At 36.0% G+C, this 72,089-nt stretch overlaps 5 protein-coding genes across 6 annotated transcripts; 3 read left to right on the forward strand and 2 right to left on the reverse strand.

Moving 5' to 3' along the window:
• The first annotated feature begins 6,051 nt into the window (after positions 1–6,051).
• LOC111983256 (pentatricopeptide repeat-containing protein At5g16420, mitochondrial) lies at positions 6,052–8,858 on the forward strand. The gene is given in 1 exon segment (XM_024014926.2): positions 6,052–8,858. A coding segment is annotated over 1 exon segment (1,590 nt). The 5' UTR covers positions 6,052–6,563; the 3' UTR covers positions 8,154–8,858.
• Positions 8,859–22,599: 13,741 nt separating this feature from the next.
• Positions 22,600–38,751, forward strand: LOC111983249 (U-box domain-containing protein 24). The gene is given in 6 exon segments (XM_065764309.1): positions 22,600–22,815; positions 22,924–23,009; positions 24,010–25,409; positions 25,897–26,275; positions 33,603–34,093; positions 37,058–38,751. Coding segments are annotated over 4 exon segments (3,099 nt in total). The 5' UTR covers positions 22,600–22,815; positions 22,924–23,009; positions 24,010–24,176; the 3' UTR covers positions 38,054–38,751.
• Positions 38,752–38,835: 84 nt separating this feature from the next.
• On the forward strand, positions 38,836–42,955 carry LOC111983253 (pentatricopeptide repeat-containing protein At5g08510). The gene is made up of 4 exons (XM_065764307.1): positions 38,836–40,190; positions 40,316–40,913; positions 41,300–41,850; positions 41,976–42,955. Exons 1-4 carry the CDS (start codon positions 39,264–39,266, stop codon positions 42,573–42,575), a joined length of 2,676 nt encoding a protein of 891 aa, XP_065620379.1. The 5' UTR covers positions 38,836–39,263; the 3' UTR covers positions 42,576–42,955.
• A 2,661-nt stretch (positions 42,956–45,616) lies between these two features.
• On the reverse strand, positions 45,617–52,796 carry LOC111983248 (calcium-transporting ATPase, endoplasmic reticulum-type). 2 transcript variants are annotated; one of them, XM_024014915.2, is made up of 8 exons: positions 52,513–52,796; positions 50,107–51,656; positions 49,899–50,020; positions 48,798–49,076; positions 48,318–48,701; positions 47,922–48,031; positions 47,618–47,846; positions 45,617–46,492 (listed from the first exon to the last, which is right to left on the reverse strand). In XM_024014915.2, the coding sequence occupies exons 2-8, from the start codon at positions 51,572–51,574 to the stop codon at positions 45,932–45,934; spliced, it is 3,153 nt and encodes a 1,050-aa protein (XP_023870683.1). In that variant the 5' UTR covers positions 51,575–51,656; positions 52,513–52,796; the 3' UTR covers positions 45,617–45,931. The 2 variants fall into 2 exon arrangements, with proteins under 2 accessions (XP_023870683.1, XP_065620376.1); XM_065764304.1 differs by lacking the exon at positions 52,513–52,796 and adding an exon at positions 52,338–52,441.
• Positions 52,797–66,103: 13,307 nt separating this feature from the next.
• LOC136063643 (uncharacterized) lies at positions 66,104–67,555 on the reverse strand. The gene has a single exon (XM_065764308.1). It carries the CDS (start codon positions 67,553–67,555, stop codon positions 66,104–66,106), a length of 1,452 nt encoding a protein of 483 aa, XP_065620380.1.
• Between the last annotated feature and the right edge of the window lie 4,534 nt (positions 67,556–72,089).

Here is a 72,089-nt window from a genome sequence, read left to right on the forward strand (position 1 = left end):
GTGCCGCCATCAACTCGTATCAGGACCAAGCTTACAGCATGAGGGGTCACAGCAATATAAGCGAACAAGACTTCATCAACCTCAGGGCTGGACATGATAGAAGGTAGAGAGAGATAATCCTTAAGCTATTGGAAGGCCAAGGCACACTTCTCAGTCCACTCAAACCCCTTCCATTTATTCATCAGTAGGAAGAAGGGTCTGTACCTATTTACTAACCGAGAGATAAACCAGTTCAAGGCAGCAGTCATTCCGGTTAGTTTTTGGACTTCTTTGGGATTTCGAGGTGGTTATAAACTATTAATTGCTTTAATCTGGTCGGGGTTAACTTCAATTCCACTATGGGTTACTATGTAGCGCAGAAATTTGCTTGATCCCACACCAAATGAACACTTAGAGGCGTTGAGACGTAACTTGTGTTTCCTTAGAATTTCGAAGATGTTCCCAAGATCTCCTAAGTGCTCGGACACTACCTTTCTTTTTACCACCATGTCATCTATATAAATCTCAATGTTCTTGTCTAACTGCAGTTCAAATATCCTAGCCATCATCCTTTGATGTGTAGACCCTGCATTCTTCAAATTGAACGGCATCACTTTGTAGTGGTAGTTTCCAGTGGGAGTGACGAAAGCTGTCTTCTCCTTATCATCTAGGGCTAGAGGTATTTAGTGGTATCCTTGAAAGACGTCTAGGAAGCTCATTTGAGGATGGCCTACAATTGCATCCACCAACTGGTTTATCTTAGGCATAGGGAAGGGATCCTTTAGGCAAGCCCTATTCAGATCAATGAAGTCCACACACACTCGCCATTTTCCACTCTTCTTTTTTACCACCACAGTATTGGCCAACCACTTAGGGTAGAATACCTTCTTGATAAGCCCTGTCTGCTTTAGTTTCTTCACCTCATCTTTGACAGCATCAGAGTGGTCCCTAGACGAGCGCCGAGGAGGTTGTTTCTTGGGAGTGACAGAGGGATTAATGTTTAAATGATGACAGATGAAGTTCGGATCCACCCCCGAGGCTTCATAGGCACTCTATGTGAAGACATCAACATTTTTTCTAAAAAACTCTATCAGCTCTTCCTTCTCTAAAGGAGGCAACTGAGCCCTAACCTGAAAGAACTTCTCCAGATCATCACCGACAGCAACCATCTCTAAATCCTCACATTTCATCTCTTTAGCTAACCCGTTGACCAGCAACATCGGGTCTCTTAATTGCTATGAACCCTTTCCAACAGGGGCCAAGGACTCAACTTCGGGCCGATGTAAGATTGCATTCGCCAAGCACTCTCTGGTCGTGGATTGACTCCCAACAATTTCCTTAACCTGGCCGCCCAAGGGATATTTGACCTTCTAGTGCAGAGTAGAAGAGACGGCCCTAGGGCGTGGAGCCAGGGCCTAGCCACAGTGGCTGTGTAAGGGGAGTAAGCATCTACCATGATGAAGTCCACTTCGACTACTTCTAAACCAGCCTGCATGGGTAGTCTAATTTGGCCTTTCGGGATGACGATCTTCCCATCAAAACTTACCAGGGGCGAGTTGTAGGGTGTTAGGTCCTCAGGTCTCGAGTTCAGCCCTTTATACAGGTCGAGGTACGTTATCTCAGCACCATTGCCTTGGTCCACCATCACCTTCTTCACATCATACCTCTCAATTTTGAGTGTGACCACCAAAGCATCATCATAGGGCTGTATGGTTCTAATTTTATCCTCTTCCGAAAAACCCAGTGTTGGTTGGGTGTTCGCTCTAGCCCTCTTTGGCTTTGGATTGGGGTCCTTAGTGGTTAGTCGAGCCACAAACATCACTCTGGAAGGACAAGAGCCAGTTCTCCTTGGAGCAGCAAAGATGACGTTTATTGTGCCTAAAGGAGGTCTTGAAAAAGCATCTCTCTGGGGTTCCTGGCCAATCTGGTTTCCCTAGCCACTGGAATGGTGCAAGAACTGCTTCTACTTTCCTTTTCGAACCAGCTGGTTCAAATGGTTCCATAAATTTCTACAGTCCTCTGTAGTATGTCCCTAGTCCTTATGATACTAGCAATAGAGATTTTAATTGCGCCTTATAGGGTTTCCTGCCATCTTATTTGGCCATTTGAAGAATGTCTCATTTTTAATCTTCTTTAGAACTTGATGCATCGGCTCCCAGAACACCGCATTAACCATCTGAGTATTGGTAGATCCTGACTGCTTGGCATAGTCCCTTCGAGGCCGGTTGTTGTTGTAAAGGTTCGACCTAAAATCTCTCCTCTCTTGAGGGATAACCTTAGCCTTGCCCTTCCCTTGCTGTTAGTCCTCCTCAACCCTCTTGTACTTGTTAATCCGGTCCACGAGTTGGCATACGCTAGTGACAGGCTTTCCAGTTAGAGATTTCCTCAGACCATGCTCGGTTGGGAGGCCGACCTTAAAAGTACTGATGGCAACGTTATCAAAATCACCATCTATCTCATTGTACATTTCCCAGTATCTGTCCGAGTATGTTTTCAAGGTCTCCTCTTCCCGCATAGACGGGGACAGTAGGGAGTCTAGGGGTCGAGGAACTCTACTACAAGTGACAAAATGAGAGCCAAATGCTTGAGTGCGTTTTTTAAAGGAGTCTATGGAGCCTTCTTTTAAGCCATCGAACCATCTCATTGCCATAGGTTCCAGATTAGAGGGGAATACCTTATACATTGTTCGCGTAAAATAATCTGCAAGCGCACAGAATCGTAACAAGTAGTAAAGTGTTTTTTTAAGAAAACGAATGTCGAACCCACAGAGATTAACTATGTTATTGAATACCGAAATTCACTAAATTAATTACTATTCAAAAAATCGAAAATAAATGGAACGTTCTACTATCTAAATTAAATTAAACTATTTAATAAAAATAAATCTACGAATAAAAAGAATTAACAAGGCGTAAAAATCTAACAGTGTAAAAATATGATAAGAATGGATCTAGAGCAGTTGATTTCACCTAACAAATCCCACACAATTTATTCTTCCTAATTATTAAATTCTAATAATCTCCCGTTGATGATTAAAAATTCCTTAACTATTCAATATCTTCTCTCGAATAATAACAAAAATATCTTCAGCTAACAATTCCATATCTCTATGCGAATTTAATTAACTAGAGACTCATTACGTACTTTGAATTTTCTGAAAAATCACACTAATTGCGGTAAAGCATTTCTACTTTCACTCAACTAATGGTGTTTAATTCTAGAACTAAAATAACAAATCACCTCTCGGTCTCATTGTAATTCAATTAATCAAATAATAATTCGTAAAAAAAATAGTAAGCATTAAGAATAAGAATTAAACACTCAATCATGGAAATATTAAAAATAAAATAACTCAGAAAATAAATTGTGTGTTCATTGCTAGACTACATCAATGCTCTAGAAAATAAAATTTAGTTCATAATAAAATTGAAAAGAAAACAAATAAAACTTATGTCTTTCATTTGAATTGGTTGATCAACATGAAGCTTTCACCTTCGTCCTCAGATCCTCCTCTTCAGAAAGACTCCCAAAAAAAATAATACTTCAATGCGGTCCCCCTTGAATTTGCCCTAAAGAGCCTTTAAATAGGTCAAAGAATCCTATTATAAGTTGAATTCTCGTTTGGAGAAAATCCCAGATTTTTAGGCTTCACTTAACTGACGTTTTTGGCCCATTTAACGTCAGAATTCGGGCTCTTGGTAAACTACAAAGTTGTAGCCCTTTAAGTTAACTTTCCAGCCCAACTTGAATGATCTCGATTGGACATCTGAGCCGAAAGTTATGCTAAAAATACTAATTGATGTGCGGGCTGAAATCCTAATCCGAATTGGGCTTAAATTTAATTGGGTTTTCAAGTCAACCGATTTACATCCACAAGATGTGGATTAATCTGAAATCTTCTCAATCCTTCAAAGCACAAATGAATAGATAAATATAAATAAAAAATCAAATCAAATAAAAAAAAATAAAGGGAAACTAACAATTTTAATAAATAAAAGAATAATAAAAATCATGTAAAAATTACACTTATCACACATCAAGGCTTCGTCCTTGGAATGGACAGTCATTCTCTGGTTGAAATGGCTTACATGCTCCACAGGATCTGTTTAACCGTTGTAAATGGTGAATATTGGCTGATTGAATCGCCGAGGCAGCCTTGCGTCTTCGATCCTACGCGTGAAGGGCGACCTGGAAATCTGGTTCAATGCTTTGCTTATAGCATCATTTCCCAGGCCTTTGCGAGGCGGGTTCTTGTACCTACATTTGTGATGATGATCCTCTTTGTAGGAGAAGGACTCGCTGGGTGGGGTCCTTGACCTTTGCCTATAACTGGCATCCTCTTTACCATCAGAGGAAGCGTCCGAGCTGAGGGGGGGTTCGCTTTCGCTGTGCGTAGCGCAACTTTCTCTTCAGTCGGTCAACCTCCAGTTGCAGGGCTCGTGTGTGTTCCTCACGAGAGAGATGGCTCTTACCCTGGGAATTACTCTTACCGGACTAAATAGTATGCACACTCCCTTCCCGATCTCTTCTATGTTCGAGGTTGACAAAAGGGTTTTCACGTTGGGATCATATGGATTCTACCTACTGTGGACCTGAACCTACCATCGTTACCCGTTACACTCACTATCACTCAAGTTCTTCCCACAGACGACGCCAATTGTGGGGACACGTTTTACAGCCCAAGCCCAAGGTATATGGGATCTTGGCCTAGTGAGCCCAGTACAATAAATTTGTAGAGAATGGGTTGGAGAACTAGGTCCTAATAAATTTGACAACGGCTAGTATGGATTCGAGAAATGATCAGGCAAGAACAAGGCATATAAGACTGAATGAACTCTCTGTCTAAGGAGACAAATTTTATTATAAATGAATAAAACAGGTTACAATTGTTACTTTGATTACTACAGTCTTCTTTCTCTATTTTTTCAATCCCCCTTCCTTCAGGGGTCTCTTACATTATATATCTCCTTCCTGGTGATCTTGGCCTCCCATTTGTCAATCGTCCAAGCCATTACTTGAGTGCCCGTCCCATCAGACACCCATTCTGGCTCTCTCTGAGTTGCGGTAGCCAAGGAAGCATTGTTTAGGGGTTTTCTCCATATAAATGTGGCTAGAAAAGTAGTTGCAGTACATTTAATGCGGAGGTAGCAGGTTTTCCTTAGATATTTTTGGGTCCCCTTCCTTCTCGTATGTTCATGAGGCACACTTCTAACACTGGAGCTTCTATGGAGGTCATTTTCTTCGTTGGAATACGTATCTGAGCTACATTTGTCATAGCCGATGAGGAATTCCTCCTCGGACCGCCTTCTACTCCTTTTTTATTTATGAGACTCTAAACTGGAATCCCTCATAACTATTTGTCCCTCCTCAGACATGCCAACGTCCTCGAATAAGGCCCAAGACTCAACATACAATTTTGGGCCTTTATCCCTACATGTTTCTTTATAAACTTATTTTTAGTAAATTTATAAAAATACAATATTTCATTATCTTATTTTTCTAAAAATTTATCATCTTTCCACCTTTCCACCCTAATCAAATATACATGAAGAAAACTAATAAGTGTTTGTTTGGCAAAGATTATTTTTTGTCAATTTATTTTATTATTCAGCTTATTTTTGCTACTATCCATGAGTCTCACTACACTTTTTTGTACTATTCATGAGTTCTACTGTACTATTTCAGCTAATTTTTACTTTTATCTACAGTACTTTTAGCAAAAAGTTTTTAGTTTCAACAAAATAAAGCGAATTCAAATAGACTCTACATCTTTTCAATACCCCTCTCATTTTGATTTTTGAAGCCTAAGCTCCCTCCGTAGTCCTAAAATCCGAAGTCCTAACCAAAAGTTTCCAACTTGGACAGTAATGATCATGGGGGATATTTGCAGCCTAGCATAGTGAGGGTTTAACAATATAATTAGTTGACAAATGTTTGAAAGGATTTTATAAACTAGCATCTCGAGTTTTATATACTCAAGTTCCATATAAAACTTGAGTTTTGAAAACCCGATTTGTAACTCGAGTTTTATAAACTCGATTTATGCAGAATCTGGAAGCACATCAGAAGCAAGAATCTAGAAATAGAGGAAGAATCTAGTTTGAGATCCACCGAAGAACATTAGAAGCAAAACAGAGGAATATCAGTTGGTTTGAGATCCACTGAGAGAACAGGGGAAGAAGAAAAAATCCACCTAAGAACATAAGATGATTTGAGATCCACTAAAAGAACAGGGTAAAAAGAAGAAGAAGACGACGAAGACAAAGAGTTGATTTGAAAAGAAGATGGTGGAACTCGAGTTTCTACGTGGAATACATTAGATCTTGCATCTCATGTTTTAAAAACTCAAGTTCTAACATTGATCTTGAGTTTTTAAAACTCAAAATGCTAGTTTTTCAGTTTGTTTTACAACATGACGATATTCTTAGAAAATTAACGCTAAATGGTAAGAAAATTCAATGATCGTGCCTCACAACCAAAACAGAAGTAGTAAAGCCGAAGCTTTTAACAAATTATAACATATTCTCTCACTGTCTCTGTCCTTAGCTCTCTCTCTCTCAGCTTCCTCAAATCCAACACTAGTCATGCTCCGCCACAGCCACTCCCAGCTAGCGGCCACCGCCACCCGGCTCCGTCGTTTCTCTACCGTAGATCCAAACCTCCTCCTCCAATCCTACACTGTGACCCCACCGCTCAAACCCTGGCCCCAGCGCCTCTACCCAAAGCGCCTAGTCTCCATGATCACCCGCCAACAAAATCTCGACCTTGCCCTCCAAATCTTCCACTACGCCGGCAAATTCCACCCCGACTTTTCCCACAATTACGACACCTACCACGCCATTATCCAACGCCTATGTCGAGCCCGAGAATTCAATCCCGTCGAGTCCTTGCTCTCCGACCTCCGTCACTCCCACATCAAATGCGGCGAAAACCTTTTCGTCGACGTTATACGAAGTTACGGTCTCGCTTCTAAACCTGACCTCGCCGTTAAAACCTTCCTGCGCATTCATACCTTCGATGTTCAACGCTCAGTCAGGTCGTTGAACACTTTGTTGAACGCTTTGGTTCAGAACAAACGATATGGCTTGGTTCATGTTTTGTTCAAGAATAGTCAAACTAGATTTGGGGTTGTGCCCAATGTGTTTACTTGTAACATTTTGATTAAGGCAATGTGTAAAAAGAATGATGTGGAAGGTGCACTCCAGGTGCTCGATGAAATGCCTGGTATGGGGTTTGTGCCTAATTTGGTTACTTACACCACTGTTTTAGGTGGGTATGTTGCGCGGGGCGATATGGGTAGTGCTAGGAGGGTTTTTGGTGAGCTTTTTGATAGAGGGTGGGTGCCTGATGCTACTACGTATACGGTTTTGATGGATGGGTTTTGTAAGCTAGGGATGTTGGTTAATGCAATTAAGTTGATGGATGATATGGAGGAGAATGGGGTTGAGCCCAATGAGGTTACATATGGTGTCATGATTGAGGCTTATTGTAAAGATAAGAAGTCAGGTGAAGCACGTAACTTGCTTGATGATATGCTTGAGAAGAGATATATACCTAGCTCAACACTTTGTTGTAAGGTGGTTGATGTGTTGTGTGAAGAAGGGAAGGTTGAGGATGCATGTGCGTTGTGGAAGAGGCTTTTGAAGAAGAATGTTATGCCTGATAATGCAATATCAAGTTCACTTATACATTGGCTTTGTAAGGAAGGGAAGATAAGGGAAGCAAGGAAGTTGTTTGATGAATTTGAGAGGGGTTCTATTCCGAGTGTTTTGACTTATAATACACTCATAGCGGGGATGTGTGAGAGGGGGGAGTTGTGTGAGGCAGGGAGGGTGTGGGATGACATGGTGGAAAAAGGTTGTGCTCCTAATGCTTTTACCTATAACATGTTGATTAAGGGGTTTTGTAAGGTTGGCAATGCAAAGGAGGGGATCAAAATCCTGGAGGAAATGTTAGAAAAGGGATGTTTGCCGAACAATTCAACTTACTCTGTATTGATCAAGGGGCTTTATGACTCCGGAAAGGAAGAAGAAATCATAGAGGTTCTTTCAATGGCCATGTAAAGTGGAGGAATTGATAGTAATTCTTGGGGTCTTTTCTTAACCGACATCATTGTTAATCTCAATAGTGGGACTGATGGTCTTAACAGAATATATATGGAGAGTGGTTTATAAAAGTTCATGGATTATATAGTCAACTTCAGATACATGAGGTTTAGGAGCTGTAGACACCCCATTTTCGTGGTCTCTCACAGGAGTATCTTTTTAAGATAAATCCAGTAGATTTCTAAATCTTACCATCTGGCCCTGGGGAGATTTACATTTTCTCTTCCCAGAAACTACAAAGAGTCTGAGGGTCAAGGGGAAAGAGGGGGAAAGGGTGGCGGTTGCCAAGATGTCCCTCAACAAGTTTGTCTTGCTATGTGTTTCACTCCTAAAATGCATTCAATAGTCAGTCATGCATAATGGGGATGTGCATGGGGACACTGTGTTTGAGCTGCCTTTGTACAGTATTTATCATTGGAGAAGTGCATAGCAAGGGCTCTTAACTATTAATGACTTTGTAGGAGCATCGTATGCCTGGTAGCCTAATTCAAATTGTTGGATCAAAAGCATTTGGGTAGCTCAAGGAAGAAACTGATTTTATTGTGTACTTTCAGAATGTTTAAGTTCTGGTGATGGCCAGGATATATGAGTATTTAGATGCCAACAACGATAAGAGAAACATACTCTCTGTTCATGGAATTAGTCTTAAGCTGAAGGTGTTTCTCCCGATCAGTTCAAATGTTGAAGGCAATTTGTGGTGATATGTGGATCAGTGATCACTACAAGCAAGGTGGCCAAGGCTTCTCTCTAGGTATTTCATTTATTGATTTTTTTTTTTTTGGGGGGGGGGGGGGGGGAAGGTGGGGGGTTGTTTTGGGGGCGCTGAATTGCTGAGGTAGTATATGCATTCAAAGTGTCCGCACAGATTGAAAAAGTATAACTTGGCTTTCAACATCTTAGCCTCCCTAAGAAGATCATTAAATTTGCCGTTACACCATTGTTTTCCAACTCCTTTACAGTGTAATAGAATCAGTTCTGTAAGCATCAAATACCTATATAAAAAATAAAAAATAAAAATGTTTTATATGCATCAAATATATGGTGGCATAGCTCAAATGCTTCTTGTCCTATCTGCTTATAATTTGTCTTTGTGATATCAAAGTCACCTTATGTAAATTGTATGTTAACTTTAAACATTTTCCTGAATGCATCTTAAATTGAAGGTGGGAGATTTGAAGGTGGGCTTTTGGTGGATTGTGACTGTGGTGGTTTATTTTTAGGAGGAATTACAGATTACCCACCTATGGTTTAGCCCGAATTTAACTTACTTACCCGTGGTTTCATTTTTTACACTTTACCCACCTATGCTTCACTACATTACTACTCCGTAACCCACCTCCCTTTCAGACGTTACTCTAACACATTTTTTATCAAAAACAAAACCCAAAACAAATCAAACACTCCTCTCTTCCAAAACACACCCCCATCCGCGCGTGCTCACCAAACTAAGATCTTAGATGCTACAAGGCAGAGAACTTTAGATAATAGACCGAGAACCATTTGGGGTCATCACAACCACCATCGGAACCCACAACCACCGCAACCTCCATCGGAAATAACAACCACTGCAAGCCCTAATCTACAACCACCACCAAAATCAAATCAATCCACAACCCAAAACTACAAAAATAAAATGAAACCCATGAAGCAAATTTTGAGAGAGAAGAAATGTAGTTCGATCTAACTCTTTATCACCTCTCTCCAATCCTTCAATCTCTTTTTCTCTCTACGCTTTTCTCTCCTCCATCTTCCATGATCCAGACCCACAGCTGAGCTCCACCCAACACTTTTGATCAAGATAAAATCACTAACCTAGGACCACTATCACACCACCAAACCCACGGGCCACAGCTAATCTACCATGGGCAGGGGCGGTGAACTGACAGAGGAGGACAAGGGGTGTGTCTAGAGGCAGTGAAGAAACAGGGGCATTAGGAGTGGAAATTTGGGGGCGTTTTAGAGTTTTGCAATTTGAGATATCTTTGAGAAGAGAAGAAGATGAATGGATTGTCTGAATTTTGAAGAAGTCTGTGATAGAGTAACAATAGAGATGGGTTTGCTGTTTTCTTTGAATATTGGTGTTTCTTACAATTGGGTTTGTTTTCTTATTTTGCATCTACGATTTCTTATCTTCACATGAAGGGGTTGTGGGGCTAGATTTCTTGGCTTGTTTTTAATTTTGCTTGATCTAGCTACAGAGTTGTTGTATATACAGATGGTCTATGTTTTTTGTTTTACTCTTAATTGTATTCGACTCATAATCTATTGAGTTTATCTTGTTCTATTAAAATTTGTACGCGTAGATGAGTGAGAGAGAGAGAGAGAGAGAGAGAGAGAGAGAGAGAGAGAGAGAGGAGTGTTTGATCTGTTTTGAGTTTTGTTTTTGATAAAAAAAAAAAAAGTGTTAGAGTAACATCTGAAAGGGGGGTGGGTTACAGAGTAGTAACTGAGTGAAGCATAGGGGGTAAAGTGTCAAAAATAAAACCATGGGTGGGTAAGTTAAATTTGAGGCAAACCACAGGTGTAATCTGTAATTCCCCCTTATTTTTATTAATTTTTTTAACAGATGAGAAAACGAAGCATTCCCTGTGTCACAGTAATATTATGTTTATTAATTATGTATAAGTTGGCTCTGTGGTCGTAGTTGGTGCATGGGTGTAATACTTTTGCTGATTAGTCTTAAATAGTAATGATTTTGTGTTTCTAATGGAAGCATCCAAGATTCAAATTTTCCTCACTTTAATTATTTAATTATAAAAAAATGGTTACTTTGCACATATATGGGTTTTGTCATCACAAATTCACAATTAACAGAAAGCATAACGATTGCATTTTAATCCACAGTCTAGGGTTACATGTCACTTTAAATTTAAGGTGATCCAACGATAATGGTTATCTCTTATATTTTTCCCTTATATTTTACATTAATTCAGTGGATGCATCCATTTCGGCAAAGTTACTTTTATGAACAGAAGCTCATTACTGCAAATGTTTTAGCTAGATTAAGGCATCAATTTTTCATCAAGATATAGTAAGTAAGAAATTAAAGTTAATAGTTCTTTAAGGAATGTGATCATTTTACTTTTTTTACTTTGACAATAAAAGAAGTTATTTGGTATAATAATAATTTGAGAGATTTATTCTCTTCATAAGTTGTTTACCTCTGTGTAGCAAGGCTTCTAGCCAGTTTATTAGGCCTACTGGAGCATTGGACAAGACTCAAGACGACGAGAGTGACATGGTTATTTTTAGACACATCTAGTGCTTGTGTAATGATTAATACACTGTGGTCTAGAGGAATGGACACAAGCCGAGCTCATGTTTGAGTTAACCAAACATGGACTTGGGGGGAGCCCCATTCAAAATGGTAGATCCACATTGGTGGAGCCATAAATTTAGCTGTTTGACATTACAAAAAATTACTTTATCTATTTTACCTTCTTACTTTACAAAACATTCAACATCAATAGTTTTATTTTAGCTTTTAACATAATAAAATAATATAAATAACACAATAAAATATTATATTCACTACAATAAATAATTTATTTACTTTTTTTTTTCTCTGTTCTTCATTGTCTTCAATCGTTCACGACAACACCACCACCACCACAAACACAAACCTAGCAACCCCACATCAGTAAAAAACCCAGCAACCCCATGGCATGAACAAACCCAACCCAACCCTATAACACAAACACAAACCCACAACACAAATCCAACAATCCCAAATTAGCAAAAAACTACACAAACCCCACGGCATGACCCACCCACCACATCCATTAACTCAATCACCCACACCCACGTATGGCATCATCTACGAAGCCGATGACCCCCCACAAAGCAAAAGAAGAGACCCTCATATGGTAGAGAAAAATTTGAGAAGAAAAAGAAAAATTTTTGAGAAGAAGAGAGAAGAGGAAAAATGAGATAGCAGAGGAGATTGAGAGACATAGAAGAACGGAGAACGAAGAAAAGAGAAAAGAAAAGAAAAGATTAAATTATTTGGACTAGTGTGAACGCAATATAAAATACTTTTTTTTCTTAACCTTTGAGCTACAGTGCACAACCATCTTTGGCTGTGCACTGTAGTTGAGAAGCCAAAATTTTTGGCTTTGGCTCCACTAGGGCAGTTTTAATTTTGTAGTTGGTGCTGTTAAAAATAATAATATGGCTTTTTAGCACCATCAATAATAATGCTCATAGGAAGTTAATATCATACCAGTACCAGTTGCACTAATGGTATGTACCGTATTACCATTAAATTGATACTCGTATTCTTTTGTAATGTATTGGATTAAATTCCAGCCCATACTGAGAATTTTATGGGTGTTTCAGACGGTAAAATATATTTTTTTAAATGTTATTAAATATATTATTCAAGCTAATACATTGGGTTAATATACTTAGGTTAAATGTATAGACATTCCCACAAAATATAAAGACTTTTCCAAAAAATATACATATTTTCCCACAAAATGTATCAACTTATTCGTAGAATATACATGCTTTTCTACAAAATATATAGATTTTTTTTTTCAAACTATATAAACTTTTCTACAAAATGTATAGACTTATTCACACAATATACAAACTTTCTTACAAAATGTATAGAATTATTCACAAAATATATAGATTTTACCACGAAATTTATAGAATTGCCCGTAGAATATATACACTTTCCAACAAAATATATTGACTTTCTTGTAGAATATACATGTTTTTCCACAAAATATGTTAACTTTCCTATAAAATGTACCAACTTTCCTACAAAATGTAGAGACTTATTCACAAAATATACAAAATTTTCCCAAAAGGTAGACTTTCCCACAAAATATATAGGTTTTTAAAGCAAAATATACACACTTTTCCTTAAAATGTACAAAATTTCCCAAAAAAGGTACTGACTATCTCCCAAAAAATGTATAGACTTAGAAAAAAATTATATACAAACTTTTCAATAGAATGCACAAATTTAGGTAAAGTAGAGACATAGATCAAATTCAAAATCTTTTGTTTAGATATGATAATAAATTATCAATTTTCCTAAAAATTTAAGCTACTAAAATGGTAAATCTAATAATTTAACCATAATTCCTATAAATAATTTTTGTAGCGACCAAATCCTTGAGATCACTTTCATATCTTGTGTTTCTTATTAACAACATTGACCTATTGAGTGCGTCAACTCAAGAGGGTACGATCCTCGTGTCTAACGTGAGTGGACAAAACAAAATTTACAACTTTAATTGACTTGCAAGAAAGCATAAAAATATAGTAATATAGGTTCTTTGTACTTTTGCCAATAAGGTGACTTCAAAAGACGCGGCATTGCATGTGATTTCCATGCCTAATAATATTCTCAAGGACCAAAACATGGGCTGAAATTGTTTAACATCTCAAACTCAAGAGTTCTTTTTTAATGAAAATTTGCACATAATGATGAATCTCAGTCTTTATTTCTTTGCCTCTTTTTTGCTGAAACAAGAATCTCTCAACCGAATTTAGGAATTATGAGTGTATTAAAATTCAGAAAATTTGAACCCAATTATAGCGACCCAAAATCTGCATCAATTAGTTGACCATATATCATTGCCAACAGTACTCTTCACCTAATGTTGTGGTTTTGGTCAATTTGACACAACTCTAAAAATCTTATGACAAATTCAAATTTTCCAGCTTTTGACATTAAAATTTTCTCCGAGCGTTGAGTTTAAAACCCATCATTGCCCAAACTGCAAGTTGATAGAATTTTTCTAATGGTTCTCAAATGGTTGTCGCTTTTAATATTCTGGTTGCTTCTCTAGGCATCAGCTGTCACTGTTTGCTTTGCGAATTCTTAGCTGTATTGGCAGCTATGAAAAAAAAAAAAAAAAAAAAAGGAAAATGAATTGGACTTTGATTTTTCTTGGAATTACTTATGGCCATATATTTTGTTGCCAATTGAGTAAGTCGCTTCACTTGTGGAATTTAAAAGGGGGGCATTCAGGACTCGCATTGACTAATGGCTTGTTTGGAAGTTTAGAGAGAGAGGAGAGTAGAGGGGAGTAGAGGGAAGGGGAGTAGTGGGGAGGAGAGTAGAGGAGAATGATTCACCTCCACCTTATTTGGATGTTTTTAAAATTAGTAAGGGGGAAGGGAATAATTAGTCATTCTCCTTGTGTAATTTTGTTAGTATAATAAGGGTAAATTAGGTAATTTACTTAGTTAATAGTTTATGTACTCTACTCCCCCTCCAAATCTCTCCAATTTGGGGGAATTAAAATTGGAGGACTAGAGGGAGTCCAAACCCCTCCAAACTCCTCAAAATCCCTCCCCCTCATTCTTTAAAAAACTTCCAAACAAGGTAATTGCATTACTCTCCCTCCCTCTACTCTACTCCCCTTCATTTTTTAAACATCCAAACATGCCATAAGAGTTGAATCAGTCAATTCAAAGCCACAATATGCATCTCAGGCTGGATCCCCCTTCTTCATGTTATTATTAATATAAAGTATATACATTTTGTTAAGAAAGCACTAACCTGGATGAGACCCACACTCCACAACTATAAAATTCTCTCTTTGTTAAGCTTGAAGTGAATGACACGAGCACCAACTTTTTTTTTTTTGATAAGTTTTTTTTTTGATAAGTGATTACCAATTCAAGATTTCTTACTATTTTTTATATATCTTTTTAATAATGGTTAGACTATTACTAGTTACATTTACCAATCCCCTAAATAAAAGAACTACCAACTATATGATCCTACCAATATCTTGTATGATGTTGCCAACATCATACAAGATACCCAACATCATGTTGGGTGGAATTTTTACTCGCAGTTATGCTAATTTTCACCACAACTTGAACCTCTACCCTCTAAGACTCTCCAAATATTTTGTGTTTGAGGAGATACCAACTCGTCTAAATAAAAGAATCTTTATCCTACCTAAATTTTTGTATGATATTTACTTGGGATTTTCACTCGCAATTGTGCTAATTTCACTAATAATCCATTTTTTTACGTGATGGCATCATAATAATGATATTGACTTGGCAGTGAGTTTCACCAAACTCTACAATTCTAAAAATATTTGAAAAAGAAAATGGGGATAAGAGAGACAAAAGGATGTACGAAAATTTTCAGTAATTCCACTGTTCCACTTTTCCTCCACAGGCCTTAGGACCTACACCTGGCATTTATTTTACTCTTTTTTTTTTCTTTTTTTTTTTTATTATGAGTAAAAAGGGTTGGAAGGGATGCACAGAATGTCTTTTCTACTTAGACATTGCTATAGTAGCATCTTACCCATTGAGTCCGAGACTACAAGTAGAGGAACTAATGAGCCATAGTTGTTATCCCAACCTCACAAGGGTGTTAATGGGCTTTGAGCCGAGGGTGTGGGATTTTTTCCAAATGCTTTCCATTTCGGAATTCAAACTACTAGGGAGTAAGCCCAATAACAACTAGACCACCACCCCCAGTGGTTTTAATTCTCTCATTACTCTTGCAGAAACTAGTTAAAAACATGTAAAGTATGGTAGGAGAATTTGTAAATTATCAATTCCTTTCACTGTTTGAGAAATAACAATAAAGGTGTGCAACCAACCTGCCAATTCGCTAAAATCAACTCAACCCAACCCAACCCACCAGGTTGAGTCAGTTTATAGGAGTTGGTGGGTTGGATTGGATTGTCAAAAAAAAAATTTATGAAGGGTAGGGTCGGGTGCAAGTCAACAAATTCAAAAATTTGCCTAACCTTACCTGACCTACCTATATTTAATATATATTTAAAAAATATTATATAATTTTATTATTTGTTCTTTTATTTATCAATTGAGTTGGGATAGAATTGTATGATACTTTGAAGCACTAATAAGATAATTTGTGTTGGTTTGGTGCGATGCCTAGGTTTATTAAGTTATAAATTTGCTTTATGCTCAATTAAAAAAAAAAAATCCAACCCATGGGTCCACCCCTATGACGGATTGGGTTGGGTTGGATTTTTTTTCAACCCGACCATGGTGGGTTGAATTGAAAAAACCTTTCAACCTGACCCGTGTACACCCCTAAATAACATCTCAAAGGACTCTTATATTTTAAATGTTTGAGCTTAACTGTTTTATATTATTTTTTCAAATTTTTAAAGTTTTTCTTTTTCTTTTTTTTCATATAGGACTTTCACTCCATTTGGTTGAGGTGAAAAATAGGGATGAAAAACTTTGGGTGGAAAACTCAATTTTCCATTATTTGTTTAACATTAAAAAAAAAAAAAAAAAGGGAGAGAAAATGATAGGGTTTAGGTGTTTTCTATCTGAGCCCACCAAATTGTTTTCTCTTCAAATTATGGAGAAAACTTGGAGGTGAAACCGTGAAAATGGGTAGTAAAATCAAATTGACTTGATTGTCATTTAATACCACATTTTTTTTTCCCTACCCACCAATTATCATTTTTGTCCTATTCCAACCCCTTTTAATAAATTCACACAACCCACATTTTCCTTCTCAACCAAACAAATGAAATTTTTATTATTTTCTATTCTTTCATTTTACTATCTTCCTACCAAACATGCATGGTGGAAAGTAAAATCATTTATATCTTCTCACTTTTTTATCCCCTTTACATTTTCCATTTTCCCAACCAAACGGAGCATTAAGGTTTGTACTCAACTATTTTATATTACTTCCTCAACTATTTATATTTTTTCCTAATTTTCACTAAGAGGAATCACACCTATCAATGTAAAATACAAAAAGTGGTGAGTTTTACACATTTTTGCTAAAAAAATACCCATATCAGTGGGTCTATAATATTGTTCATATGCAAAAATGCTATAGTAATTGTGTATATTTATATGGCTACGGTAGCTTTGCATTTTAATATTTTATTAGTTTTTTTTCTCTCACCATCAGACCTCCGTGCTATCTCTCGTCACTCTTCTACTGCATCTCTTCTTCTCCATCTCTCTCTCTCTCTCTCTCTCCAACCGATCAATCTGTTAACCCATCGCCACAACCTAGCACACCCAACCACCATCGCCGCCACAACATTACAATACATAATAATCTAACCTCAAAGTCAATGTAAATCAAACACATCCCCACACAAACACACCAATAGAGACAAAGAGTATTATTGCTAACTTGTGGTTATGGGTTAGTGCTTGGAGGTCGACTAGAACATGTCTCGGTGCTTGTGAAGGAGGTTGGTGTTTGTGGGTCGACTAGAACGAGTTTTTGTGCTTGACACTGCTTGTAGAGATAGATGCTTGTGGCGGCTTGGGGTTTGAACAAAGGGAGATGCGGTTTGACCATGAGGGAGAGGTGATCTGATCAAAGAAGAAGAAGAAGAAATAGGGGCGGCAACTAAGAGAGAAGAAAGAGATTGTGGGTTGGATGAGAGAGGGGTGAGAAGGATTAGATTTGAGATATGTGTGTTTGTGTTTACCATGTTTTTATTACTTTTTAGATGTGAGAGGAGAGGAAGAGAGATATTAAATGAAAATACTAATAAAAAAAAAGAATAAAACTGATTATTTAAATAAGATAAGGTTTATAATAGATAAATTGATAATGGTGTTTTTGAGAAGTGGTTGTGTAAAATAGAAAAAGTGGGTTGTTAGTGTAAAATAGTCAGAAAATTTTAGAAAATCAGATGCTAATGGTCTTGTACTTTTATATTTGAAAAGTCACACTACTGCACATGATGGGAGCTTGAATTAGTGTACTAAAGAGCAACACTATAAAGGCATGAACAAATGATGTCAAATCATAAATTCTGTCATTTGTGGGCTTAGAACTTCCCTTTCTTTTCTTTTTTTTGGGTCAAATGGATGCTCAAACTCAAAGGTCTACAAAGCTAGGAGTTTGAAATTCTACAGAATCTATAACTAACAATAAAGCTAAAGCTGGAGGAAGACAGACATGTCTTTGGAAAATCATGGACACCACAGTTTGTCAAAAACTCTAACCCCCGAGAGTGTGTTGAAGCTTTAGGATCAAATCCTTTTCAAAAATATTGCTGGTATAAACCTTTTGTGGTTGAAAGTTGGGACATTTACATATGTTGGGCTTGGATATGTTGGCAGTTATATACTGATTTTTTGAGGTTTTCCAGTCCAGAACTCTTCTAGGTAGATTGACCCAACGAGGTTTCTGTTATGCTTAATATTGTAATGAGTAAGGAAAAAAAATGATAAATAATGTAGAAAAGAAAGTTAGTGGTATAGTGTGAGAAAGAATTAATGAAAGTAATTAGACTATAAAGCATTGAGCAGTAGATCAAAGTTTGCCAAATATATCCAAAAAGGTCAGATAAATGTATTCAATAGTAAATCAGAGTTTATAAATATACTCAGCAACATGGTTGTCAAAATCCCGATCTGGATCCTACGATCCTACGATTTTACTATCTCACCTACCCAAAATGATCTAAATCTTTCAAGGATCTTAGCGATCATTCAGGATCGTACAACTCTAACGATTCCAAATGATTTTGGTTTCTTATAATCTTCTTTAATTTAACAGAAGGTTTAGTTGGACCCAAATAAAAAATAATATTCTAATAGATCAAGTTTTGCTATTCTAATGTAGCAAGGTAGAGTGTTAGTTGAAAACAAATAAAAAATAACATCCCAATAGAGTGTTAAGTTTTAAGATTTTTGACATCTTAAATGATGCTTACAAATTGGTGTCATGATGCATGGTAATTACATCAAATGGATGCAAATTTTTTATTTTTTATGAATGTATAATTTGTGTGATTATTTAACATACCAATTTGTTTTTTTTTCCCCCCTCAAATAATGTAGGATTTTACTATTCACGATTCGATCATATGGTTCACGATCCTACTTACCTCTCACGATCTTACATAAGATCCTGATTTTGACAACCAAGCTCAGCAACATCATATAAAAATATTCAACGGTAATTAAAGGAGAATGAGTTAGAAATGGAGAGAATATTATTGTGAATTTGTGATAGTACACTCCAACAAAAATGCAAATATCTCATTTTTCTCTCTTTGCTCTGTATGAAATTTTGACTTCATTAAATATACTTGTGATGACTAATGACTTTGAGAGCTAATTAATGAGAGATAGTGTAGAATGAATGTTTATGAATAAGAATTTGTCGGTCTATATGTGTTTAAATAAGTACTTTAACGAGTCCTTTGAGCATTTGATAATGGACGGTCTTATAGAAAGGAGGCTAGTGTGATGCAGCTCAAAGAAATGCCATCAACAAGCTAATTAAGGATCTCACAATTTCTTTATGAGAATATTATTCAAATGAAACCTAGCATAAGTGTGGGGGGAAAGGCTCAATCTAACGTACTGGGCTTAGGGTCCCATTTGAAAACTACTGTGCGTTCGAAGAGAAGGAGGTGGTAACGGCAAGGTCCATCTGGAGGAAGGATACCCGGGAAAGAAAGATGTGTACAATCCGAAGAGATCGCCATATGTTCGAAGAGATTTTATTCCTCGGACGCGAATAGTATTGATCAATTGAATGTGTAGAAGGTCAGAATGATCTTCCGAGCATTCCTACAGATCAAGATAAGTTATGAGTATATCTGGAGACGATAAAAATGAGAAAATATCTAAAGGAAAAGCTGCTACCACCGTATTAAATGCACTACAACAACTTTTTTGGCCGCATTTATGTGGAGAAGACCCCTGAACAGGGTAACCTCATCTACCGCCACTAACAAAAAGCTGGAGAAGATGTCTGACATGACATGCACTCAAGTAGGAACCTAGATGAAGAACAAGTAGACGATAGAGATGGGGGAGGAGGGTGTTATATAAAGAAGAAGGATTCCTAGAAGGAAGGGGGACCAAAAGAACTATAACTGGTATTGAATTAATGAGAATTCTCTTCGGATTTCAACTCGCTTAGTCTTTGCATGTACTTTTATGTTAGTTTATACTTGCATGCCATAATCAATTGTTGTTAGATCCATAGTTAATTTTGCTTTATCACCCATGCTCTACAAATTTTATTGTTTTTGGGATTGGGCCACAAATCCTGACCCTACAATAAGCATTCTCAATTTTTTTATGAGAATATTATAAAGATGGGAACCTAATATTGAGATTCTTGGTGAGAGACATAAATGTTAAGGAGTTTTTGACTCAATGGTAACCTTGCCTTAAAGCACATATTTCAATTGTAACAACAAAGAACGTACCATGGACTGATGGACATGGTCGCGTTTGTAAATTTCAGCAGCATTAACCCATAAGCTATTTAGCCCTTAATATTTGGTTTCTCAAAAAAAAAAAAAAAAAACCATAAGCTACCTTCTATATTGAGCTTATACCTACCCAAAGAAGTAAAAGTTCAAGAAATCATTCTTATGAAAGGGAGAATAGTAGAAGAATTAGGTTCAGGAAAGTAATAATTATCTTATATATCTAATATACGTTTTTTCTCTTCAACAAAAAAAGCTTGATCTGAACTTTAAGAAGTTAATAGTTTTAATATTTTAGATGGTTGGAGAGGGTAAAATCAATGGCCCTAGTATTCCTAGCTTTCCAAATAGACCAATTTGTAGACTGAATCTGGATTTATGTAAGAGCTTCTTTAAAAAAGATAATATTTGCCACAGATCAAATTCAGTAATACCATTTATCCCATGTAAAGTTTTGGTGAATAGTTTTGCTCTTGATAAAAGAGTGATGTTATAATTTTTTTTTATACTAACCTTATAAATTGATGTGTAAATTTTGACATAAAAAAATAATTCAGAAATTATTATATTATATATGTTAATGATGTGGTATCAATCACATTCATTGTGACAAATTTTAAATTTTTAGAGTAAAATTAGTAATAGTTTTAATGAAAATATTTTCACTGATAAATTTTTTTTTTCTTAGAATAATTACATTTTACTTGTTTGCTGTTTTGATGTATTAATTTGTTGTTTTAAAGGTTGCAGTTTAACTACCTAAATTTTTTCCCTAAAACTAATCTAGCTTTAATTCTTGAATAAAAATGTGTCCAAATAGTTAAAAGGTGAAAATACACAAATCCCACATACTTTCTTCATAAAACACAAAACCGCTTAAAGTTTTGAGGTTAAAACTTAATTTTATGTGGTATTATTTTATAAGTAAACCATTAGACATGGAACCCTAAGAAGTTTTGAGTGTAAAACTTAACTTCTTGTGGTACTGTTTTATGTGAGAGTTGTTATACATCCATGAAAATAAACTGTAATTTACTCCGGTGATGACACATTTTCATATTTAGAGTTGAAGTTTCACTCAAAGAAGTACCATAATGTTTTGTGTTATACTTAGAAACTCAAGAGTTAAGTATTATACAATTAACGCTTTACAAATAAAATAATACCACATGTAGTTTAGTATTACACTTGAGACCTTAAGTGATTTTTGTATTTTATGGGAAACCACATGAAATTTTGTATATTTTCCTGCTTAAAAATAGTATGTCTAGACTTTAAAAGCACATTATTGGAAAAGTACATTCAAAAAATAAAATAAAAACTTTATTATAGTATAAACATATGAAATTCATGAACTAAAAGTAAATACAATTAAAACTCAAGTAAATAAATAAAAATTTTAAATTATATGTGACAAATAAAAATTTGACTATAATTATATGTAGATAAAATGTAATTAATTTTTTTTTGGGTAAAACTTAGGTGGCGTACAATTGCATAGGTGTCATATAGTTTTTTAAGTGTTATATATAATGCAAACAATGATCTCTTCTAAGGACAAATAAATTTAACCATGTGACTTATTAATCAATATAACAATATGATATATATCTATATATATTTATTTATAGAGTTTCGATCTATAGCGCTCACTTCTGTGATTTTTGCTTTTTAACATAAGATCCAGATACCAATCAGTTTTTTGTGTAGACATGGATTAAACCATAAATTTCTTATTCAGCAATCAGAGACTTTACCAATTAAGCTAATTAGAACCCACTAACAACATGATTGAATGTAATTAAAAGCCAAATGCAGCACTAATCCAAGAATCTACACCTTACTTTTTCCCCCCACTTTGTGGCATGACACAAGCATGCATTATATAGATTTGTCTCTTCCGAATATTAAGTACAAGCTCAAGGCTCTTCAAACACTTTAATCATTGAAAAGGGTTTTACCTATAAACCCATTTGAAAGAAGACTTCTCTAACCAACTATGTGATCTATGCTAAAATCATCCACGTATACTTCTAATCATATGATTTTTTTAATAAATCGTATGATTTATTTAAAAAAAAAATACATGTAAAATGTTGGCTAAAAATTTTAAATCCAAAACCCATAAATCTTTTTTTTAAAATTTTTTTTTTTCTTGTTGGTTTACAGGTGGCATGGTCAAGGCAAAGGGCTGAGAGAGAGAAAACCAATGAAAAAACGGGGCAAAGACTAGGAGGTGAGAACTTTTCAAAGTAAGAAAATTAATATTTTTTTTAATATAAAAAAGAAAAAGAGCAATATAGTACTTTTCTGATAGTTGAATATTTCAAAAATAAATAAATTTCTTTCTATTAATTTTAGAGGTCTTGCTGTGTCTCGCTCTCTCTCTCTCTCTCTCTGTCGTCTGGATTGGTCGCAATAAGAGTCTCTTCCAGAAGACAAAATCACAGTTTTTCCAGAAATCCCAGCTCATTTTTTGTTTGTTTGGAAATTTAACTGAAACAACCTTAGCTTTTTGTGAATTTTAATGGGCATTAACTTTTTCTCAGGTCTGTCTCTTTCTCTCTTATCTTCCTGTATCAGTGAAGACTTTGTTGACTATATACATAACGAGTCTTACGTTGTTGATCCCTTCTTTTTTGATACTGTATTTTTAGTTCCCAATTACAGGAAGAAGCTGAAAACTGAACCTTTGTTGTTCTTTTGCTATCTTTGTTCGATTGGGACTAGAATACCCACACTTGTACGTACTCTATCTGTCATTACTTCAACTCCACGCTGCTCTACATAATGATTTTTTTTTTTTTTTTTTGGGGTTCTAAAACTGGAACTACATATTTAGAATTGTTCTGTTAAGTATTTTTGTTGTGGTGACCAAGAACATGTTGGAAAAGAACGCTCATTTAGATTAAGTTATAGATTCTTCTTTTCTATTTAGCATGTGCCTTACTTTTTGGATTTTGGGTTTTTCTTTTTTTTCCTTTTCTTGGAAATGAAAGTAATAAAACACTTTTGGTGAGACAAGTGAAATATTTTGTTTTTTTTTTCTTTTTTTCTTCGAAGTATAGAAAATTAACTTAAATGAAGCCCTAGAGTTGGACTAAACACATTGAATGGGAGCTTTCAATTTTCATACTGTATAAGAATGTCAAATCCAGGTCCTATTTTGATTTATTTTTCTAGGCAATCAAATGCAACATTACCATGAGGTTTAAATTTTTATGTGCTTTTGCTTTCCAATTCAAATGGGCTTGGCTGTATCTCTATGTTGATTATATGTCAAATTTATCATCAATCTCATATAGAAAGTACTAAGCTAATAACTGAATGACTTATTCCAAATTGATATTGCAGGTAGGCATTATAAGGGAAAATATCAGAAGGGTGATACGGGTATGAATGCTGTTCTGTATCAGAAATATTTTGGTTTTTTTTTTTTTTTTTCTTCGAAGTATAGAAAATTAACTTAAATGAAGCCCTAGAGGTGGACTAAGCACATTGAATGGGAGCTTTCAATTTTCATACTGTATAAGAATGTCAAATCCAGGTCCTATTTTGATTTATTTTTCTAGGCAATCAAATGCAACATTACCATGAGGTTTAAATTTTTATGTGCTTTTGCTTTCCAATTCAAACGGGCTTGGCTGTATCTCTATGTTGATTATATGTCAAATTTATCATCAATCTCATATAGAAAGTACTAAGCTAATAACTGAATGACTTATTCCAAATTGATATTGCAGGTAGGCATTATAAGGGAAAATATCAGAAGGGTGATACGGGTATGAATGCTGTTCTGTATCAAAAGACCTGGGTTGTTGTTCTGCGACCTGTTCTCTGCCATCTTTAGTTAGTGTTTTTATCTCATGGGAACAGAGGATTTTACTTCCTAACTTTATTTGGTTGCAATATGATGACACTAGACATGGCTACTAGTGCCTCAATAGGTCCGGCTTCAGAAGCCGTTTCTCAGACAGTGGAGGTCATTCTCGAGATTGTAGTTGCTGCCAATGATGTCCTTGTTAAGAAGGACAGCTTTAAGGAACTTGCAACTTACTTGGAAAGGATTGTTCCTATTTTAAAAGAGCTGAATAGGAAAAATGTTAGCGATTCTGAGAGCTTAAACAATGCTATCGAGATTCTCAACCGAGAAATAAGAGCTGCAAAACAGCTGACTCAGGAGTGCAGCAAGAGAAATAAGGTCTATCTCTTAATGAATTGCCGGACAATAGTTAAGCGCTTAGAGGACACTGTGAAAGAGATCAGCCGGGCATTAGATCTTATTCCTTTGGCCTCTTTGGACCTTACATCTGGCATTAGTGAAGAGATTGGAGAGCTTTGTGACAAAATGCAGAGAGCTGAGTTTAGGGCAGCTATGGCAGAGGAAGAGATTTTGGAGAAAATTGAGTCAGGAATACAGGAAAGGAATGTTGATCGTTCTTATGCCAATAATTTGCTGGTTCTCATAGCAGAAGCTGTTGGAATCCCAACTGAGAGATCAGCATTGAAGAAGGAATTTGAAGAATTCAAAAATGAGATAGAAAGTACACGGCTGAGGAAGGATGAGGCAGAAGCTATACAAATGGATCAGATAATGGCTTTATTAGAAAGGGCTGATGCTACTTCCTCTCCAAGGGAGAAAGAAATTAAGCATTTTAGTAAGCGGAAATCCTTAGGTAGTCAACCATTGGAACCTCTTCAGTCATTTTACTGCCCAATCACCCGTGATGTTATGGAGGACCCTGTGGAAACTTCTTCAGGACAGACATTTGAGAGAAGGGCAATTGAAAAGTGGTTTGCCGATGGGAATAAACTGTGTCCTCTGACCATGACATCTTTAAACACATCAGTTTTACGGCCTAACAAAACTTTGCGGCAATCAATAGAAGAATGGAAGGATAGAAACACTATGATTACAATTGGTTCTATCAAACCAAAACTCAATTCTGAAGAAGAGGATGAAGTACTTCACAGCCTGGAACAGCTGCAGGAACTTTGTGAACAAAGAGACTTGCACAGGGAATGGGTAATATTGGAGGACTATGTACCAACTCTCATTCAACTTCTTGCCAAAAATCGTGACATAAGGAATCATGCTCTCGTCATCCTCTGCATTTTGGCAAAGGATAGTGATGATGCTAAGGTGTGTCTTTATTTAATTTAAACGGAATTGGTTTTTCCCCTTCCTTTCTTGTCTATTAATGAAGTACAACAATTAGCTATATTCTCACATTTGGACAAAACTTAGGTACAATACTTTAGGTGTTGTTCCGTAGATTCCTTTCTTAAGATTCAGCCATGTGACTACTTAACTAAAAAATACACTTCCATCCCATGAGAAAAAATCCACATGGAAGAATCTTAACGAGAGAACGTAAAGAACAGCACCTAAGTCTTGCCCTTCTCATTAAAACTGGGTTTTTTATAAGTCTATTAAGGAGTTGGATTCTGTCTGATTGGACGTAGTTAGTAACTTATGAAAAACCCAGCTTTGATAAGTCTATTAATTACTTGAACATGCATGCTAAGAATATATTAGATTTATATATAGGAATATCAGATAATGTAATTGTTAATGAACACTTTTATTTCTATATTGGATCCATAAGTATGTGAATTGGGTCCAATAGTTTAACATTGTAGTAAATTTGGATACTTGATAGATTACTATTGACAAATTATTGCTGACATTTTTTTTTTGGGGGGGGGGGATTGTAAAAGCTGATAATGCAATTGAATCTATTGTTCGATCTCTTGGACGTCGTGTTGGTGAAAGAAAGTTAGCAGTGGAATTACTATTGGAATTATCAAAATGTCATTTGGCAAGAGACTGCATTGGAAAGGTCCAAGGTTGCATCTTGCTATTGGTGACTATGTCCAGCAGTGATGACAGTCAAGCTGCCAGAGATGCTCAGGCACTCTTGGAGAATCTCTCATTCTCTGACCAGAATATCATACAGATGGCAAAAGCAAATTATTTTAGACATTTGCTGCAGCGTCTCTCCACAGGTTCTTTTTATTTTTATTTTTTTCCCTAATTCAATTTCATGTCATGTTGGTTTGTCAAGAATCTTCCCTATTCTAGCCAGGATACAGTTTAATCCACCATTTCCTTTATTTTAAGCGCCTTCTTTTATAGTTATCCATCTTAGTTTTGACAAGTTGTGAAATAAAACACCCTTATACATATATATATATATATATATATTAAGAACCATCTAATGAAAAGGACACTTTCGAGGAAATAATGAAACCAAGTAGAGCATGACTAGATGGTTGACAAAGACCCAATTTATCCATCACTTTTGGTTATTCTGTGTTGCTTGCACTCTTATAAGTTATTATAAGATTCAAGTTATTGTAGTTAATTGTCAATCATGATATGAAATAAAGTATTAAGTTCAAAACTTAAGCGAAAAAAAGAAAAAGAAGGCTCTTTCTGAAGGGAATCATATGGTATATAGCTAATAAGATCTCTACTCTCATTTCTCCTTTGTATTGTTGCTTAGAGTGATCCAACTTTCAAAAGAAACCAGTTGTACTATAGTTGGAACTGTAGTGACCTCTTGAAAACAGACAAAGTAAGGGCTTTTGTGAGAAAATATCATTTTTAAAAAACTATTTGTGAAAATACAGCACTTTTCACAGTAAGTAGTAAAATATATCAGTTTGGATACATGATTTCTGGCTGATCTGGCCAATTTTAAAAATTCCTTTCATGTGGAAATCATGTCTTGTTTGCTGAAATTATGAGTTCAAAACACAATTTCAGTAATCTATTGAAATCATGTCTTTAAAATTTTGGAAACAATGCCAATACAATGAGAACTTTAAATCTTAGTTGGAAACCTTTTTTTGATGGCCCAAAATCCCCTCTCTTGCTCTTTTGGCCACCAACCCTCAATCCCCCACCACTTTATCTCCACCCATTATCTCTTCTCACTGCAACCATTGCCTCGACTTTGCTATGATGTCGTCCTTCTGAGATGATGAGAAAATTGAAGAAAATTCCTCTAGATATCAAGGTAGAAGCACCTAAGACATAGGATAAATCAAAACAATGCAACATGAAAAGTAAAGAACAAGAAAAATAAAGATAGAGAACCTAGGAATTAGCACCCAAGCTAACTTAGAGTCAGCACCAAGAAAAAGCAAAAGCAAATTTCTAAGAGTTAACACCTAGGACTGGCTTGATGTAGAACAAGTGTCACTGGATTTTCTTGAGAAGTAGAATATTCAGAAATCAAGGGGAGGGGCGTGCAATTAAATAATTTTGTTGTTATTGCTTATTTTCATGCCTAAGTTTAGTTATTTTATTTGAGGTAATTTAGTTTTTTTTTGTTTTTATTTTTTTTATTTTTTATGTCATAGGAAATTTAAGGTATTTTTGTAATTTTAATTTTTAGGGAAGCCTAATTGAAACCCTAAAGGGCTCCTATAAATATGTACTTTTATTAAACTGGTTTTCAGTAGGCTGAAATAAAGTAATTCTCTGAGAATTTCTCAATTTACTGGCGGATTTTAGGCTTAAGTTTCTTGATTCATTAAGACTTCGTTAAGCTAGAACGAGATCTAGCCTATTACATTTCTATTCTGCATTAGGTGGTATCAGAGCTTCTCAGCGATCTGATATTGCAAACAACCAGCGCAAGTGTAACAACTGTGTTGAAGGATAGAAAGGGGTACAAGCCATTTGGGATTCACTCCTGGCTCCACAATAGAGTATCTAAGAGATTCGTGATATGCTAGCTGCTATGAGACTTAATGCCAATAGGAACTGCGAAGGCAACAAGGACGATGGTGCCAGGTTCAATGCTCGTGGTCTAGTTGGTGGTTAGTAGGGTCATGTCAATCACTGTAGGCCACTAGCCTATGCAGATGATTCTGAAGATGAAGATGGAGGATACAAAGGGTACTGAAGGCAGGCACGACATAATAGGGAGGCTGAGGATTATTCTCTCAAGGTCGATATTCCTAGTTTCAGTGGGACTCTTGATATTGAGTCGTTGATTTGATCTACAAAGTCGAAATTTTTTTTGAGACGCTGGATGTACTGGATGAGAAGCAGGTCAAACTTGTAGCATACCGATTGAAAGGTGGAGCTTCTATTTGGTGGGATCATATACAAAATAATCGTTAGTGGCAAGGAAAAGGGGCTAGTTAGGACATGGGAAGGATGAGAAAATTATTGAAGGGTAGATTTTTGCCTCCTGTTTATGAGCAAAACCTGTTTTAGCAATATCAGAATTGTATGCAAGGTGTTCAATCTGTTGCTGAATAAACGGAAATTCTTTGCCTGGCAGCATGCTGTAAATTATTGGAGGTGGCAACAGATAGCGTGATATATATTTTTGATATATTAATAGCTTAAAGTTCTCAATTCAAGAGAAGATGGACTTGCAGCCTGTTTGGACAGTAGATGAGGCTCATAATTTGGCGTCAAAGGCAGAAAGGTTAATGGCATTGACCAAGTTGAACTAAAAAATTCCAAGTGGGTTCCTTCTAAATTACCTCATAATAATTTTGAAAACAAGAAACAACTTGTGGAAGATCCAGTTTGCTCATAAGATGTAAGGAGGCGAGGAACTGAAGGTAGCAGTAGAACTGTTCCAAGGCAGACTGGTGGGGTAAATAATAGGGATGCTGCTAAGAACCCTTGTACCAGGCCTACTGCAAAACATTGCTACCGGTGTGATGAGCCCAGTCATAGTTCGAATGCATGTCCAACATGTAAGCCTGTACATCTTGCAAATCATGCAGATGAATATGGTGGAGAATTAGAAGAGGGTTATCGTGATGATAATTTGCTAGATGCTGAAATTGCAGACAAAGAGGGTGAATTCCTGTGTGGTGTAGACTGTACACTCCTGACTCCAAAGCAGGAGGAGCTGTCACAGCATCATAGCATTTTCCATTCACTGTGGTCAATCCAGCAAATAGGAAGATCCGTCACAGCATCATAGATTTTTCCATTCACAGTGTTCAGTCCAACAAAAAGTTTGGAACTTGATCATAGACAATGGTAATTGCCTACTGAGCCACATTCATCTCCCTATCAAAGTGATGGATAGAACAAATGTCCCTGGATTTTCTTGAGAAGCAGGATAGTTAGAAGTCAAGGCATAAGGACGTGTAATTAAATAATTTTTGTTGTTATTGCTTATTTTTAGACCTAAGTTTAGGAAGCATTTGCACGGTGTCGGGGACCTTTTTGCGACAAGGGCCAAAAATGCGATAATGGCCCAAATCTCCCTTGGGTTCTTTAGAAGCGATTATTTGCGGAGAGTGTCAAGTCCAAAATTCCAATATTTAGTAAATAAAGGCTAATGTTGCTCTAACAAGAGAGAAATCAAAATGCCAATAACAAAAATGTTGAAAAATGCATAAAAAGAACAGAGGTTTAAAACTTTGACCCACAGTCAGCGAGAAGAGGAAATTGAGAAAGGTTGTGAGAAAAAGAGGAAAGATTCCCCTATATCCATATTTCCATGCCGTAGCTTCCGAATTGTGAGATTGTTAGTTGGCTGAATAAGTTTTTGCTCTAAAGTTTCAGCTTCTAAGGATAAAACGTGGTTGCTTTTGAATCTGATTGGGGCCTTTTGTATTGAGTTTGAGGTGCTCTAAGTGACTGCTTTGGTCAATAAAAGAGGCTTTGAACCCCAAGGTTTCAATCAAAGAGGTTAGGGTCAGATTTGCTTTAATTGGGTAAGAGGGTTGGCTTTCTTTTTGCATAATTTGGGAAATGAAGTGGCTTAAATTCATGGGCTGATGTTTCCTAGACATGGCAGCTCCTTGGAGTCTGCATTTGGTTGTTGTAGCAAACAAGGCTAGCCACTTAAGTTTAGCTATGTGTTTTAGGCAAAAAAAGTGTAGAGCAGAAAAGTTGGGCCACAGTCAATCAAAGCATAAAAGCTCTTTTGGGGTGGAAATTTCGAGTACAAGACCTCCTTTATGAGCTTGAGGTGCTACCAATGTCCCTTGCCCACTTGGTAGCGTGCATGTTGAGCTCATGCAAAAAATTCGAAAGAAACCGACCCATATCCTCCAAACCATACTTCCTTAATTTTCCCAATCTATAACAAGGGTTTGGGCCATGTTGAAAAGAATAAAATATAATATACACATGAATTAGGCCCACAACGAGGTCAGGCTCAATTGAATCATAATGCATTGTGAAAATGGGTATCAACACATGGATACAGACACAGGTGCGGTGACACAATTTTTGAAAAAGTAGGACACAAGTATGGTGGAGATATGTATATTAATTAATTATTAAATATTTTTTTATTTAAATTTTTACATATGGTTAAACATTTATTTTTCATATAATATTAAACATCTATCAATTTAAGAGAAATAATTAATAGTTTATTTCTATATATTATTAATCATTAATTTTTTATTAAATTAGGAGTAATAATGGATAATAAAGCATATTCGTTACTATTAAAGAATATTCAGAATTTAGAATACAAATCAAGGATAAGGATAGTTATTAATTTTAAAATGCAATATTATTATTCAAAGCATGAATGTTCTCTTTGTTTTGTGAAATGGTATTCAATTCCTCTTCTTCTCATGTCCTAGTTGTGTCCTGCATTTTTTAAATAAAATGACACAATTGGGACACCCATGTAGAAGTATCCAAGGAGTGTCAAGTGTCCGATGCGTGTCCAACATAGATATGACACCCCAAATGAAGTATCTGTGCTTCCTACTTTAGTTATTTCATTTTAGCTATTTTATTTGGGATAATTTAGTCTTTCAAGATGTCATAGGAAATTTAAGTGTACTTTTTAATTTTAACTTTCAAGGAAGCCTAATTAAAACCTTAAAGGATTCCCATAAATATGTACTTTTCTAGACTGGTTTTTAGCTATGAAGCACGGGTGCGTTTTCGAATTTGGGTGCGAGTGCCGGACTCGGCAATTTTTGAAAAAGCAGGGTGCAGGTGCGGCGGGGTGCAGCGATTAAAAAATTATTAAAAATATTTTTATTTTTATTTTCTATATATTGCTAAGCATACTTTTTCATATAATTGTAAATATATACCAATTTAAGAGTAATAGGAGATAATAACTAAAACATGATATTCATAAATTAGAATACAACCCACAAGTTTATTTTTATTATTTTTTAACACATATTTCGGCGCCAAATCGGCTGGATTCAGTGTGAATCGGCCCGTATCGGTGCAAATCTGCGCATATCGGCGCGAATGAACAAAAAAAAAAAAAAAGGCCGAATCGGCACGTTGGAGGAGCGTCGTCATGTCGCCGTGAGTCCGGTGCAGGTGCGGTGGCCCCGGAGCTGCACCCGCGCTTTCTTGGTTTTCAGTAGACTGATAAAATATTTCTCTGAATATTTCTCAAATTTCTGGTGGATTTTAGACATTTTTCTTGATTTGTCAAGACTTCGTTAAGCTAGAATGAGACCTAGCCTATTGTGTTTCCTATCTGCATTATGGCTAGATTCAACACCAGACCAGACCATTGGGACATTCAATCTCAAGAGAAACTTTATTCACATCAAAATAATCTCATCTCCATAGGAGTACAATACCATGCTTATATAGACTACTATACCCCTATTATAACTGTCATGGGGAAACCCTAATTATAATTGACTTAGGAAACCCCCCCTTTTTTAAATATAAATAATAGGATTATAGAAATCAGAAAAAATGAGTCAACCAAGTACCTATACTGGGGTAGACAATCAATTACAAAAATTGCATAAATCTAACAAATCAATAATAGAATATAAAGAGAGATTCCCCATGGCTGACAGCCAATCCAAAAGAGTTCTGAAAAGAACAACTTAAGATCATGCATAGAACTTTCGATGTCTTCAAAACTCCTACAATTCCTTTCCCTCCAGATGCACTACATTAAACAATGGGGGATAACCATTCAAATATGACCATTTTGATGACGACCAAAACGACCTTCCCAACAAGCTAAAAGCTCAACAATAGATTTTGGCATCACCCATGAAACTCCAAACAAAAAAAAAATCATGTACCACAAATCTGAAGCAATAGGGCAATGAGTCAAAAGGTGATCAACAGATTCCCCATCGAATCTGCACATTCAGCACCAATCTGTAATTCTTATATTCCTCTTCCTTAAGTTGTCAATTATCAAAATTTTACCCAAAACAGCATTCCATACAAAGAAGGCTACTCTTGGAGGGGCTTTTGATCTCCATATGATTTTCCAAGGAAAAGACTGCTCACTTGTGGTAGCAGCAACATCCAGAAGATGGTAATAGGTACCAACCTTAAAGCCCTTTTTCTTATTAGGTTTCCAACATATCTTATCTTCCCCAATCCCCCTAATTCTAAATGATTTGAGAAATCCCAATTATTGAATAATTTGAATTACAAAAATAACCTCGACCCTAGAAAATAAAAATACTAATAGCCTAATTACTACTAATACCTAAAATAAAATACAATTGACCAATACAAATAGATTTGACTCCAAATCAAAGAAGACTAAATTAAAATAAATCTTTCCTTGCACTTCCCACATCAACTTTAGTCCTACGCACATAAACTGTTAAAAACAGGTGCTTTTACCTTGATATTGAGACTCTAGAGGGAAATTTCTTCAATTTTCTGGTCTCCAAGCCAGAAGGGCAATGTCCTAGTAAACCGGAGGCAATGATTGGGGTGAGAAGTGATGATGGAGGTGATAGAGTGGTGTGGTGTTGGGGGAGAGTGAAGGTTGGAGAGCAATGGACCAGTGGCAGGTCATCAAAGTAAGGGATCCAGCTAAGATTTAAAGTTCTTGTTGTATTGGCACTGTTTTCAAAATTTAAAGGAAGACATGCATTCGAGACACAATTTTTTTGTGCTGAAACTAAAGTTGAAAGCTTAAATTTTATGATTTCAGTACTGAAATCATGTTCTGAGCTGAAGATTTCAGCAAAACGACTGAAATTGTGTCTCCATGTGGACTTTCTTAAATTCAGCCATGTGAGCTTGGCCATGGCAACAGTGAAAATGCACAAATCTTGTATTGAAGACACAATTTTAAACCCAGAAATCATATATTCAATTTCACAGTAATTAAAAAATCCTGACTTTTCACAAAATCCTTGACAAAGTTATTTTCATTAATTTGTTAGAAAACCAATAGAGTAAGGTTTAAGAAAGTTTAAATTAGGACTATCAATTTTGCAAATATATTTGGTTATGGGTATATGAAGGTGAATTTTGGTGACTATTTGTTATTTGCATCTTTGATTCACTTGTGTCGATGAAGGCTTGGGCTTATGTATAAAGAAACACAGTTATGCTATAACTTGGTGCCATTTGATTATGCAGGACCAGAGGATGTTAAATTGACTATGGCAACAACTTTGGCAGAAATGGAGTTGACTGACCACAATAAAGAGTCTTTATTTGAAGGGGGTGTGCTGGGCCCACTTCTTCACTTTGTCTCGCATGGTGACACTCACATGAAAAATGTAGCTGCTAAAGCTCTTCGGAACCTCTCAAGTTTACCAAAAATTGGCCTGCAAATGATTAAAGAAGCTGCAGTGCGCCCATTACTTGACACTCTCTTCAATCATAGCACATCATCATCTAGCCTACGTGAACATGCAGCTGGCACAATTATGCACCTAGCTGTATCAACCATGTCTCAAGAATCTAGCCAGATTCCGGTTTCATTGTTGGAATCTGATGAAGATATTCTCATGCTATTCTCTTTAATCAACTTGACAGGGCCTGAAATACAACAAAGCATTATCCAAACCTTCCAGGCCTTGTGCCAATCCCCCTCTGCTCCAATTATCAAGACAAAGTTATCACAGGTATTCATCTTATTGGAAACATGTTTTTATTTCTATGAAAAGGTAGGATACTGCCAAAGGCTGGCCAGTCTAAGGAAATGTTGGCAGCGAAAGTGCCAAGTTTCAGAAGGCCATTAAGGAAATGGTCCCACCTTAAAGTTTTCTCAGAAGGAAAAAAGTTTGTCCTAAAATTGATAAAATGAAAACTGAATAACGTGAGGCCAAGCATAAGAGTATCATGATCTGTACAATAAGCCGGACCAAGCTAAGCCAACTTCAAGTCTCCAATTGTAAGTGCACAAGAAATGGCAAAGCTTGGGAGGCTTGGGGGGAGGCTATTGTCCCCCCGGACTCACACAATAATCTTTAGTTGTGTGTGTGTGTGTGTGTGTGTTAGGTATTTTTGGTCTTGGCTAATTCCATGACAAATTTGGTTGTAATCATTGCAAAACTTTCTTTGTAATTGGTTGGTGTGAGTGAGGTTGTAGTCAGATGAAAGTTGTCATTGTTCAAGTTTTGGAGAATTTCGGTTAATAGAAATCAAGGTCGGTAGAGTGAAATGAAGCAGTTCAAAAATTTGTCATACAAAAATGTCCGCCTGATGTTTGGTCAAGCAAACTTGTTAAGGAAAGCCACCCAACTTAGTTTTCATGTGTCTGTTGTAGCCTTTCAAACCTCAAACTCTACACCTTATAAGAAGGAAAAAATAACTCTAATATAAAAAAATAGAAAGATAGCCACAAATCTCATTGAGAAAGCCTTACCAAAGCCAAATTGTCTTTCACTCTCTCCAGTTGTCTTATACTTGAGAGGAGACTTTACCACCCAAATACAAGATCACCACCTGTGTTGTAGGAGTGCTGTTGTGAAACTGCAGAGACATTGGAAAATCTTCAAGTGGCTTTGAAGTAACCAAGAAATTGGTTTGGCAGTCGGCAATTGACTTGTGGCACTGAATCAGTGAATCAGACTAAAGGCTGGTTCAATAGTGCCTTTTACTTGTAATGGAGGTCTAGTAAGTTTGTTTGTATTGCAACATTCTTTATAGTGGATTTGGTGAGTTGGGTTTGGCCTCGGAGTGTTTCTTTCCGATTGGGTTTTCACTTTGTGAACAAATCCTTATCTTTGTGTACATGGGTGTTTGTTTTTTTCTGTTGTGATTTCTTTTATCCATGATGTGCTTGAACTTGCTTAATTAACTACTCTGACTTATTAATTGGTAAATTGATAAAATTGGTAGTTGAGGTCCATTAGGGGTGAAAAGTGAAAACATCATTTTTCAATATGTTATTTTTTTTTTTCTTTCGTAATAGATTTCCTCATGCATTTATTTTTATATCATATCTAAAGAGTTATCCTCTTCATACTTCATACTTCAAACTTTTTTTTTTTTTTTTTAATTCCTACTTTATCAATATATATTAAGCTTCAAGATCTATGAATGGAAAACAAGGATAGGAGAAAGGGGAAATAAAGAAATAAGAGGTATTAAATAAAATAAAAATAAAACAAAAAAATTTGTGTAAAGCAATTAATTGTGGGGATTATTACATAACAACTTCACTGTTTTTATATTATTTTTAGATTAAAATTAGAAATTCAAGGTGCAAAGATGTCCATGATAGTTTTAAAGCTTTTATAATTTGAATATTTTTAAACTATAAAACTAACCAAACTAACATAAATTTAGGTAAGTTGTACTTGGGTTTTATCTAGTTGCCAGAAATCCTTTTAAATCATATATAGAAATTTGATTTTTAAACACTTGGAAAAAAAGTATTTTCATGTGTAAAACAATACTAACAGATAAACACAATATAACAAATGTGCTATCTCTTTTTTGGGTTTTCTTGCATTAAAATATCACTTAGTATTCACATGACTGGCCTTTTGTTTTCCTATATATATATATATATATATGGAGTGTGTCAAGTATAAATCCCACCTCCGCCAACCCCCAAGTCAAATCCTGGCTTCACCATTGCATCCAAGCAACTATTGGCAAGCTTTGGTGACTAAGCATTGTCTAGTTTCCACCAGTTGCTGAGTGTCATTATACAGAAAATTAGGTGGTTTGTCTAGGTGACATGACATAAATTGAAGCTCTTTCTTGTAATGCTTTCTCTCGTAATGCAATGACATGCATGCTTTATTGTTATTGACACTATCAACTACTTAGTTGTTAACCCTGGCTCCTGAAAAGTTTATTGTTATTGCCAATATCAACCATTACTGTTTGCAAGCTTTCTTAACCCTGGCTCCTGAAAACTTTGAACTACTTGGTGGGTAATATGCTCTGTTTAGGCTTATTGATTGTGACATTTATAAAATGTCAGTATTTTTTTATTGTTAACATGCTCCTAAAAGTTTACCAAGAGCCTTGTAGCTCAATTGACACCTTCTAGTGTTTCCAATAGAAACGTCCAAGGTGCAAATCCTCCACCCCAATTGTTGTGACTTTCCCAAAAAACAAAATGCTCCTAATTGGGTTGTTAACATGCTCCTAAAAGTTTGAACAACTTAACTATTGATTGTAATAATTTAATACTTTTTTTAAAAATACTGTTGAAAAGTAAAAGCCTTACGATTTATATTATGATATGAAATTTAATAAAAAAAACAAACAAATTACAAACCTTTTTTTCTTGATGTGTTAATTTAAATTTCAAATATGTATTTACCTTTTTATGAAACATGTATTTAAAATATTAAAAAAAAAAAATCAAGCTCGTTTTATATATCATCTTTCTATTTAAGCAGATAAATTGTCATTTATTAGAATTTAATATTTAGGGGAGATGCAATCAGTTTTTTTGTGAAGATGGAGAACGAGATGCTCCTTCACTTGACTTTGAGGATTTTGTTTTATTTCTGCCATTTTATTCATCCCATTATTCATCTGGATTATGCCGTTACCAAATGCTAGCTTATTCTTGATGTTGTAAATTCTGTGAGATACACTAACTAGTTTGTTTACATTTACAGTGTGCAGCTATACAAGTATTGGTTCAGTTGTGCGAGCATGATGACCCATGTGTAAGAGCAAATGTTGTAAAACTATTCTGTTGCTTGGCAGAAGGCGGTGATGAAGTCGCCCTGGCAGAGCATGTAAATCAGAAATGCATTGAGACTTTACTCAAGATCATCAAATCTTCTAAAGACGAAGAAGAGATTGCTTCTGTGATGGGAATTGTCTCTAACCTTCCAGAATTACCCCAGATCACTCAGTGGCTTCTGGATGCTGGGGCACTTCCAATAATTTTCAGCCATCTCCATAATGGCAAGCAGAATAATCTCTATAAAAATCAATTGATAGAGAATGCTGTTGGGGCCATATGTCGTTTCATTGTGCCAACAAACTTGGAATGGCAAAAGAGTGCAGCTGGAACTGGCATCATACCTGTTTTGGTACAGTTGCTAGAGTCTGGAACTACCTTGACAAAAAAACGTGCTGCAATTTCTCTTTGTCGATTTTCTGAGAGTTCACTTGTGCTAAGCAGGTTGATACCAAAGCGAAAAGGATTCTTGTGTTTCTCAGCTCCACCAGAAACTGTCTGCCCAGTTCATGGAGGAATATGTAGTACTGAGTCATCATTTTGCCTTATAGAGGCTGATGCTGTGAGACCACTTGTCAGAATTCTTGGGGAACACGATCCTGGAGCTTGTGAGGCTTCTTTAGATGCACTGTTGACTTTAATTGAAGGTGAGAGGCTGCAGAGTGGTAGTAAGGTGCTTGGAGAAGCAAATGCCATACCACCTATAATAAAATTTCTTGGTTCCCCTTCCCCCAGCTTGCAGGAGAAGGCTCTACATGCTCTAGAAAGGATTTTCCGGCTGGTTGATTTCAAAATGAAGTATGGAGCATTAGCTCAAATGCCTTTAGTTGACATAACACAGCGGGGAAGTGGTAGTGTGAAGTCTCTGGCAGCAAGAATACTTGCTCACTTAAATGTGCTTCATGATCAGTCTTCATATTTCTAAAAGGTAGAAGATTTGAAGATAAGGCACAAAACTTGGTTTAATGCTCCAACTTTGCAAGAATGAACAAAAGGATGCAGGAAGACGTGCATAGCTAGGCATGCGAACCTTTACAATTCTGGAAGAGGGCAGGGCATACCTCTTTTCCCTGCTGTGATTTGTCATGCCATATTGCAGCTAAGACAAACCAGATTGACCGTGTGATCTGTAAGTGCAAAGTTGAGCTCACGTATCGTGAATTACTTCGTCCACCCAAAGGTGACCTAAATCCAATGTCACTATTGTTGTCCAGAAAATAGACCTTTGGAGTGTGGACGGGTAGTAAATTAACTGTGGCTTGTATTTCATGCCATAGGATGTGGTGTCTGTACATTGACACTCAATTGATTCACCGGTGGAAGAAGAAAATTCAAGTCTTTGCCACCAATGGCTGACTAGTTAGCCAAAATGAGATCATTTTTTGTATTAGAATTGGATTCTTTGCCATTACTAGGATGTGAATTCGTGATTCTTGTGTATAATGAAAAAAAAAAGTAAAAAAAATATATAGAATAAGGTCTTGTCTTGAAATGTTAAATTTTACCTGTATATTTTTTCTTCTTCAACCACTAAAACCCTATTATTTGGACTTTGAAAGGGTGTTCAAATTAATAACCGTGTTTTCTTTGGCCATTGAATTAAGCCGTGTCTAAATTTGATTATGGTTGTATGGCAAGCCAAGATGCGCAGATGTTTCCCTGTTGTGCAATTGGCTAACACTGCAGTGCCAACTTAGATGGGCTAGCAAAATTATATTTACAAAATATCCTTCATGTTAAATTGATTTGTAACATAGAGCTAATGTCAAGGATCCTAAACATATAGCCGTAAACACCACTAGGGTACCCATTGGCAACCAAAAACAAGTATTAACATCTGACAGACTCAAAACCTTAATTAGCCTTTTTTTTTTAAGGAAAGGAAAGGAACCCAAAAACAATTCCTTTCTTCCCGCCACCCAAGAAGAAGGAAAAAAAAAAAAAAACTGAGAGAAAAACGGGAAGGAAATAAACAAAAGCCCTTCGGCCCCCAATCCCAAAGCCACTCTCCTTGACCTACTTGGGCTACCATTCCATGACAATATTGCCTAAACCCAAATTCTGCTACTATTTTTATATATTGATATTAGATTACTAGTGTCTAGTGGGATAATGCCACACAACTTAAATGTGATATGAACCAACTGAAACAAATCCACGCCTACACTCTTAGAAATGGCATAGACTACACCAAAACCCTCATTGTCAATTCCCTCCAAATCCCAAACCTTTCTTATGCCCGAAAACTGTTCGATGTTATTCCCAAGCCAACCGTGTTTCTCTATAACAAGCTTATTCAAGCCTATTCTTGTCATGGACAATACTACCAATGCGTGTCCCTCTACTCCCAGATGTGCCTTCAAGGCTGTCCACCAAACCAGCACACTTTCACCTTTCTCTTTGTTACATGCGCTTCCCTCTCATCCCCTCACCATGGCCAAATGCTCCACACCCATTTCGTCAAGTCTGGTTTTGAATTTGATGTATTTGCCTTGACTGCTTTGGTTGACATGTATGCAAAACTGGGGATGTTGGCCTCGGCACGCCAAAAATTTGATGAAATGAGAGTAAGAGATATACCCACTTGGAATTCAATCATTGCAGGCTATACCAGGTCCGGCTATATGGAAGGTGCTCTAGAATTGTTTGGCTTGATGCCTTCTAGGAATGTGGTTTCCTGGACTGCAATGATATCTGGGTACTCACAAAATGGACAGTATGCTAAGGCCTTAGCAATGTTTTTGAATATGGAGAAGGAGAAAGGTGTGAAGCCTAATGAGGTGACTATAGCTAGTGTTCTTCCAGCTTGTGCGAATCTTGGGGCATTGGAGGTTGGAGAGAGGATTGAAACATATGCAAGAAGAAATGGGTTATTTAAGAATTTGTATGTGGCCAATGCTGTATTGGAAATGTATGCAAGGTGTGGAAAAATTGATGTGGCTTGGCTTGTGTTTGATGAGATTGGCCGCCACAGAAATTTGTGCTCTTGGAACTCAATGATCATGGGTTTGGCTGTCCATGGAAGATGCAACGAGGCTCTTGAGCTTTATGATAAAATGCAGGTATGCAGTCTCTTTGGTTAGCATTCCTACCTTAATGAATTACTAGTTTTGGAAATTACTATGTTGCAAACAAAAGCGTTTAGGCTCTCACTATCACTTTTGTGTTTTGTGACCTTATATGCCAGGGAGAAGGAAAAGTACCTGATGATGTTACATTGGTGGGACTTATCGTAGCATGTACTCATGGAGGCATGGTTGTAAAAGGCCGACAACTCTTTGAATCAATGGAGACAAAATTTCATATCACTCCCAAATTAGAACATTATGGATGCATGGTTGATCTCCTAGGCCGTTGTGGAGAATTGCAAGAAGCTTATGATCTCATTCAAAATATGCCTATGAAACCAGATTCTGTTGTATGGGGTACGCTTCTGGGGGCTTGTAGTTTCCATGGCAACGTTGAGCTGGCTGAAATAGCAGCCGATTCCCTCTTTGAACTTGAACCATGGAATCCGGGGAACTATGTCATTCTTTCCAATATTTATGCATCAGCAGGCCAATGGGATGGAGTTGCAAAGCTAAGGAAGTTAATGAAGGGTGGCCAAATTACAAAGGGAGCAGGATATAGTTTCATTGAAGAGGGAGGCCAAATTCATAAATTCATTGTGGGAGATAGGTCACACCCAAGAATTGATGAAATATATACTTTACTGGATGAAGTTTATACAAAGATGAAGCTTCGGAGAAATGCAATTGATTGTGAATCTGAACTTGAAGGAGGATGATATCAATGTATTCTTAATTTGGGATTAAGCAACTATGTGCACTACTGTGGTGGATACTGATAGCTCAACTAATTACAGCTGGGATGGTTTTTTTTTTTTTTTTTGGCAAAGCCCATTTGGCATAGCGTAGCATTAGTTATAGCCAGTGTCCAGCTTCAAACAGTTGATGTTTTCATGGAAAACCCACCAATGGAACAAATATACGATATACAGACATGAGTGTGGCCATGGGCTCAACGGATAGGAGGCAATGTTCTTTTTACATGGCTATACTAGCTTTGCAAAATTGTGTTGGATAAATTTTATTAATTCCATATAAAATCAATTAATATTTTCACAAATCTTAGTAATTTTATTATAAAATTCATTATTGAAACGAAATAGTCATTCATTACACCCCTTTGTATAACTCGGCACGCCAAAAATTTGATGAAATGAGAGTAAGAGATATACCCACTTGGAATTCAATCATTGCAGGCTATACCAGGTCCGGCTATATGGAAGGTGCTCTAGAATTGTTTGGCTTGATGCCTTCTAGGAATGTGGTTTCCTGGACTGCAATGATATCTGGGTACTCACAAAATGGACAGTATGCTAAGGCCTTAGCAATGTTTTTGAATATGGAGAAGGAGAAAGGTGTGAAGCCTAATGAGGTGACTATAGCTAGTGTTCTTCCAGCTTGTGCGAATCTTGGGGCATTGGAGGTTGGAGAGAGGATTGAAGCATATGCAAGAAGAAATGGGTTATTTAAGAATTTGTATGTGGCCAATGCTGTATTGGAAATGTATGCAAGGTGTGGAAAAATTGATGTGGCTTGGCTTGTGTTTGATGAGATTGGCCGCCACAGAAATTTGTGCTCTTGGAACTCAATGATCATGGGTTTGGCTGTCCATGGAAGATGCAACGAGGCTCTTGAGCTTTATGATAAAATGCTGGTATGCAGTCTCTTTGGTTAGCATTCCTACCTTAATGAATTACTAGTTTTGGAAATTACTATGTTGCAAACATAAGCGTTTAGGCTCTCACTATCACTTTTGTGTTTTGTGACCTTATATGTCAGGGAGAAGGAAAAGTACCTGATGATGTTACATTGGTGGGACTTCTCTTAGCATGTACTCATGGAGGCATGGTTGTAAAAGGCCGACAACTCTTTGAATCAATGGAGACAAAATTTCATATCACTCCCAAATTAGAACATTATGGATGCATGGTTGATCTCCTAGGCCGTTGTGGAGAATTGCAAGAAGCTTATGATCTCATTCAAAATATGCCTATGAAACCAGATTCTGTTGTATGGGGTACGCTTTTGGGGGCTTGTAGTTTCCATGGCAATGTTGAGCTGGCTGAGATAGCAGCCGATTCCCTCTTTGAACTTGAACCATGGAATCCGGGGAACTATGTCATTCTTTCCAATATTTATGCATCAGCAGGCCAATGGGATGGAGTTGCAAAGCTAAGGAAGTTAATGAAGGGTGGCCAAATTACAAAGGGAGCAGGATATAGTTTCATTGAAGAGGCAGGCCAAATTCATAAATTCATTGTGGGAGATAGGTCACACCCAAGAATTGATGAAATATATACTTTACTGGATGAAGTTTATACAAAGATGAAGCTTCGGAGAAATGCAATTGATTGTGAATCTGAACTTGAAGGAGGATGATATCAATGTATTCTTAATTTGGGATTAAGCAACTATGTGCACTACTGTGGTGGATACTGATAGCTCAACTAATTACAGCTGGGATGGTTTTTTTTTTTTTTTTGGCAAAGCCCATTTGGCATAGCGTAGCATTAGTTATAGCCAGTGTCCAGCTTCAAACAGTTGATGTTTTCATGGAAAACCCACCAATGGAACAAATATACGATATACAGACATGAGTGTGGCCATGGGCTCAACGGATAGGAGGCAATGTTCTTTTTACATGGCTATACTAGCTTTGCAAAATTGTGTTGGATAAATTTTATTAATTCCATATAAAATCAATTAATATTTTCACAAATCTTAGTAATTTTATTATAAAATTCATTATTGAAACGAAATAGTCATTCATTACACCCCTTTGTATAATGCTCCACCCTCCCCCCCTTTGTAGGATATGGTATTCACTATGATTAGAATGGTTTATCTTAAGCGTTTTAATCTTAACATTTATTTATATTTTTGAAGGAATAGTGAAGATTAAAACACTTGGAAATACATGATTATGATCATCGTGTGTACCATACCCTTACCATAGAATTTTTCATAGACGTATATTTATTCTTTTATTGAAAGTAACATTAGTTTGTATCTTAGAAAGTTTATTTAGTACGAAGAAATTATTATGGAATACAAGAGCATGATGATTTTTGTAATTTATATTTTATCTTAAATCTTCATTTATTTTTATTTCTTAATTTTGATCACATTCTCTTTTGTTCATTAGTTTAAAATATTACTAGAATAACTTTAGCTACAGCAACTAAAATCTTTAATTTAAGAATAACCTATCAGTTCTATATCTTTTTTTCTTTTTTTTTTTAATTCAATAGTGGGAGGTGAGATGATTTAAACCCTGGATGTATTTATTGGAGACACCGGGAAATGCTAACCAGTTAAGCTACAAAGCTCTTAGCTAATTAGTTGTATATCTTGATAGCATGTTTGGAGCCATTATATATATATATATATATATAATTTGAGAATTTTTGTTAAGCATATTGAATGAAGCTTATATATTTATATCATTATGCCAACCTTGTAGTTTTCAATAGCTTATTTGCATAGTATTTGTTAAAATAAATCATTTTTGGTATACTTTATGTTAAATGTGTGACAAAAAGCTAAAAGGTAGTTTATATATATATATATATATATATATAATAGCTTTGTTAAATTCAAGTTAATAATTTTTGGTATACTTTATGTTAAATGTGTGACAAAAAGCTAAAAGGTAGTTTATATATATATATATATATATATAATAGCTTTGTTAAATTCAAGTTAATAATAAAATAAAAAACAACAACAACAAAGACATAAAACTAAAAGCTAAAAACTAAGCTAACTATAAATAGAAATTTAATCATTTTTTACCCTTATCTATGAATTCTAACAAATTAAGATTAACATGTATTTTTTATGGAATCATTTTATTTTTATTTTTATAAATGTAATAGAATTTTAACTTTTGACTCCTACCTTATAATGATTGTTTTTTATCATTATGCGCACCGTAAACGAGACCACTAGGCCAGGACTCACTTGGGCCGACAACTTATTTGTATAGTGGGCTTAGATTTCCTACACTGGGTCGTTCTCAGCACTGAGACTCAATGAAATCACTTTTCTCTTTTCCATTGCCTGAATCACTCTTCTCTCTCTCTCTCTCTCTCTCTCTCTCTCTCTCTCTCTCTTCTTGAACTTTCAACCACCTTTTACGTTCATGTGTTTCTCATATTTATAGCTCAAATTTTGTGGAGAGGCTATGATTATCTTTAGGTTTAGTGCAACAGGCGGTCCAATGTCATCGACCATAAGTGGGTGGTTAGGTGGGAGTGGGAAGTGGTGTGAGTGGCCTTGGAACTTGGTTCCCCCCTCCTGCGGGTATTCTAGACAGCGGCGCCTCCGGAGGCACTACCGAATATGTAAAGGACAGGGTGTTTAAGCGTTGGCCCTTCATCACTGCTCGGGAAAGTATTGCCGAGCAATGATGAAGTGGCAAAGTTTGGATCCGCAACTTGTGTGGCTTTAGGATGGGCTGCTGGGTAGAAAGAGATCAAGCTTATGGGCCATACATCCATACCAGAGTCCCAAGCCCAAATGGGCCTGGGTGCAGGGTATCGTACAATCATCTAGTCGGTTGCTTTTTATCATTTGGCCAAGATATTAATCGATTTTTTTGTGTAAGTAGAGTTCAAATCTCAAATCTCTTATTTAATAGCAAGAGACTTTAACTAATTGAAACCCACATTTTTTTTTAATTGTATCATTGATATAGGGCTATGCTAACCTAGGAAGCACATATACTTCATTTTGGATGTTGTACCTATGGCACGCTCGTGTTGTAATGGTATCCTATCGGTCGTGTCATGTTATAATTTTTCAAAAATTGTTTGTGTTGCCATATCATACCAATACCATGTCCATGCATCCTCAATGCTAACTTAGATTTTAAAAGTATAGAACCAATAATCATGCAAACAATATTTCTTGGTCACGTTACAAATGATTCTGACAACTTCATAAATTATATGTACATATTAAAAATTTTAAAAGAAAAATTTTATGGATTAAAAAATCTTGATTAAACTAATTAGAAATTCAAACTACGGAACTGATTGTGAGATGGAGTGAATCCCATTTTTTTTTAAATTGTATCATTGATACAGGGCTATGCTAACCTAGGAAGCACATCTACTTCATTTTGGATGTTGTACTTGTACCCATGTCATACTCATATCATAATGATATCCTATCTGTCATGTCATGTTATAACTTTTAAAAAATTGTTCATATTGCCATATCATACCCGTACCATGTTAGCGCATCCTAAATGCTAACTTAAATTTTAAAAGTATAGATCCAATAATTATGCAAACAGTATTTCTTGGTCACGTTACAAATGATTCTGACAACTTCATAAATTATACGTACATACTAAAAAATTTGAAAAAAAAAAAATTCGTGGATTAAAAAATGTTGATTAAACTAGACAAAAATTCAAACCAACTGATTGTGAGATAAAGTGAATCCCAAATGGGCCCATAGAAGAATTTATCAAACCAGAGCCATAAACACAATGTTTTGTAAGAATGAAACAAAATTTAGCATAGTCGACGCCGGATATTACCAATGAAACAAGACTTGGACTATCACTTTTTCCAAATGTTAATGAATACATGTGACCAGTGTATACTTTTTAATATAAAAGCCTAAAGTTAAGAAAGAATAGTTATTTAACATAACACAGAATGGACCTCCCAATCAGTGACCTGAGAAATTACTTCCACAAGAATATTGAGCCTGAAATTTTGTCATGCCATCTTCTCCTTTGCTATCCATCTTTGACTCCTTCCCACAAATTTCAAAACCTCATCAATAAGAATTACAGGAGCTGAAACCAAGATGACCAAAATCCACTCACTTAGACTCAATGGCACAATACCAAACACATCTGCCAGGAATGGGACATAGAGTATGAGGCAGTGAAGTCCAAATGAGACTGACATAGCAACCAAAAGCCAAGGGTTCCTCCAAGGTGGCATTTTGACCAAGCTGTTGTGTTCGGAAAGGGCATTCAAGGAATTGAACATCTCAATTGACACCAAGACAGAGAGGGATAGAGTCATTGCTTTCACTTTACCAACGGTAAAATAGTCACAAGGGTCTGTAAAAGAGATCATGTGACCCCCAGCAACCGTGAATGGACTCGCGGTGAAATTTGACCATGACGAGCATTTTCCCCAATTGCGAAGCTGAGAAAATTCAACTAGTGTATGCCCATCACTGACAAGATTAATACCCATAAATGAAGCTTGAGTGTACCACAGGACGAAGATGCCAACAGTTGCAATGCCCACATAAGTACCTACCACCTGCCATTTGGGATGCGTAAATATTTGCATGATGCAGTTTACTAACAAGAAACTTCATCTAATTGAGATTTGGAGTAAAATTTTCAAGTATCAATGATTTATCTCCTGGAGTGGATGATAGAAAGTTTGATCTTGCAATATCCTACTTCTCCATACTAAGTTAAAAATTTTCATTAGTTTCCATAATTTTTTGTTTTGGAGCTACAAATTTTACATGATCTAAAATCTACATGTATCAGTTTGCTCAATGACCTGTAGATGTGAGAAAGAAAAACTCTAGCGGCAACTGAACAATAAACTCTCTGTAAAATGTGTTACAGACACCACTATTTTACTTAAAATGCATGATAAATAAATAAAAATTCGGTCTTTATAATGCATGATTGTGAGAATGTGTTTGTAAATAATAGTTTTGTGTCTGTGAATATAATGTAAGAAAGGCATATTATGCATGTATATATAAAATTATGCAAGTATTTTGCAGTTCTGTATTTACTGACATTTTATACTTAACTATATTGGGGAACTAGTGATTATAACAAATTTAAATGCTGGCTTAAAATTATTTTTGTCAGAAAGTTCCATTTTCTAAAAAAGAAAACAGAAACAGAACTTATATATGCCAATGCAAATAATTCCAATTTTAGTTTTCAACTAAACCACCAGCATTATTCTCCTTACCATGTCCTGTCACCAGCATCCCAACTGCCATGACAGGACATGGTAGACAAAAATATTTTAAGGACCTCCCATTTCTTAACATTAATTATTACATAGAAAAGATCTCTATTGCATTCTAACTATTTAATGTTTTTTATCTACTTCTATGCTTACATGGTGACAAAAAACTCACTAGGACATTAAACCATTGCAAATACTAGCACATAAAGTTAGCTATTTTTTGTCAGTGATGTGGAACACTATGAATTACAAACCAATGGGATTATCGCCCAATAATTTTATTAGAAAGTGAAAATATTTATCTATCTGCAATCACATAATTAGGCCACAATTGACAATTCTTATTCATTCAGATAGCAGCATATAATAGACAAGCAAGGGCTAGCCTAACTTCTGCCATACAGAAGCTGGAAGTGAGGAAGAAGAGTGTAAACCAATACTAACCAAATAACGGAGAAGAATCCAAGAATTTATTAATGCATCATCACTTCTGCGGGGTGGTTTTCGCATTATATCAACATCAGCAGGGTTAAAACCAAGAGCAGTTGCAGGAGGTCCGTCAGTAACCAAATTCACCCACAGGAGCTGTACAGGTATCATACATTCTGGTATCCCCAGGGCAGCAGTCAAGAATATGGATATTACCTCTCCAACATTTGATGATATCATGTACCTGCAAATTGAGGAAATAAAAATGACTTCCTCAAACAATTCAAAAGGAGAAAGGTGACAAACTAAGAGATGGTACCTGATAAAGGCTTTCATGTTATTATAAATTGAGCGACCCTCTGCAATAGCTGAAACAATGGTACTAAAATTATCATCTGCCAATACCATATCTGAAGCTTCTTTTGCTACCTGTGTAAGCATGAAGGATTATTAAAATACCACTCTAATTTTTAAAGAACCTTAAAATTCATATGACAAGGCCTGAAGTTGAAGAGAAAATGAACACATCTTTTCTAACTAAAGTCAGAGGTTCGTTTTAATGCAAGGAAAATCTAAAAATAATTAAACATTGGGTGCCACAAGCCCTTTAGAATAGAGAACTGGCTTGTAGTGGCACCACTTCACAGCAGGAGAGAGAGAGAGAGAGAGAGCGGCAACCCACAATAGAAGCCCTAAAGATTAACTGGCCATTTACCTCAGTACCAGTAATTCCCATGGCAATCCCAATGTCAGCAAGTTTAAGTGCAGGTGCATCATTTACCCCATCCCCAGTCATTGCAACAATTTCCCCCATCTCCTTCAGCATCCTCACAATGTCTTGCTTATGCCTAGGCTCAGCACGTGAGAAAACCTTCCCTCCAGGTCTTGACAATATTTCAATTTGTTGTGAAGACGAGAGAGCCACAAACTCTTTACCTGTTAAACTTCTCCCTCTAAGATCCTCACTTTTAGAAAACAGATTAATTTCCCGACAAATGGCCTCAGCTGTGGACTTATTATCCCCAGTTATCACCATAACTTTAATCCCAGCTCCTCTACAATCCTCAATTGCTTTATGAACTTCCTCACGTGGAGGGTCCTGCTCAATTCAATTATTAAATAAAAAGCTTTAAATGATATAGATTCAACAATTAATCTAATTGATGTGAAAAAAAAAAATGAGGCATATACTCACTCTTAGACCAACAACTCCAACAAAAATCAAGTCACTTTCAATTGAGGAGTATGAAGCTGGATCAAGCAACTTTTTGTGGGCAGGATGACTCTCAGAATAGTAGTCAGAAAACTCTCCCAACTCATCCTTATATGCCAAACCCAAGCAGCGCAATCCCTTTGAACTCATCTCCACGAGTTTCAAGAGCAATAGTTGCTTACAAGATTCATCTATTGGAACAACAGATCCATCGGCAAGTTGGACGTGTGAAGTGCGCTCCAGTAAACTCTCAACCGCACCCTGAAAATCCAAATTAAATAAACTGTAGAAGAACACTAGATTAAATAAGCATCCAAGTATGATACCAGTTTGTGAATAAGGCAATGTTGACCCAACCACATAAGGAGGGAGTATGGGAACTTTCTGAAGGAATAAATCTAAAACCATACAATTCAGTCAAATATTTTATTGGGAGGGAAAATGCTGATCATAAAAATATTGTAAAGATGCAATTCCACTTTCTGCAAAATTTTCCCAAAAACTAATTTTAATGAGTTTATATTTTAAGGAAAAAAATAAAAATAAATCCAAAACCTTGATATTAAACATAAAGCATCAGAGTAAACATCAAAGGGACAATATCACTACTGAACATGGTTTCAAGACTAGACAAGTTAACTCTGTAAAAATTTAACTAAAGGAGTAAGAATTCAAACAAACATCACTGAACAAGATACAGAGCCAGCTTTGCCAAGGTGACACTAGTAAGGATGCTTTCTCAGTCAATTCAGAAATCTTCCATTAATGAAAAAAAAAAAAAAAAAAAGTATATATATATATATATATATAAACACTGAAACTTAACAGCCTGTTTACTGTTATGTCCAAAATTCAGACAAGTCAATATAACAAGTCAATTATCTAGTCAATACTTCCTATGAATGAAGTCAACCCATACTTAACTGGAAGGAAAAGATTAAAGACACCATTTAATTTTCTTCTCATTTTACCGACAGCAATAACAAAATTCAAAACCAAGTTGTAAAAGAAATTTGGAGACGGGCTATACATTAGACATTATCCTTTTGACAAAAACCAGTAAGACGACAATATAACACTCACCTTGACAAGAAGTCGGTTTTGCCCAGTTGGCTCCCGGACAATAACACTCATTGACTTCCGAATGCGGTCAAACTCCAACATGGCAACCTGTTTCGATCTTTTTTTCCACCACTCACAACATCCTGTTTTAAGCAAAAGTGAATAAATATAGAAACCATCACCATGGCACATAATTTTACACCTTATAAAGAATATTTTTTCTGCTCACCTAATTTGACTGAGTTGCGGTCAATCAAATAGTTTGCAGCAAGTTCAGCATCACGAATTTTGCTCCTTCCCTTGGCATCTGGAACCCCCATCTTTTCAACCAAAACCTTAAGAGCTGCCTCAGTAGGCAAGCCAGTAGCTCTATAGAGACGGCCATCAAAATAGATCCCAGCATCATTACAAACAGCACATATTTCTGCCATGGCTTGCAAATTGGCATCCATATTGTAGCAAGTCCAGTCAACTATGCCCCCATCCTTGGGATCATAAGTAGTGCCTTCAACATGAAAGATTCGAGAAGCCGTAATTTTCCCTCCCAAAGTGAGGAATTCTGTCACAGACATCTGATTTGTTGTCAAAGTCCCAGTTTTATCTGAACAAATAACTGTTGTGCATCCCAAAGTTTCTACACTTGGAAGCTTCCGCACAATTGCATTCTTTTGTGCCATTTTCCTAGTACCAAGAGCTAAACAAGTTGTTATAACAGCAGGAAGGCCTTCTGGGATGGCAGCTACCGCAAGGGCAATAGCAATCTTAAAATAGTATGTGCATTTCTCAAAAGAGAAATGAATATTTGCAGGCCATCCATCCACAACATCCCAAGAGAGGAAATTTTTGTAGTTTATGACCCACACAATAAGGCAAACAAGCCCAATTGCAGTAGTAAGTCTGCTCCCAAATTCATCTAGCTTCTTCTTCAAAGGGGTGTCAGTCTCTTCCAGAGAAGCCTCATGTATTTGTGTTTGTATCTTCCCAATCTCAGTGTTCATCCCCGTACTAATGACAATACAGATACAGCTCCCATTGACAATTGTTGTGCCTGCAAAAACCATATTTTCTTTAGCTTGCAATTCACAGTCATCCACGAATATAGGTTCAGTGCCTTTCAACACTGGCATTGCCTCTCCAGTCAATGAGCTCTGCTCAGCTCTCAAAGTCGTTGTTTTCAAAGCTGCAACTCTCATATCAGCAGGGACTTTGTCACCAACTCGCAATTCCACAATATCCCCTGGGACCAGCTCTCGTGCAGGCAAGTTGGGCACAAAGTACCCATCCCTTAAAACCTTTCCAGATTCACTTTGCATCTCCTTAAGGGCCTCAAGTGCCTTTTCAGCATTAGTCTCTTGCCAAACTCCAACAATGGCATTGAGGACTAGAATCAAGACAATCACAAATGGTTCCACATAGGCTTCAAATCCAGACTCTCCTGCTTCACCTCCATGCATGTAAGCTAGAACGAATGAAATACAGGCTGCAACTAGAAGTATCTTTACAAGCATGTCATCAAATTGTTCCAATACAAGTCGCCACAAGGGCTTCCCCTTCTCTTTGATGAGCTCATTCCAACCATACCTCTCACGCCGCTTCTCAACCTCATAACTGCTCAAACCCTTATCTATTTTCACATTAAACTCTTTCAAACACTGCTTCACAGGCCATGACCACGCAGGAAATGGTTTTTCATCCATTGCTGGTTCAACTTGCAGCACAAATTTCACTCCAAACAAAAAAAAAATTAATCAAAATTCTCTAGAAAAACATCTTCAATTCCTACAAAACAGTTCAAACACAGAGAACAAATTTCAGCAAAGCATTAACCATGCATCATCAAACTGTAAAATGAAACTCAAAAAAGAATAAAGCGCCACTCTCTAATTATAATGTCATAAAACATTGTTACAACAATTACTAAAAAAGATAAAACCTGCACGAGGAAATTTACTGTTCAAAACAAATTAAAAACTAACTACCATCCACTTCTTCTCCCTCTCTACTCTCCAGAGCCGAAAATTAAAGACATAAAAAAAAAAACTGCTACAATTTATTGCCAAAATGAAAAAAGCAGTGAGAATTATTAACTTTGACAACTAAAAATACGACGCTTTAAAACTTCTTATTTATTAGCAGAGCCAACCAACCATAATATTAGAAGCCACAATAATGGCAGTTCCTAAAATCCAACCGACAAATTAAAGAGGAAAAAAAAGAAAAAGAAAAAAGAAAGAGGTAATCTTAATAAGGAGAACATATTAGTTCTATCTTTCTTTTCTTTTTTTCTTTTTTTTCTTTTTGATAATCATATTATTTCTATCTTTTAATAAATAAATAAATAAAATTCATATTAGAACACACACACTCCCAACAGAAAGGTGCATAAATAAATTACAAAGCACACAATAAGAAACTGCCTATTACACATTAATGTTAACCAGCCAGATACTGTAAACCCACCATCAGATTCAGAATACCATAACAAACAAAACCACCACAGCCACTACACGCTTCAATTACCCACCAACCCAAGTACGTACAAGACAACAATGAAAGAAACAAAAACAAAAACAACAAAAAAAAAAACCTGAAATTTGTTGAATTGTGTAACACACTCGAAGGAATAGAAACGTACCCTTTGGACAAGAAAATACTTCAGTATTTGACAAAGTTGATGGCTTGGAAGCAAAGCAAAGCAAAGTTCCCTCTTTTATATTTTTTGGTTTACTCAGAGAAAAAACTGAAAAACCTTGTCAAACACACAAAGCAGTTGAAGGAGTTTGGAGTGGACTAGACCAATCCATAGTCCTGTTTTTATATAAATATAAATCTTCTTGTCTGGCTTTGCATTCTTTTTTTCTGGTTTGAGTGGGGCTCCGAATTTCGATGCTTTTGGACTCTCTGCTTTTTTTTCAAAAATCAAAAATTCCTCTCAATCTGTAACTGTTAAAAATTTAAAAAAAATTTGAAACGCTAAGGTTTCTATACAGTTACTTAAATACCCTTGGGATTTGCTGACTTTTATTGGGTAAGGCTATCTTATGTTGACTTATGGCCGCAAAATATGACCGTACGTACCCAACGTTAGATATTTGTTGGGTTTCTTTTTAACTACTCCTAGACAATATAATAAACATTTTAATTATTTCGACAAACAAACGTAGGTTAATAATACGTATTTGTGTCCAGCCAAACGAAAGTAAGTTTTGTTGGTTAAATGTGAGACATTGTAGGACAGTTTTGCTCGGTGATGGAACTTACACTTCTTCATATATTTCATATTTGTGATGACCTCATTGGAATGTGGAAGGGCCTAAAGCGCCAAAGCGGTGAGTCCTTGCTAGCTAAGTTTGCATTGTTTTGTTGCTTTATACTAGCTCATATTGACCGGCCAATTGTCGTCGTGATGTTGCTACTTGCCAATTTACAAACTTCAAATTTCAAATTTTAGGTTCTAGTCCTTTCAATGCAAGTTTAATAGACTTAAAAAACGTGTCATAAGTTCAAAGTTTTCAAGCTTTGTCGACTTACTATTAAGGTATGTTTGAAATTCGTTTATTTGACTGAAATTGAAATTTTTTTATTGAAAATATTGTAAATAAGGGTAAAAGATAGTTGAAATAGTATAATAAAACCCACAAATAGTACCAAAAAATGCAGTGGGATCCATAAATAGTGAAAAAAATAAGATGCATAGTAAAATAATTTGGTAAAATTAATCATGCCAAATAGACACTTAGTCATTGAAGTTTTGAGAGTATCTCATGGCTAAATAGTTAGAATAGTCTGACTAAAAGTTGGGACATCATCCTCTTACATTAAAAAAAATTATTAATACAAATTTCAATATTCATGTGGTGTATGGATAAATAAATTAAGAAAAAGTAATAATATTATTGAAATTGAACAATAAAAAATAAATAGTAAAAATGAAAGAATAAATTTTATTTTTAATTCTGTGGTGAAAGAAGATTGTCTAAAATTGAGCATTTATCCCAAAAAAAAAAATTGACAATATATTATTAGGATAATTTAATATAAACAATGAACATCCTTTTAAATCGGTTGAAACTTTTAGTAATTGAATTTTAATAATAGTACTTTAGATTTATTTTTTAAATGTTGGGAATAAAGTTTCACTTAAAGTAAACCATGTTAATATTTATAGTATATCACATGATAAAAGCACATTATATTACATATAATAATTATGTTTAGTCACACAATACAATCACAATATGTAAGATCCCATTTTTATTATGAAAATAATTATAGTTGATTACTAAAATTATATGGATTATATATATATAAAGAATAAAATTTCTTTTAAATTTTTTTGGAAACTTTTGATAATAGAGTGTTCGGAGAAACTATATTAATAATTTTAATATATAATGCATTACATGACAATAATGAAAATAAAAAAGATGAGCATCCACTTAATGCAATTACAATCACAAATTATATGGTGTAACTTTTATTATATAGGATATAAGTTTTCTACTGCCTGCATATTTTATAACTATAACTATCTATATGCATATTTCAAAAGGTAATATTTATTTTATCTATGTTATTATAAAGAAAGAAAAATGTGATGGAAGATTTTTGCTTGTTTAGTTTGCCTTACTTTTCCAATGAATTTATTTAGGTTTTTCGCTTATGTATATTTTTTAATTGTTACTTCTTTGCTAAGAATAGTTTTACTTTTGATAACTTATTTTTTAATCAAAATAAGCTAATAAAACTAACCTATACAAAAACAAGCTATACTAGCCTCCACTTTTGACTTGTAAAAAAAGGTCCGTGTTAAATAATCACAAACAAATTGGTCAAATATAAAATACAAAAATTGTTGTGCTGAAGTTTGCTTTATATATATATATATATATATTAAAAACCTTAAATTTAAGAAAATAGGAGACAAAATAAGAGCAATAACGTAGTGTTTTTGTTTAAATTAAAATACCCATAACTATAAAAATAAGTTAAGGGTAGTTCTAGAAATTAATTAGGGAAATAAATTCGTTTTCAAAAATGAAAGAAGAGCTTCGTATTATAAAAGAAATAAGAGAATGTTGAGAGTTGAGACCAAAAGGTAATAATTGTTTAGAGTTTACAGTTTTCTTCCTTGCACATTATTTATGAAATTTTTTTTTGATTAAATGATTAAAGTCATTATTTTTTAATTATTTTTTTTCTATACAATTGATAATTATTATAGCATCATAGTACAGAGAGGTTTATAAGTTTTTGACGTAACTTTATCAAGGCCAGGCCTACAAGAATTTGTTCCCAAATTACATTTTTCTTCTCAAAAAAGAAGAAGAAAGAATTTGTTCCCAAATTACATTTTTCTTTTAGAACCTTCCAACAATTATAGTTTATTCTGACAGTTGGCGAATTAGTTCCATTCTTACATTATTTCCCTTTTTTTTTTTCATAAGAATATAAACAAAGTACATGCATGAATTAATTCTGACCAGTCAAGTAATTCTTATATACCAATTAATATATTAGCTTGCAAAATGCTTTACTTTATAATAATAATATACAATTTGAATATATTATTTGTATATTCCATTTTTGAAAGACAACGAAGAAAAACGATGAGAGAGACTCAGGACAGGACTTCATGACCGCTACATTGCTCAAGGCCTGAGTCAAATTATTGGTCTCATTAAACAAAATACTACTTGATTATAATATATTATATAAGCGAATACTTTAATGCAAGAAGGAAAGTTCCAGGAAACTTCTGCTGTCACCTTTTTGAATGGAGTGGCTGCTATCATTTGGGGGATTCCCACTTCCCAGTATGTGCCTTCCATTTGTCAAAGCCATGGACCTCTCGTAATGCCTTATTTATTTATTTTTTGAAGTGTAATCCATTGCTTTTTATAAGAAAAAGACAGTATGATGCCCTTTCGCATTCTGATTGGGGATACCTTTCCTCCACTCTTCCAGGGTTTTCTTTTGGGTAGTCACCACCAGCTTCTTTTTCTTTTCTAATTTTCCTTCCTAGGCAAGTAAGTAGTATTCTTTGGTATAAATAAGATAGAACTAAAAATTTATGGTTTTTTTTTAATAATTACTTTATCATTTTTTTGAGAAAAAAAAACATTTACTTTATCATTTCGTCAAAAGATCAATAGATTTCTTTAGCATGGTGAAATTTGAATTTTAGTTTTTATTCGACAACAAAAGAAGTTATCAATTAAGTTAACTAGAATGCACAAGCAATTACTAATTAGTCATTACATTAAGGTTTCGTTTAGGACTTCATAAGAGAATATAATGGAATGACAATTAAACAGTATCCCTATAAAAAAAAAAAGGCAAAAATATAAATTACATTCTTCAAGTTTAGTCAATTGTTATTTTCATATTTTAAATTTCATTTTTGTCATTGTGGTCCTTTAAGTTCACATTTGTTGTCAAAGGTCGTCCTTCCATCTATCTCATTAAAAAATTATCATTAAACCCTAAAATGACATATTTGGAGAGGTTTTTTTTTTTTTTTCCAAATCTCGACAAGAGCTTAATAAGACAGCCTCTACATCAAGACCAAGAAGTTCGAAGGGATTTAATGGCAAGGCCTATATCTCTAACAATTTGTATTTTCCTTGCTTAAGGCTCATGGCTTGTCAAGATCCCCAACATCTCTAACGAGAATGCAAGTAACTACCTAGGACAACAAACAATAGTTGCAATGGGGAGGTTTGTTGTTTTGATATGAAAATGGTGATTATGATTCTTCTCTCCCTCTCTCATCATTCTCACTTGTTTTTTCTTTGTCCAAGCTTATCTTTAGTAAATAAAGGGTTGTTGAGGAAAACTTTTATAGATCCACATAATCTGTTTGAGCTTTCTTAATGCTCTCCCTTGATTCCTCCTTTATTTGAAGCTTTTTTGGTCAAGCTAAGACCCTGAAACCATGGTATCTCCTCCTCATTATTAGATAGATAGAATTTTGCGAGGATTAACTCTTTTATTATTATTATTATTATTATTATTATTATTATTATTATGTGTGCATAGATAATATAGATAATAAATGAGGAAAGAAGTGAGCTTTAAACCACAAACAAAGAATACAATTACCAATTGACTATCAATTGAATCCTATAATTAACTCAATTAATTGGTGTTAGGATTTTGCTTTTGCTTTTTGATCTTCCATATTCACAGTGATTGAAAATGAAGCAAAAATAAATGAGAGTGAAATCATTTCAAACTTTTGCTGAAGCTCCATTGGGTGTTTTCTTTTTATATAAAAAATTTAGACTTTATTTTTATTTAAATTTAAATTTAATTATTTTTTGTTTACAAAAATATTTTTTTAATGGTTAATATATAGTCGTTAGAGATGCAAGGATTAATGATGGTAACAGATGTGAATTAAATGGAATAAATTAGCAAAAATAAAAATTGACCAAACTTTTTTTTTTTTTTTGAGAATCAATTTTGTGCTTTATATTAAGGAAGACCTAAAAGATCATCCTATAAAACAGTTAAAGTATATAGTGGTACATCTTCTATCTAGACTTGTGGTTGAGAGAGAAATTGACCAAACTTGAAAACAATGTAATTTGTATTTTTGCAATTTTTTTCATTTATTATTTTAAAAAGAACTTACAACGAGAGCTATATATTGACGTGACAAATACTATGGATGGAAGAGCCATCAATACTCCTTTCAAAAAAGAGAGCCATCAATAGTTCCAGGCATGCACGTCAAACATGTGACCTTAGTAGGTGTAGAAAAGATCTACTCCATTTAATCATTAATTCCCTCCTATTTTTAGTCAACGCATGAAAATTGACATTTATTTAATTTTTAAATACCACTAAGTAGAGCAGTATGTGGAAAGCACATGCTTGCCATAGGAAAAAAGTACTGTAATTAAGATTGTCCATAGGTCAAGCCGGGTCGGTTTTGGACCTAACCCAAACTCGACCCACCAGTGTCAGGTGAAAGGCAAAGGGACCTGAAACTAATCGTCGACGTCAATCGGTTGAGTTAGTTTTGGGTTCGGGTGATGTTTGGGTCGGTTCGGTCGATGGAGAGATTAGCTGGATCCTGAAACGTAGCCGGAATCTTCAAAAACTTCGTCGGAATCTGCAAAAACTCACTCCCTTTGCACCGAAAATCACCGAAATCAGTTTGGATCTCACCAAATATGGTTAAGATCTTGTCAAAATCAGCTTGGATCTCCTCGAATCTCGCCAAATCTCACCAAATATGGTTGAGATCTCACCAAAATCAGCTTAAATCTCCTCGAATCTTGTTGGATCTCACCAAATATGGTCGTTATCTCACTGGATCTCCTCGAATCTGAGCTTGATCTTGTTGAAGTTGGCCGGCTTTGTATATATCATTGGTTGAGTCGGGTGGCTCGGGTTTTGGAGAAGAAAACCGACACTAGACCCACCGGCGTTTGGTCTTGGGCACGAAAACCCGTCACATACCGACGGGAGTATCAATTTGGGTTGAAATCAGGTGGGGATCGGGCGGGTTCTTTGGGCCGGCAAGTCTGAGTCGGGTCTGGACACCCTTGACTGTAATAATTAAAGTCAATTCTAGATTTTACTTGTATTACCAAACAAAGATATGAATCATTTGATTTTTAAAGTATATAGAGATTTACATTAATCAAAAGAGACATTAATTTTAAGAATTTTGATAATTATGTCGTAAAAAGTTAGTCTCATTCGTTTAAGAATTTTGATCAACCACAAAATTAGGATAGCTATTTAACATATAAATATTTATTTAATTATAATAGTTTTTTAGTACCTACTTGCTAAAGACAATATATCTATTCTCTAAAAACTTCTAAGAATGATAACTGATGAATCCAATGAATCAGTGGGCTAAAATTTATGGGCGTAACGATCTACAAGCCAAATCCTGAAAATAATAAGCAAGAAGTCAGAGGAGACCGGTGGAGGCCAGCCAAAAATCCTCCGATAGTGAAGTCAGTGAGTTTGTAATTCTCAGTAAAGGGAAGAATTCTTTGATGGAAAATTTCTTAATTACCTTTCACGTTTCTGTAGAAGAGCCTTTATATAGTTTTTTTCTAAGGTAGTTATTTCTCCAAGTGTTGTGTAGTTTGGAGGATTCTGAGGTAACTCCTATAACTGCTTTGGAAGTTACTTCATTTGGGTTCTATTGATTATAACCGTTTTCAAAGAAGGAACGGTTATAGTCTAATAGAAAAATGGAGTGCAAGGGAGATTTCCAGGACACTCGTCCATCTTACTAGTTTGATGGACGAGCGAATCCTCGGACGAGCTCGTCCATCTGGACAGACAGATGGACGAGCTTACAATAAATGGAGTCCCTTTCCTGTGGACGAGCTATATGGACTAGTTTAGCCGTTGAGCTTTTTTTGTAACATCATCAGTTGCCCCCAGTCCATAGGTCGTCTATGGAAATGTTTGTTTACAACTCACTTTCTTTTCTCTTTTCTCTTTTTTTTTTTTTTTTTTTTTGAAGGCATTTGCATTAGTGACTGAATGTGCCATGTGTCGCAATTCCATTGGTTCTTATCTGCGTCGTTTTATTCTTTTGAGGCACACGTCACTTGGTCTCTTCTGATTGGCCTGTGTCGCTTCAAGTGCCCTATTTGGTTATCTATAAATAGTGGAATCCCTCATTTACCCTTTACATTTTCTGAAATTTTCCTCCTAAAATCCCTCGTCTAGAACCTCGTCTAGAAGTCTCTCCACGTCTAGAGCCAGGTACTCTCTTCTTTCCTTCCTTTAGGTTTTCCTTTTTCCTCAAAATGTCTGCAACCATTATTTCCTCGTCTAGCAATAGTACAAATAGGGCTATAGACGAGTATCAAGATTCCTCTAGTTATAGTGGTTCTAGTAGTAATAGTGATAGTAGCAAAGGAGGTTCTACGAATGAGGAATATATCTCTGGTGTTCCTAGATTTCCTGTAGAAGCTCTTCAAGAGCAACTTAGGAAAGCTTCAGGTTCCCAAGCTGGTACCTCGTTTAATGTTCCTTCGTCCAACCCTACGGACGAAGAGGAGATCGTCTATAGTTGTGCAGTAAGTGTTCACTCCAAAACATCTGAGCAAAGGCTCTCAAATCTTAAGGCGTGGTATCAGATTCCGGACGAATTTAACCTAAGGTTAGCCATCCGTGGAGAATGGTGCTGCAATCCCCGTTTTGGAATAGGCGTCTATGAAGCCTACTTCTTGGGGGGTCTTAGGTTTCTTTTAAATTCATTTGCTAGAGAATTGTTAGTTAGGTTAGGTTTGGGTATTTGTCAGTTCAATCCAAATGCATGGAGATTGATTATCTCAATGCAAATTTTGTGGAATGAAGTATTTGGAAGGGACCGTCCTCTTACTGTGGATGAGTTTCTTTTTTGCTATAAACCTTCTAAGATAAGCCAATCTCTTGGCTTTCACCAATTTACAGCAAGGGGCAGGGATTGTAGATTAATCAAGTCCCTGCCCTCGTCTGACAGGAATTGGAAGACGGAATTTATTTTCGTCACTGGTTTTTGGTCTGGAAATCCTGTAGAGGTTGGAAGGGACCCCTTTGCTCCTTACATTGGAGACTTAGGGAACCTGCGTCCTAAAAGTACGTCCTTCCCCTCTTACCTTTCTTTCCCTCTTTTTTGCATACATAACTTTATCCAAACGTCTAATTTGTGATTTATTTCATAGGTGTTAAACGTCCGTCCTTGAGCAAGTTCCATCATGACCGCGTCCATAGGGCTCGTCTTCACGCTAACAGAAATTTTCATTCTTTAGTTAATCTTCGCAATCTTTTTAAGTGGGGGTTTGGTCCTGATCCCTTAGAAGAGTCAATTGCCCACGAAGTTACAGTACGAAAAAGTAAGCATTTTTCATTATATTTTTCTAACTTTTATTCAACTTCCTATAATCTATCACTTATTGTTATTTTTATTTGCTTCAGGAATGGCAACATTGGAGGAAAACAGAGGAAATGATACTCTGGTTGAAGAGAGTCGTCCTAAGACTCAGGCTCAACCTCGTCCGTCAGCTGGAGAGAAAAGGAAAACTTTATCCAAGAATTTGGATTTGGGAAGCCTCCCCAGCCGTCGAGGCAAAAAGGGAAAGCATGACTCATCCCAGATTGTTAAGCCCAAGCCCCTTTCATCCCAGCAACCTACTCAAGTATTTGATGTGGATTCGTCCACCCCAGTTGATGTGACTCCGTCCAAGACTCCTCCGCTCAAGACGACTGCATCTACCTCATCCTAACCTTCCCAAAAGGTATCTTCAAACATTATTGAGAATGAAGATCTAGCATGGGAGTGCTTCCAGAATTCCATCACTATGAGGATATAAACACCTGCTATGACATGTCCTTAAAGGATTTTGAATACTCTGGTGTTCATGATCTTTTTAAGGTATATAAACATATTTTTACCTCGTTCTTGTTATTCCAAGATCTTTTTCCTCTCTTTTTATTTGTTAATTATTATTATTATTTTTGCAGACCATGTCCAAATTCATAGCGGCGTCTAGGCAAGCTACTGGGTTGGATAGGACGAGAATCATGTTGGAGACGAGGATAAAAGAAGTGAAGGACGAGTCGAAAAAATGGGCTGAAGTAGCTGCTAAAGCTAAGGAAGAGATGAAGGAGGCACAGAACCTGGTTGAGGAGTTGAGAGCTAATGCGGTGGAGAAAGATACTCATCTTGACCATATGCAGAAGAAGAATGACGAGTTGATTACTCTTCTCACCAAGGCGAAAGAAGATGCAGTGACCGAATTTAAGGCGTCCAAGTAATACACTGATCTTCTAGACACCAATTATGCAGCAGGCTTTGAAGACTTTAGGATGGATGCTATGGAAAACTTCCCTAAAGTGGACTTTAGCTCCATTAAACTTAACCTGAATGCTGCTACCAGCTCTCTCCTTCAAACAGGTTTTGAAGACGCCAATATTGAGGACAATGCTACAACCTTTCCTCCTTAAGACGCCTCCAATGAGAATGCTCCCTAGACTTGAGAAATATTTCAATGTTTTGTGCTTTTCTTTTTTTTTTATTTGGTCCATTGTTTAGGACCCTTCTACGTAATGCAAGTACACTAGGCTCGTCCATAGTTTTAGGATGAGCTTTTGTAAAACTCAAGTTTTAACTTTACAAGGGTGTTTGGACATTGGTTGTCTGCCCTTGAAACAGTTGGATGAATGATGTTACTTTTCTTTAACATATGCATGGACATGGTCTTTATTTTCATATGCTTGACCTCATGCTTAACTCGTCCATATTTTATATATTTTTACCATTTTTATTGGAATTTCACTAAGTGTGATTTATCCATATGAAATAGTAATTCAGCATTACTCGTCTTTTGACTTAGCTGATTTTCGTCCTGAGACTCTGCATTTTGCTCGTCCATGGACTGAAATGTTCTTGGTTTTAAAGATACTCGTCTATGCATTTCCTCGTCCATGACTAGGACATGCATAATACTTTACTTCGTCCATTATATGGATGAATAAATGTTGATCTTACTGATTTGCTACGGCGTAAGCTCTACCTCGTCCTTTTATTTGGACAAGTTTGCCTGGATGGCATAAATTTTAACTCGTCTTTTTATTTGGACGAGTTTGCCTTAACTTTTCTTAATAAAGGTTTGACGATACATCTCTGCGTCCAGAGAATTTGCTCGTCTTGAACTTTTCAGCTTTTAGCTACATGAAAATCAATACTTCACACAACATTATATATATAACATAAAAGTATTGTTCAAAGACGAGACATATACTTAGGAGTTTTTATGCCTTCTAGGAAAATAAGTACAAACCAAACCATAACTTTGTCTACAACTTTAACACAATAACAAAGCAATATTAGACAAATAAGTCTTATGTAGTCCTCAGGCTCGTCCAGAATTACTCGTCCAGGTTGGTCTTTTATTGATAGTACCTCCTAAAATGCTCAACATTCTAAGGATGTTCCAACTTCCTCCCGTCCAGGGCTTCCAAGTAATAGGATCCTTGTCTTTTGCAGTTGATAACTCTGTAAGGGCCTTCCCAATTAGGTCTCAATTTCCCGTGAGTTGGATTCTTTGTTGCTAAAGATACCCTTTTCAGGACGAGATCTCCTATGTTGAATTGCCTTGGCTTCACCATCACGTCATATTGCCTAGCCATAAGGTTTTTATACCTTGCCATTCTTTGTTCAGCATTCACCCTCACCTCGTCTATTAGATTGAGGTTCAAATGGAGTTGCTCTTCATTATCTTTGTCCTGATAGGTTGTCACCCTATGATTGGCCATGTACACTTCTGCGGGTATGACTACTTCAGATCCGTAAGCTAGCTTGAAAGGAGTTTCTCTTGTCGGAGTTCTTGCTTTTATCCAATATGCCCACAGAACACCTGGTAATTCGTCTAGCCATACTCCCTTTGCCCCCTCAAGCCGAGTCTTGATTATTTTTAATAAGGATCGGTTTGCTACTTCAGCCTGGCCGTTTGCTTGTGGATGGGCTGGGGAGGAATAGTGATTCTGAATTCCGAAGTGCGTACAAAAATCCTTGAAAAGGGCATTGTCAAATTGTCGTCCATTGTCAGATACCAACACTCTAGGCACTCCAAACCTGCACACAATGTTCTTCCATACGAAATTCTTAACATTTTGTTATGTGATATTAGCTAATGGTTCTGCTTCTACCCACTTAGTGAAATAATCAATACCAACCACGAGGAACTTCATTTGCCTTACACCTAGTGGAAAAGGTCCCGGGATGTCTAGTCCCCATTGCGCAAAGGGCCATGGGGCCGTCATTGGGATTAGATACTCCGATGGTTGCCTGGGGATATTGCTAAATCTTTGGCATTGGTCATAGACCTTAACATAAGCTTTTGCATATGCTTGCATATTTGGCCAATAGTATCTTGCACGGACGACTTTGTGAACGAGAGATCTGGCTCCCGAATGATTGCCACAGGCCCCTTCATGGATTTCTCTCAATATGTAGTTTGCTTCATCGGGAGCCAAACACCTAAGATAAGGATGTGAAAAGCCTCTTTTATACAACACCTCGTCCAAAAGTACGTACCTGGCCGACCTTACCCTTAACTTTCTAGCTTCGTCCTTCTCTTCAGGGAGTTGTCCGTCTTTTAAGTAAGATATAATTGGAGTGAACCAATTTCGTCTGCTCTCCACCTGCTGTACTTCTGGGATGTCTATACTTGGCATATACTAAATTTCATCGAACTTGTCCACGGCTTCATTCGCTGAGGCTTTCTTCGCCAAGACATCAGCTTCTATGTTCTCCTCCCTTGGAATTTGAACAAAGTTAACTTCCTCAAATTTTCTCATAAGGCGCATCACCTTGTTAAGATACTTCCTCATTCGTTCTTCCTTAGCCTCATACATTCTATTCACTTGGCCCATGATTAACTGAGAATCTCCCAAGATGAGTATTGATTTCGCTTCCACAGACTTGACCAATTCTAGCCCTTTGAGGAGAGCTTCATACTCAACTTCATTATTAGTTGTTTGGTACTGCAAGCGAACTTTATGTTTTAGTTTATCCCCTTCTGAAGATTGCAAAACCACACCTAGTCCTCCTGTGTGTTGTGTAGAGGAACCTTCCACATGGACGATCCACTTCTGGTTGTCTTCCATCTCACTTACATCGTTATAATTTGGAGTAAACTCCGTAATGAAGTCTGCCAGAGCTTAAGCTTTTATGGCATGTCTCAGCTTGTACTTAATGTTAAACTCACTAAACTCGACAGCCTATTGAATCAATTGTCCTACAGCCTCCAACTTATTCATTGCCTTTTTGAGTGGGTGGTTTGTCATGACGTTGATGACATGAGCCTGGAAGTAATGCCTTGGTTTCCTGGAGGTTGTTATTAGTGCAAAAGCCAGCTTTTCCATTAGCGAATATCGTCCTTCCGCTCCCCTCAATGCTTTACTTGTATAGTACACCGGCTTTTGTACTTTTCCTTTCTCTCTTATCAACGCTGAGCTCACAGCATGCGGAGTCACTACCAGGTATAAGAACAGCTCTTCTCCCACCATGGGCGGACTCAGTAACGGAGTCGTAACAAGGTATGTTTTCAAGTCTTGGAATGCTCTTTAGCACTCGTCTGTCTACTCAAATGCTTTCTTTAGAATCTTAAAAAATGGTAAACACTTGTCAGTAGCTTTAGAAACAAACCTGTTAAAGGCAGCAACTCGCCCGGTAAGAGACTGGACTTCTTTGATACTCTGCGAAGGCTTAATATTTAGAATTGCTTTAATCTTTTTCGGGTTTGCCTCAATCCCTTTGTGTGAAACCATGAATCCAAGGAATTTCCCTAACGATACTCCAAAAGCACATTTGTTAGGGTTCAACTTCATGTGATACTGCCTTAGTGTGTCAAACGTCCCCTGCAGGTTGTCTAGATGCCTTCCCTCGTCCTGAGTCTTCGCTAGCATGTCATCCATATAGACTTCTACATTCCGCCCGATCTGTAGATGAAACATATGGTTAACCAGTCGTTGGTATATTGCTTTAGCATTTTTCAAACCGAAGGACATTACTTCATAACAGAATAATCCCTGACTAGTGACGAAGGATGTCTTCTCCTGGTCAGCCTCGTTCATCCTTATTTGGTTGTATCCTGAGAAAGCATCCATAAAGCTGAGTAATTTGTGGCCCGTGGTAGAATCCACCAATTGGTCAATGCGTGGCAATGGATAACTATTCTTGGGGCAGGCCTTGTTGAGATCAGTAAAATCTACACACATCCTCCACTTGCCGTTCGCCTTTTTGACCATCACCACATTGGCCAACCAATCTGGATAGTATACTTCTCGTATAAATTTCGCCGCCATCAACTTTTGAACCTCGTCTCTAATAGCATCATCTCTCTCCGGGGCAAACACCTTTTTCTTTTGTCGAACTGGCTTTGAGGTAGGACATACGTTCAGACGGTAAGTGATGACACTAGGGTCTATACCCGGCATATCCTCATGAGTCCAAGCAAATACATCAGTGTTTTTTGTCAGAAACTAGATGAGGTCCTCCTTAATTTTTTCTTCTAGATCTGCCCAAATTCTGGTATACCTCTTAGGGTTTGTCTCGTCTAAAGAAACATCTTCCAACACTTCAGCACGACTCTCTTTTCTTCAATATTCATGGCCTGTATTTGTTCGTCCATGGCCAACATTGCCAGGTAACACTCTCTTGCTCCTAGTTGGTCTTCGTGCACTTGTCCTACTCCTTATTCTGTTGGAAACTTAACCGACATGTGAAAAGTAGATGTAACAGCCTTCCAACTATTTAAAGTTGGCCTTCCAATTATGGCATTGTAGGAGGATGAACAATCTACTACAAGGAAGTTCACCTCCTTGGTGACTTGTTGCGGGTATGTCCCTACTGTCACTGGTAATGAAATAATGCCCATAAGTTGTACCTTCATTCCACCAAAACCTACTAGGGGGGAGCTCGCTGGTTGGAGCCGGTCTCGTCCTAACCTCACATGTTGAAAAGCTGGATAATACAAAATATCAGCTGAACTTCTATTATCTATCAGCACCCTTTTAGTTTTGTAGTTAGCAATAAGGAGGGTGATGACAATAGCATCGTCATGAGGGTGATGAATTCTCTCTGCATCCTCGTTCGTAAAGGTGATTGCCTGCTCGTCCGTAGTCCTTGCACTCGGTGATCGTCCAGAGAGTTGGACATTCTGCACTACTTTCAAGTATGCTTTCTTTGACTTGGACGACTGTCCTATAGAACTTCCCCCTAGGATGATTCTTATTTCTCCGAGCGGTGGTCGTGATGATTCCTCTACATTCCCTTTCAATTTCTCGTCCTTGTGGTCTCGTCCAAGAAAATTTCTCAGCTTCCCTTGCCTGATAAGATTCTCAATCTGCTGCTTTAAATCAAAGCATTCATCTGTATCATGCCCATAATCTCTATGGAAGCGACAATACTTATTCCTATTGCGCTTGTTGGGATCTCCCTTCATCTTCTCCGGCCACTTCAAGGAAGGCTCGTCCTTGATTTGCATAAGGACTTGCTCGAGTGGCACGTTCAAAGGGGTGTACTGTTGATTCCGCGCTGAAGGACCTGCCTTCTTCTCTCGGTCTTTCTTATCTTCTGTTCGTCCCTTCTTTAGACGAGGACCCTGTTCAGAGTGATAAGCAGGGTTTGTTTCTATTCTTTCAGCTCTCTTCCTCTTCTTAGCTATGATCGCATCTTCTGCATTCATGAAATTTTGGACGGAGTGGACGAGTTCGGCCATTGACTGAGGTTCTTTTTCATAAAGTTTGTGTATGAACAAGTCGGAGTTAACCCCGTTATGGAAAGCTACCAACAGTAACTTGTCATTTACTTCGTCCACGGTCAAGGCCTCCCTGTTGAAGTGTGTGATAAAGGAACGCAGGCTTTCATTCTCCCCTTGCTCTATAGTCAATAAACTGGACAAGGAACGCTTGTGCCTTTGTCCCCCAATGAAATTATTAACAAACAATTTGCTTAACTCCTCAAAAGAACTTACTGAATTTGGGGGTAGTTTGCTGAACCAGACTCGCGCGGGTCCCTTGAAGGTGGTAGGAAAGACTCTACACATTATCTCATCTGGAACCCTTTGAAGGTGCATGGTGGTCTTGAAGGTGGCGATATAGTCAAATGGGTCACGCATCCCATCATATGAATCCAAGGAAGGCATCTTGAATTTGGAGGCAAAGGATGACCATTGATAGAGGCTATGAAGGGGGAGTCTGTTCGGTGAACCAAATCTTCTACAGGATTTGTTCTTCTCATGTTCTCCCTCATCTCAGCCATAATTTTCCTCATCTGATCCATCTCCCTTTCTAAGTGTGGCACTCTTCTTGGTGCATTACCCCTCGATTGGCTTTCTGACTCTACATTTCTTCCATCTGCTTGGTTCTGACCATGCTCCTCTCCATAGACCTCCTGACGTCACCCTCTAAGGTTAACTTCCCTTCTCAATTCCTGGTTCTGGCGGGTTAATTCCGCCATGGTGGCAGCCATAGACTACATGTGTTGAATTGATGAAGGCTGCATTGCAGGCGCCGATTGGCGGTCATGATGAGGGTTGCTAGAGGCATCTTTGCTCTGTTGAGGGCTTGGACCGATGGCCCTCGATCTTGTCTGGACCATTTCAGCCCTTTGTCGGAGAAAGAAATTGCAGAATTCAACGATGAAACTCAAACGTAAAAAATTCTATCTTATTTCCCACAGACGGCGCCAACTGATGAATCCAATGAATCAGTAGGCTAAAATTTCCAGGCGTAATGATCTACAAGCCAAATCCTAAAAATAATAAGCAAGAAGTCAGAGGAGATCGGTGGAGGCCGGCCAAAAATCCTCCAATGGTGAAGTTAGTGAGTTTGTAATTCTTAGTAAAGGGAAGAATTCTTTGATGGAAAATTTCTGAATTACCTTTCACGTTTCTATAGAAGAGCCTTTATATAGTTTTTTTCTAAGGCAGTTATTTCTCCAAGCGTTGTGTAGTTTGGAGGATTCTGAGGTAACTCCTATAACTGCTTTGGAAGTTACTTCATTTGGGTTCTATTAATTATAACCGTTTTTAAAGAAGGAACGGTTATAGTCTAATAGAAAAATGGAGTGCAAAGGAGATTTCCAGGACACTCGTCCATCTTACTAGTTTGATGGACGAGTGAATCCTCGGATGAACTCGTCCATCTGGACAGACGGATGGACGAGCTTACAATAAATGGAGTCCCTTTCCTGTGGTCGAGCTATATGGACGAGTTTAGCAGTTGCGCTTTTTTTGTAACATCATCAATAACGAATATCATCATCTTCTAATAATAAACAACTGAGTTTTGCTAAGAAATTAAAAAAAAAAAAAAAAAGTGATAACAAAAGGCTTGTGTCATCAAATATCATCATTCTAACTTTCTAAGAATTTTTATCATTTAAAACTCAAAATACATAAAGAAAATTTTTAAGATGTTAAAATTTAGCAGGAGTGATTTAGACATTACATAATAAAATATTTTAAGAATCATAAGATTTCATTAGGGTTTAACTGAGAGAATAATAATATGACATATTTGCTCTTTTCCAAAATATTAAGAAAAAAATTGCTTGATTTTAAAATTTAAGGAAGAATTGTAAACTACCCCAAACATAAAGGATAAAAAACGTTGTTTTCCTAAGTTTTTGTGTGCAAAACTATGTATTTTTACTGAAAATAGTGTGTAAAGAAAAAAAATATACAAAAAGTCAATCCAAGAAAATTGTATGTGGAATAATGAATTTTGGCTCAACGAAATTGATTAAACCAACAAAAAATTTCTAAAAATACAACAGAATGATGCAACATTTTCATAATACCTTTATAATTTTGTTATATTTTATTTTAACTTGTAAAAAATTGACAGCTTAGCAGTTTTGAAAATATTGTGATAACATCAAGATGTCTTAACAGTTTTCACACAAAAAAATGTTATGTCCATGACATTTTCACAACAAATCATAAGTAATAGGTTACTACAAGTTGTTATTGGTGAGCAAAAAAGTAGTTTCATTTGTAAATTTAAATTAGAACCAATAACAATTAACTATATTTGATTTGTTATGAAAGTGCTGTAAAAATTATTATGGACAAACCAAAAATAATATAGTAAATATACTACAACTTTATGCATTCACCAAAAAAAAAAAAGAAAAAGGGCCAGCAAAATAGTGAAAGTTAAACAAACCAAAATACTGTAGCGAAATTACTGTAACTTATATATATATATATATATATATATAGAAATATACATTGCACTTACAATGTAAATTTATATTGTAAACACATAAAAATTGGTAAATGTTGTACACATTTGCAAAATTTGTACAATTTTGTTGTTGCAAATGTATATAATATTTGCTACTTTTTGTGTGTATACAATGTAAGCTTACATTACAAGTAAAAAGTAAATGTAGGGATAAGGGCCCAAAATTATATATTGGGCTTTGGGCCTTAGCCGAGAACGTTAATTGATCTGAAGACGAATAAACAGTAATGGAGATGTTAAGTTCAGAAACCTATGAGTAAGATGCAAACAGAAAGATTGGGAAAGGTAGTCTGAGGGGGATTATCTCATCGGATGAGCAAAGCACAGATCAAATATATATCTTATCATTCAAGAAGACCTTCCAAGATGTTCTATTGATATGGGCGTGTATTATGAGCGTACATAAGGGATGGAAGCTCAAAATATCTAAGGAAAAACTGCTACCACCACATTGAATGTTTTGCAGCTAATTTTCTAGCTAATTTATGTGGAGAAGACCCCTGAACAGTGCTGCCTTAGCTATCGTAACTTACAAAAGGCTAGAGAGAGTGTCCGATGGGACAAGCCTCAGGTAACAACTTGGATGATCAACAAATAAAAAGCCAAGATCAATAAAGGGGAGATATATAACGTAAGGAACCCCTGAGAAAAAGGGGAATCGGAAAACTAGGCGAAAAAAGACTGTAGCATCAAGAATTGATCCTGTAATCCAACCTAAGAGAAATATGTAAGAACTGATCTCCTCGGATTTTGCCGATGATGACTTTTTTTAGCATAAACATGTTTATTCTTATTCTCTCGCCATCTGAATCTACTTTGGTTGTCTGATTCATTAAAACCTAGTTTTTCCAACTCATTCTCTACAAATTTATTATTTTGGGCTTTTTGGGCCTGACTCCACCAACCTTTGGGCTAAGGACCCAAACTAGGTCCTTACAGTAAACATATAAAGATCCTTTAAAAAAAAAAGAAAAAAAAAAAGATTAAACCAAGTTGGTGAACTTGAAGGAAAAAAAAAAAAAAAAAAAAAGAGGAAAAAGGCAAGTCACTAAACCAAAAATACTGTTCATAACACTATTTATGAGCCTATTCGTTTTTTTATATATAGAAAAAAAGAGCACAAATCGATGACTAAAAAAAAAAATTTTTTTAAAAAGCAATGAACAGTACATATTGAACAAACCAAAAGTAGTGTAACTTTTACACATTTACCCAACAAGTGTCACAACATTTTCACAGAACATTTATTTTCAGTTGTGGTTGGTCACAGTTTCATATTTTATTATTTAAGAAATTGACACCTCAATAATTGTGAAAATATTGTGAAATTTATTATGTTAGTATAACAATATATATGTGGGTTCTTATAAATATTTAAAAGAAAAAAAAAAAGACAAAAATGGAAGACTAAAAAAAAAAAAAATGTTGTAGCTACTATAGCTACAGTGCCACTTGAACAAACCAAAGTGGCACTGTAGCAATTGTTTAAAACTTAGGGGGAGAAAATGACTTACTACACCAAAAGGAGCACTGTAGAGGCATGACCTCTTTTTATATAGTTAGTAGAAAAAAGAGCACATATCGATAACTGAAAAAAAAAAAAAAAAAAAAAGAGTCTGTATTGAACAAACCAAAAGTACTGTAGTTTTTGTACATTTACCTAACAAGTGTCACAACATTTTTATAAAATATTTATTTTTAGTTGTGGTTAGTCACAGTTTCATATTTATTATTTTATTTTGACTTATAAAAAATTAACACCTCAATAATTATGAAATTTATTGTGTCAGTATAACAATATATATAAAAAAAAAAAAAATACAAACGGAAGACTAAAAAATAAAAATAAAAAGACAAAAATGGCTGAACAAACCAAAATGGCACTGTAGATTAGTTAATAGATATGTGTTATAAAAACAGAAAAAAAAAAAAAAAAAAAAAAATCTTATCGTGTAGATGTGATGTAAATATGGATGGAAGAGCCAAAATAAATATTGTAATATCAGCTCGTAGGATGAAATGAATTCATCGCTACTTCTTTCAAATAAAATAAAATAAATATTAACTTAATATTAAAAATAAAGTGATAAAATTAGCCTACTTATAAATTGATCCATCCCATTATATATGACACATGAGTTTAAAATTTAAGCACTTGGGTGTCATTAAGCCAAAAAAAAAAAAAAAAAAGGCACATAAAAAAGCACAACGTATGAACGTAATAATATAAAGAATGTCATATTTAACACATGAGTATGATAATGTGTGTAGAGATGGTACATTAGTGAGTGTAAGATAATCAATACCCTATACATGATTGGCAAATGCTTCATATGAGATTTTTTTTAAAAAAATTATAAACTAAACTCATTTTAATGGAATACATTTTTTTTAAAATAATAATAAATAGTTTGAAAAGAACATAAA

This window comes from Quercus suber, unplaced genomic scaffold (assembly GCF_002906115.3).
Source record: "Quercus suber isolate HL8 unplaced genomic scaffold, Cork oak 2.0 scaffold_550, whole genome shotgun sequence".
Taxonomy (NCBI): domain Eukaryota; kingdom Viridiplantae; phylum Streptophyta; class Magnoliopsida; order Fagales; family Fagaceae; genus Quercus; species Quercus suber.

Excerpts from the sequence above, each read along its gene's own strand:
- LOC111983248 (XM_024014915.2), bottom strand. The coding sequence starts at position 51,574 with ATGGATGAAAAACCATTTCCTGCGTGGTCATGGCCTGTGAAGCAGTGT. Across the intron at positions 48,702-48,797 it reads TTGGAGTTGTTGGTCTAAGA|GACCCTCCACGTGAGGAAGT; the intron begins GTGAGTATATGC and ends TGAATTGAGCAG. Across the intron at positions 48,032-48,317 it reads TGGGAATTACTGGTACTGAG|GTAGCAAAAGAAGCTTCAGA; the intron begins GTAAATGGCCAG and ends ATGCTTACACAG.
- LOC136063643 (XM_065764308.1), bottom strand. The coding sequence starts at position 67,555 with ATGCCTTCCTTGGATTCATATGATGGGATGCGTGACCCATTTGACTAT.
- LOC111983253 (XM_065764307.1), top strand. The coding sequence starts at position 39,264 with ATGAACCAACTGAAACAAATCCACGCCTACACTCTTAGAAATGGCATA. Across the intron at positions 40,191-40,315 it reads AGCTTTATGATAAAATGCAG|GGAGAAGGAAAAGTACCTGA; the intron begins GTATGCAGTCTC and ends CTTATATGCCAG. Across the intron at positions 41,851-41,975 it reads AGCTTTATGATAAAATGCTG|GGAGAAGGAAAAGTACCTGA; the intron begins GTATGCAGTCTC and ends CTTATATGTCAG.